The sequence below is a fragment of the Cucurbita pepo genome, chromosome 12 (genome assembly GCF_057944985.1).
Source record: "Cucurbita pepo subsp. pepo isolate OVF chromosome 12, ASM5794498v1, whole genome shotgun sequence".
Lineage (NCBI taxonomy): Eukaryota > Viridiplantae > Streptophyta > Magnoliopsida > Cucurbitales > Cucurbitaceae > Cucurbita > Cucurbita pepo.
This window is the reverse complement of record NC_141809.1, coordinates 9,275,822-9,347,910: the sequence shown is the minus strand read 5'-3', so window position 1 is coordinate 9,347,910 and position 72,089 is coordinate 9,275,822. Positions and strand designations below refer to the sequence as shown.

Genomic DNA, 72,089 nt, shown 5'->3' with positions numbered 1-72,089 from the left:
TGATGATTCTAGCTTGTAAATTTTTCTCGAACTATATGACAATCTATTTCTATGTGTTTCGTACGTTTATGAAAAACTGGATTGGCTGCTATCTGTAATGCTGCTTGATTATCACAATACAATAATGTTGGTTCGGACAGTGGAACTTTCAAGTCTTGAAGAATGTATCTTAACCCAGCTAACTCTAAACAAGTATTTGCCGCCGCTCGACACTCGGCTTCTGCTGATGATCTGGACACATTGGTTTGCTTTTCAGACTTCCAAGGAATAATTGAATTTCCAAGGAAAATGCAGAACCTAGAAATTAATCGTCTGGAAGTTCGACAACCGCCCCAGTCTGAATCGCAATATGCTTGTAATCTTAAGTTGTTTTCAGATGGTAGTACAAGTACTTGACCAGGAATACCTTTGATGTATCTCAGAACTCGAAGAGTTGCCTCCCAATGTGGTTTTCTTGGTTCATGCATAAATTGACTAAGCACACGAACTGAATACACTATGTCAGGCCTAGTAACGGATAAATATATTAATCTGCCAATCAACCGTCTGTATTTACTTGGATCATTCAACTTCTCCCCTTCTGTTAAAGAAAGTTTCAGATTATGCTCCATAGGAAATCTTTCTGGATGTGCTCCTGTAAGACCTGCGTCTTGAAAAATGTCTATAGCATACTTCCTGTGCTCCTGTAAGACCTACGTCTTGAAAAATGTCTAGAGCATACTTCCTTTGAGAGATAAAAATTTCTTTTCTAGACCTAGAAAATTCAATGCCTATAATATATTACAAATTCCCTAAATCTTTGATAAGGAATTTCTCGAGTAAACAAGTCTTGAGATGTTGAATTTCTTTGAAAAATGTCTAGAGCATACTTGCTTGATCCTCTTAATTTCAAGTTCTTGAATCCTTTCGATCTTACATGGGGCGCTTGTTATTTTTGGAGCTAATTTCCTTTATTTTTTTGGGGTGTTACATCATATCTCATCACTTGGCTCCCCAAGTCGTATTTATCAATCACAGTTTTATACATGATCCCAAGATGAATTGGTTAACTCTTTACTAGTCTCTATCTATGTCGTACATCTACGTATCATGAATACATGATCCTAAGATGAATTGGTCCTCTCTTTCTTATAACATTTTCCATACTACACCAAACATAATTATTTCATTCATAAGCATCGTAAACAAAACCTTAAACCAAACCACCACGAAGAGATCTAGATCAGCTACATAGGGTTCATTTGAAATAGTTCTTACTTTCTTTCATTAAATGACAGAACAATTTGATAACTATTTGACAAACCCCGTTTGTTGTTCTTTATAATCCAAAATGGTTTAGAAATTTTGGAAACTCCTCGTTCTCAATTTGTTTAAAAAAATAATGACCCTTCAAATTGTTATTTTACCGTCTACGATCGAGTTGCGAAATGCCTTCTTAGGGTAAGTCCGTATTTCCCTCCTCTAATATGTCATTTCTCAAGGAAAATGTATATATTATTACCTAATGACATGATGTAAAGTGCCTTTTGTATCATATATTTATTTTATCATTTCCTTATATAAACCCAACATTTTCTACTAATTTCTCTCAAAGTTGGAACTTAAACAAATGGGACTACTACCCCGTGACTGTCTTCTAATAACAATTGGTTGTGAACTTGATTCGATGGACCTCCCTGTACATTGTGTTAGCATTTTCAAATATTGTCACAGTCGTACATTTTCAACCATACAACGTCACGATTTTGTCACACTCATGAAAAATCTTTTTTTTGCCTGACTTTAACAACTCTAATCGACTTGCCTCTACTCTAGGCCTAGCCTAAGGCTCTACCTCACCTTTACTCTACCTCAAAATCCTTCTAATGCAATGTCCCATATGATATAGTTGTTTTGATTATCAATCGTGACCAAAATAAGTTAACAAATTTTCATATTATAATTTATGTCGATAGGTAATTAACATCGTTTATATTTCACTCGTACTAATCATATCAAGCTTTAAAAAAAAAAATCCGAGCAACATATCAAAAATATTTATTTATTTCAATATTAAAATCAAACTTTCAAATTTATGGATACATGAATTTTTTGCCTGACCAGTTGTAGCAAATATCATAATTATCGGTTTTATAGTTGAACATACAGACATTTTCCTCACTCATATGCCACGAACATAGAATACTTTCACAATTATCTCTATCGCTCTTATAAATTTAGCTAGGCCATTGGAAGGAACAGTAAAACAATGTCGTGCCCCATAAATGTAGACGAAAACTGAAGTCGTAGCTTGCCAAAGGTGTCAGCTTGTGGACTCCCAAGTCATCATTGCCTGATTTGCAGTGAACAACGAGCTAATTTTTAGATTTTAGAGCATTTGTTATCTTGACCATAATATTTGGGTTTTGGATGAATGATCATTCGATAGTAGTCACTTGGTTAGCAAAGAATAATGAAATTAAGAGAGAAAGTGTAAGTGTTGAAAATAAACTCATATGGTTGAAATGGGAGAGAAAAAGAAATGGGTATGAACACATTTGTGCATGATTTGTTTCCCTCTTTATAGTTGAAAAAGAGTGTAAGGGAAGATAACAGTTGATGGATATTAACCCAAAAATAAATAAATAAACTAACCCATTTGTTTGTATTTCTAATTCTTTCTTTTCTAACATATGGTTTTGTGAGAAGAAGTTAATTGAGTATTTTAGGGTGGTAGGTATTGGGAGAGGGGAGGGATTAATTATTATTAATTAATTCTTTTATTTTTTATTTTTTTTTACTGTTGTTAAATAGTTTATAATAAAAATAGAACCGTGATCGATAATTGTTATTTTTTAAATCGAAAAATATATGATTGAAACCGACTCTGGGTTATTTCTCTCTAAAAATTTTAATTAAAAAAGTAAAACTATAATATGGAAATTAATTTAATGTTATGTGGTTCAGGTCCTTTACCTAGTCTAATTTTCATATTGTTTCATGACCTAGCCCAACGAGGATTTTATCTGGTCATCATATGTAATGACTGGTCGCCACGATACTCCAAAAAGGTGAGTAAACTTTCACAAAATAAAACAAACAGTATTTAAAACATAACATTACTTAAAACAAAATAGTGTTCATACATGAGTAATTAAAACACAACATAATAGTTAAAACACCAAATAAGGAACGAACACAAAATATTTCAAAACAAATGGGTTGAAGACGACGGGTGAGGCTTGTTTATGACACCTGCTTCGGAGTCCGCTCCCAACCTCGACTAGCTCCTTATTACCTGAAAAAAAAATGCAAAATAAGGAAGGAGTACAAGACTCAGCAAGTAGTCTACTTGTAGGCACTTTATCGTGTCCTTGATATGCTAGGACACCACACTCTTTCTTTTCTTGTTCTTGTTTCTTTTGTAAGTACTTAGGCCCGTTCTATTTCTGACTTGGAGTTATGTTAAGAATGAGAAATAGAATTGGGACCGAAAGTGCAATCTTCATTAATATTTACAATGTTTAAATAGGATACAAGCTACCAACCAATACCTAATATTAAGAGAAAATATTAACTAACTAAATCTTGAGAGTCAAATAAAATATACTACTAATCAAATCATAAAAAAATATTAATTAAGAATGTATAAGATATATTCCAACACTAATTATTATAATATATTCTCCTAATATTATATCTTAATACTCCCCCTCAAGTTGGAGAGTGTCTGTCAATCACACCGAACTTGTCTTTCAAAAATTTGAACTGACGTCTTCCCAAAGTTTTAGTGAAAATATCTACAAATTGCATTTTAGTCGAAACATAACATGGTTTGATGATTACAGCTTGTAATTTTTCTCAAACTATATGACAATCTATTTCTATGTGTTTCATACGTTCATGAATAACATGGTTTGATGATACTTGGCTTCTGCTGATGATCTGGACACATAGGTTTGTTTTTTAGACTTCCAATGAATAATTGAATTTCCAAGGAAAATGCAGAACCAAAAAATTGATCGTCTGGAAGTTTGACAACTGCCCCAGTCTGAATCGCAATATGCTTGTAATCTTAAGTCATTTTCAGATGGTAGTACAAATTCTTGACTAGGAGTACCTTTGATGTATCTCAGAACTCGAAGAGCTGCCTCCCAATGTGGTTTTCTTGGTTCATGCATGAATTGACTAAGCATACGAACTAAATACACTATGTCAGGCCTAGCAACGGATAAATATGTTAATCTGTCAATCAACCGTCTGTATTTACTTGGATCATTCAACTTCTCCCCTTCTGTTAAAGAAAGTTTCAGATTTTGCTCCATAGGAAATCTTTCTGGACGTGCTCCTGTAAGACCTGTGTCTTGAAAAATGTCTAGAGCATACTTCCTTTAGGAGATAAAAATTTCTTTTCTAGACCTAGAAAATTCAATGCCTAGAAAATATTTCAAATTCCCTAAATCTTTGATAAAGAATTTCTCGAGTAAACTAGTCTTGAGATGTTGAATTTCTTTGAGACCGAGTATGATTACGTTCCATGGCTGCAATTTCATCGTCATAGCCTGCTGCCATAATGGGTCGCCAACTGCCTCATCATAGGTTTTAGGTTCTGTCTGGACTGTAATAAGAGCTAGAAAACCACGTTGAGTAGGAGAAAAACGAGAGAATGAAAAGTAATCATGAAAGGGATACCTGGTGTCAGTGTTGGGACTTGAGCTAGAGGTTAAATGATTGGCTCCAGAAGACATCTCATTATCATTATAACAAGCTGGAGGCTATTTTGTACGAGTAGAACGTCGGAGTGGAACTGATGTATTAAGTGAGATAAGATTAGAATTAGTGGGTGAATCTGGAGAAGGAATAGAAGGCGGAGGAGACGACGAGGTAGTAGGTGAAGGAATAGAAGGTGGGGGAGGACTAGAATGGATGTTTGAGTAGGATGAATCATGAAGTGTTAAATGGGAGTTGAAGGAGCTAACGTCAAAGTTTGTGAAGCTGATGAAAAAGGAAAATCATCGTCACAAAATTGAACATCACGACTGATAAAAAAAAAAAAAAAAAAAAATTAGATTGCATGTCACACAACTTGTAACCTTTGTGACCACAAGGATATCCTACAAAAACACAAGGAATTGCCCGAGGTTCAAATTTTTGCTTAGGGTGTGTACTACAGTTACATAACACTTACAACCAAAAACTTTAAGATGGTGAAATGTAGGTGGTCGTTTGTATTGTGCTTCAAAGGGTGTCTTGTTAGATAACAATGGTGATGGTGTTCTATTTATAAGATAAACAGCAGTTAAAATGGTGTTCTATGTAGAGTGCATCTAACTTTAGCTCGGCCTGATATTTCTTCTGCAGTTGGGGTTATGAGTTGGTACATGCAAAGTCCAAAGAAGCCTCATTTGGATGCAGCTCGACGGATCTTGAGATATGTCATAGGTACAATTGACTATGGTCTTTTGTACAAAAGAAAAAAAGGCTTCAAGCTAGTTGGATAATGTGATGCTGACTATGCATGATACCACGATACTCGGAGGTCAACCACTGGGTATGTGTTCAAGTCTTGTTCGGGAACAATTTCTTGGTGTAGGAAGAGACTTCCAACAGTATCATTGTCAACTGCAGAAGCAAAGTATAGAGCAGCGGCTGGAGCAGTTCAGGAAAGTACATGGCTGAAACTCTTGATGGAAGATTTGCACCAAAAAATTGAGTATCCAATATCACTTCATTGCGACAACCAATCTGCGATTCGCGTAGCAGAAAATTGCTAGATAAAAGCATGTGGAGGTGCAGTACCATTTCATAAGAGAGAAGGTCCTAAAGGAAGAAATTGAGATGTAGCAGATCAAGACAGATGACCAAGTGGCAGACTTGTCTACAAAAGCGCCGAATACGGGCAAATACGAGATTTTTCTCTATCAGCTTAACATGGTATGACAATTGAGGACTAGTGCTGAGGGGGAGTGTTAAAGTATCATCACTGGCCCAATAGAGTCAAGCCCAATAATTGTACGAGCTCATTGTATATTTATTTTAGTAGAGATTTTAGGAAAGATATTAGATATTTTAGGAAAGAGATCTCCATATTTTAGGAAAAAGATTTACATTTGTTAGGTCTAGATTGCTAGGGTATACTATTACCCCTCAACCCTACCTATTTTTTCATCCCAAGAAATCCCAAGCATTATAAAGTATTAGTATTCTACAAAGTGTCTTGTATTGTCTTCTCGATTGGTCTTAATAAAGAGTGAGTGTTTTCCACAGAGAGTTGTGTTCAACATGCAGTACGCTTCCAATTCATCCCAGAGTGCTTTGACCTTGGTGAAATATGCTGAGAGTGTCATGGTTCCCTGTGACATCATTGCCATCGACTTTTGTATCTTTAAAATTGCTGGAGCATTCTTTTGTGAGAATTGATCGTGAAGATCAACCCACACATGATGAGCTGTCTTGGCGTGAATAATTCCATCGGCTATATCTACTTGAAATGAATGAGTTAACCAAGATATTATCATATTGTTGCACTGATTCTAGAGTTCAAATTCGGTTAAATTTGCATCTTGAGACGGTTCTTCAATAGTGCCATCAATGAAGCCAATTTTCTTTTTGGCAATAAGAGCATGCATAACTGATTTAGTTCCATTTAATTTGATTGGAACAAGTGAATATTTTGGCTGATCAGAGTGATGATTATAATAAGGATGTGCTATGTCAACATCCGAAATTTTGAAGCTGGATTTGAACTGATTCCGCCAAAAAGAAAATTATGATATTTAAGAACACCAAGATCGGTGCTTTGATACAATGTTAAGAATGAGAAACTGAATTGGGATCGAAAGTGCAATCATCATTAATATTCACAAATAGGAAACAAGCTACGACTAATACCTAAAAATAAGAAAAAATATAAACCAACTAAATCTTTAGACTAAAATTGTAACGTCAGGAAATAAAAAAATAAAAAATAAAAAAAATAAAAAAAAGGGGGAGGGGGGAGCTAAGTCAACTAAGGGGCAAAAATGCCTTTTTATCCCTCCAGCCCTAATAGGGGTCAAAGCTGAACCCTGTCAGATCCCGTGCAAAAGAAAGAAGGAGGTAGAGAGAAATTGGAGAGGAGTCAGCCGTGAAGGTTAACGGACCACCGTTGGAGAGGAGTCACCCGTGAAGGTTAGCGAGGCCGACGCTCCGTCAAGGCCCAAGAACATTTTGCGAGGTAAGATTTCTGAACGACATTACGCAAATTTGAGTTTTTCCTACGTGAATCAATCCTAAAATGCTGAAATATTCACTTAGGAACAACTCACACATGGTTTGTGAAGAAGTTTGGCCGAGACCTCAACCCGAAGGTGGAGATTCGAGAATTGTTTGAGAACGGTGAGCGAACTTCCGACATTCTTAACTCGTCCGGTAGTCAAGCAAAAATTACAAAAAAAATACTAGGACGTAGCCCGTAACATGATCTAGCACTTTGCCGAAGAAATCGTATCGATCTGGTCAACGGATCGAAAGATATGAAAATAAAAAAAGGGGATTGTGTTACGGATTTCAGAAGACAAAGAAGAAAAAAGGAAAAAAAAAAAAAGGTCGGCCGGCGAGCGGTAGAGGGCGGCGACAAGCACCAGACACACGTCGACCGTCGGCTGGAGCAACGTAGATCCAGCGAGGCGACGACACGTGTCACCTACAAAGCCGAGCCGAACCGGACCGGCCGACCCGCGACTACGCAGAGGCTGGCGCACGTGCGGCCTGCGACTGGCGCATTTCCGCGCACATGACCTCGCACTCCCAGCGCACTGTCGGCACGTGTGCGCGCGTGGACAGGCCGTTTTGGCCCGATTGCTCTCTGTTTGCCCGATTTTTGTCCCGGTTCCAGTTCTAATACTGTTTTTACGTGAATAGGGAACTAATTTATAGAAATCAGTATTTTTGGACACCTCACGGGCAAAGAAACGCTACCAAAAAAGGGCACGCATCAACCAGGTAAGTCACCACCCGATATTTAGGAAGAAATACTTGTAGGATTCGCTTGGATTGGATGCATGCTAGTAGTTTTGCTTCAGATTAGCTCTCCATGTAAATTATTGGTTAGATTAACTGTTATGATTGTATTGGGTGAATTACATGAGTGTTGCTGTATGCTTTAAGCTTCCGTTGTATGTATGCATGCATTTAATTTATGTTGGAATTGTGCTTCCGTGTTCCGGATGCTTGATGGACGAATTTGCCCCATTGAGCACGAACTTCGTGCTCTGGGTGCTTGATGGAGGTCATCGCCCCGTTGAGACGGTATGCCTAGTTTGCATGAACTATATAGTATGGTATTAGAAGACGATTGCATGCAAACTCTGTTAATTGCTAGAGCCCATTTCTATGATAAGCTTAGGGAATTACTGTTAGGAGCGATATGTCGCTCCAGCCAGACTTAATTTTCCCCTAGGAACTTAGCGGTTTACCACGGCAAGAAGATACCTCCGAGTATTCATAGATTGCTAGCGTGAGAACGGTATCTATAGCTTCGTGGGAGGACCAAGGGTCCCTGATCAGTCCTTACTGCTCTTGGCCATTTCGCATGGGAAATGTGTCCCCACGTCGTACAGCTCATTAGCTGCATGGGAACGGGTTGGGTCGCGCCACCCATAGGGGGACTATATGAGCGTAGGGGTATTCAGCACACCCCTAGGCTAGGTACCATGTAGTCCCAAATAGCCATGTAGAGGTAGCACCACATAGAGAGATACCGACCATATTAGCTTGGCGTAAGAAACCTCTAGGCATTTAATGAAAGGACGGCGAACTGGTGAAACCTAAGGGGCAAGCCTAAGGGACTAAGATTAGAACTAGATGTCCTAGAACCGAATTAGGAAACCGTGGGAATCTGTTAAATTAAGGTGCGAAGAGAGCCTACAAGTAGGTGGCTTATTGAGTATAATTTTTATACTCATCCTTGCTATGTTTTATTTTTTTTTTCAGGAGCGCGAGGCGTCGGTCAAGGGCGGGTGTGATGGAGACGGGGATTGTCACAGGGGAACGGGTTGTCCCAAGACGTCAGTCCAGTCTTTATTTTGTATTTGCATTCTTTTGAAATTTATTTTCAAACTGTCATGTGTTTAGTTTGTTTGTCGTTGGAAAACGTTTTTGGAATTTAAAGATTTTCTCTATTTCATATTTAAAGCATTTTGTACATTTGTGTCGTGTCGTTAGTCACGATCCGTAGTAAAATACTGGGTGTGACAAATTTGGTATCAGAGCAGCCAGATTATAGGTCCTGTAGACATTTAGGATAGAGAGTCGTGTCCTCTATGACTTCGCTCGTCAAACACATGCAGCTCACGACCAGACTTTCTCACGCGACGGAAACATAGAGACAGAGGTTAAGCTAGTATTTATAGAGTATACCCTGACCGACTATGGCATTATAATCACACATTACCTAGGAAATGTGCCAAGAATGAATTGTGACCATAGAGATGAGAACCATATGTCAAGAAGGGTCTTGAGTTTTGAGGTGTTTCCTTTAGGTGTTTCTTTGGTCCTAACTTGCTTTAGGTTCCAAGCTTGCTCTAATCAACTTGAACTCTTAATCATACCTTGTTGTCCTTAGGAATAGGCCTTATAAGAAGTAGCAAGTCATTTGGAGGACGTATAGACCTTGAATTTAAATAAGTAGTCCTAGGGGCATTTTGGTCATTTTACCCCTTATTCTTGGCATTGCTACTTAACGTGTTCCAATGGCTTTCAAACTTCTCCACATCATCAGACCTCACATCACATCAACAGACATCACATCCACGTGTTGTTTATTCAGTAAAGATTGTTATTGAATAAAGTAAACTTAACGATCATTAATCTAAATCCAATAAACTAAGAACACTCTGGCTATAGTATGATTACTTGAACTATATGTAGAGACATAAGAGTGGATCAAGTTCAAGTATATAGTCAAAATGAACTATAGTATAAGGATAAGGCTGAGTACCTTATTCTGGGGACACTATGGATGCGGCCCACTTTTGTATATGATATAAACAATGTGATCACTAAATTGTACATGTGGAGACATGTGAGTGGAGGCGTCCTATGCAATGAGTATTGCATAAGATTGGACCATGAAGAAAACCACTCTCACTTTATAATGTCATTTACTGTTGAGACTGATTTTCTTTTCATTCAATAACCTAGGTAACTCGGTTTTAATCCTGAGCTAACCATGAACTCCTGTTTATTCGAAATTATCCTTAGATTTGAATGGGTGAGAGTGGCTCTAGTTCGCTGACTCAATAGGCCTCCCATTTCAGGGGTAAGACTGGGTGAATGGCTGGGGACGTGAGGTGCAAGATGGAATTCACTCCTACCCACTTTTAGGGATAGAAGAGAGGTAGTTCCCTTAAGCACTGACTCTAGGTCTTGAACAAGGGGCCCCACCCTCTCATTGGCCTGAGAGGGATTCGGTTTACTGTTGGACCACAAACCAATTGTTCATTAAAGGATCAGTGAGACATAAGGAACAAGAAGTAACTTCAGGGGTAAAACGGTAAATTGACCCAGCTCTAGTTACGAACAACCTGTGAAGGATCGACTTACTAATCATGGTTATATCAAATGGACAGAAATATATCTATAGTGAGGGGAGTGCAACTACTAGGCTATAGTGGAGTGTCATAGTAGTTAACAAATGTTGGTTAACCAGGTTAATGTGTTTAACCGGTTAATCTTGGATCGTTGGAGCCCATGATCAATAGGTCCATTAGGTTCCTTTGCTAGCTCATATCGGACTAAACCATAGAAAAGTGTGACGAGTGAGTTCGAAGTGTTCAAATTCAAATTAGGGAATATGCGCTACATATATACAATATATTTAACCGCATTTTTGTTTTATTTACGAATTAAACAAAAAGAGAGAATCTGAGATATTTAAATAAGATTTAAATATCTTAATCAATTATGTGTCAGAATTGATTAGGATTGGCATTTGAAGTGATATTAAATATTAATTAAATAGTTTAATTAATCATTTAATGTTACTTTAATTTGAAATTCATTATTCAAATTAATTATTGAATTAAAATGAAGAATGTCAAAATGTTAACTACATTTAATGGAAAAATCCATGTTAGTGGAATTTTGAGGTGTCAAAATTTGGTTTAACCAAACTTGCATGCTTGCCAAATAAACCCCACAAGTTTGGGTGGAATTTTGAGTGTCAAAATTTGGTTAACTCAAACATGCATGCTTGCCACATAATCCCGAACATTTGAGTGGAATTTTGAGTGTCAAAATTTGGTGATCTCAAATTTGCATGAACATGCAAACATGACTCTTTAAATAGAGTGATCATGGTACATGGAAGGTCTTCTTCTTCTTTGTGAAAAACCTTGGGAAAAACCTCTCACAAACACTCTCTTCACATATACAAAATCTCTCCCAAGTTTAGTCACTCATCGGATTCCACAATCTCATTCTAAGGCCGGAGGATAGTGGAGAAGACACTAGTAGTGGTTCGAAACCGGTTCGTGAGGAAAAATGAGTTTGAACTACAAAAGGTTAGTATCTAAACTCATTAAATTTTAATACTTATGAACATGCTAGTTATTTACTATAATTGATGGTCTAAAAGTGCCTAAGATCCAAATTGCTTCCGCATGTGTTATATTAACACCATCAATATGATCATAAGTCAACCGAGTTCGGTGAAAATTAATTTCGAAGATGAAATTAAAGCGTTGATTTTGATGTCATCCTTACCCGAGTCATGGGATACTGTTGTTGCCGCAATCAGTAGTTCCCGAGGATCTAATAAACTGAAGTTTGGTGAAATTCGAGATGTAGTTCTCAGCGAAAGTATTTGCAAACGAGAAACTAGAGATTCATCAGGCAACGCTCTCAGTGTTGATCGAAGGGGAAGAAGTAAACCGAAGGGCCCAAACAAAGGGCGATCAAAATCAAAGAGTAGAGAAAAATCTCCAAATAGACCAAATGTAACGTGTTGAAATTGTGGAAAAAGGTCACTTTCGGACAAGTTGTACAAGACCAAAGAGGAAGCAGAATCACAAATCTGGAGATGATGATGATTCTATAAATTCAGCAGAAGACATTGGGGATGCTCTAATCCTCAGCGCGGACAGTTCCATTGAATCCTAGATTTTGGATTCAGGTGCATCTTTTTATTCATCTCCAAATAAAGAGTTGTTCCGGAATTTCAATTCTGGAAATTTTGAGAAGGTGTATCTTGCCGACAACAAAGATTTGGAGATTAAAGGAAAAGGAGATTTCTGCATAAAAACTCCGGCAGGAAATCAGTGGACATTAAAGGATGTCAGATATATTTCTGCTCTCAAAAGAAACCTGAGATCTATTGGTCAGATGGATAGCACAGGTTATGCAACAAAGTTAGGGAAGGGTTCTTGAAAGATTATGAAGGGTGCTACGGTGGTAGCACGTGGCTCAAAATCTGAAACCCTATACACCACTGCAGGGTGTATGAACATAGCTGTTGTTGCTGAGAGTGCTTCAAATTCAAGTCTACGGCACAATAGACTTGAACTTATGAGCGTGAAAGGAATGAAGAGGCTGGCTGCGAAAGAAGTTTTAGAAGGTCTGAAATCTATTGATGTGGGTCGTTGTGAGAACTATGTTATGAGCAAGCAAAAACAAGTTAGCTTCACAAGACCACCAGAGAATTGAAGAAAGTGCGGTTGGAAATGGAACCATATGTGGAGCAAGGTTCCAAGATCACGAAACAAGTGGAAGTTGAGCTTGAGTTGTAGGGAAACTCACCTAGTGATGTTGTAGCAGATACTCAAGAAACTACTGAGACTACTGTTGAGGAACCAGATGTGGAGCAAGGTTCCAAGATAACAAAGCAAGTGGGAGTTGAGGTTGAGTTAAGGAGAAAATCACCAAGTGATCTTGTAGCAGATACTCAACAAACTCCTGAGGTTGTTACGGAGGAATTAGCAGTGGGGCAAGTGACACCTGAACTGGTGTTCAGATGATCATCCTGTACTATCAGAGTACCAGATATGCATGTACCTTTATTACACTATATGTTGCTGATGAAAGGAAACCACAACCTTTTGATGAGGCCCTACAGTTGGAGGATACAACCAAGTGGGAGCAAGCCATGGATGATGAGACGTCTAGGCTTCAAAAATGCGTTGTACTGAGGCTGAGTACGTGGCAATAGTTGAAGTTGCAAAGAAGACGATATGAATGACTGACTATCTGGAAGAATGGGCAAGAAGTAGCACGAAGATATTCTTTACAGAGATAGTCAAAGTGTCATACAGTTGGTGAAGAAACTCGATCTATCATTTCAAGAGAAAACATAGAAGACGATACCATTTCACTTGCAGGTTAGTGAAAGATGGTGATGTGTTTGGAGAAGATAGAGGGTGCAAAGAATCCAGCAAACATGTTGGCAAAATATGTTGATGTTGGAATATTGAGGTTGTGCAAAGCCACAATTGATATGGTGCCATGAAGACCATGAAGATGCTCATGGTCGTTTGAGAATGAAATTCTTGGTTGACTAGATCAGTCTCCAAGTGGGAGAATTATTAGGTTATGGAGCCTGATGCTTATTTATAGCTTGGTCAACGGTTATATCCGGTAAAGCTATATTTGGTAAAGCTATATCCGGTAAAGCTATATATGGTAAATAGCTATATATAGTAGATGGTTAAATCGGGTAAAGCTATATATGGTAAATAGCTATATATAGTAGATGGCTAAATCTAGTAAAGCTATATATAGTAAACTGAACTATATATATATCCCGTCTGGTAGAGCTTTGAAATGTACTTTCTATTCTCTGTAATTCTTTCTTAATGTACATACGTGAAGTCATCAATAAAAACAAATCCTTTTAGTCAGAGTTCTCCTTGCACTTTTCTCTATCCCATTCTTTGTGTTCATCTAGATCGAGCATGTGTGTTGCTGTGCAATCCTAACATATCCTTGAGTGGTACCTAGCATTCTTTTTGCTTTGGTAGTTGTAGAGCTTGTATGGTATTGTTCTTGGTTCTCAATCTTGTAAGTTTCCAATGTTCATAATTCCTTGAGGCATAAGTTGTAACATGCATCCGTAAACATATGAATCCATCGTAATAACAAGCATGAGTTGTTCTACAAGGTCATAGATTCATAATGAATTCCTTAAAGGGTTCAAGAAGGGTCTTGAGTCTTGAGGTGTTTCCTTTAGGTGTTTCTTTGGTCCTAACTTGCTTTAGGTTCCAAGCTTGCTCTAATCAACTTGAACTCTTGAACATATCTTGTTGTCCTTAGGAATAGGGCTTATAAGAACTAGCAAGTCATTTGGAGGACGTATAGACCTTGAATTTAAATAAGTAGTCCTAGGGGCATTTTGGTCATTTTACCCCTTATTCTTGGCTTTGCTACTTAACGTGTTCCAATGGCTTTCAAACTTCTCCACATCATCAGACATCACATGATAAGGTATACCACGGAATTTAATAGCATTTGGAGGTCCTCTAGGTCATGAACCGTAGGTAGACATCCTTAGGGGCAATATGGTTTTTGCACCATTTCTTGGTTTACCCACCTATCCTTATCCAATGACCACCAAATTTCATATATAACCTCCACATGCAATAATATGCTCAGCATTAAAATTTCATAAGAAGCAAAGTTCATCTAGTTTGTTATTTTAATGTTACTTCAATCTCGAGCAATTTGATCAGTTCAGTGCTTTAACTCATGATTATTTTAGTTTTTCTTTTATATATCCTTAATCCACACTTGGTTTAGGAATCATGTAGAAATCCAAGCGATTCCAACAAGTATTTTTTAAGAAAAGTCCGAGGTGACTACTTACCTCATCATCTGTGTTCGGGACTTCCAATTCTTGAGCTTTCGGTTTCTAAATTATTCCAAATTATCTTTACTAGATGCATCTTTGAGTCTAGTTTCAGTAGACATAAAGAAATTCATGAGAGCCGGTCTGAAAGGGGTCAAAATCGATCAAAATGTGTAGAAAGGTCAACATATGGCTACCTTTGACTTTGGACTTCATCTTCTTCATTGGTTGCTGGAAAGATCACCATTTCTCCTTATCATACTCCTCATGTTTTGCCTTTGTTAGCTCTATATACACCTCTAATGGGATAAATTTCTTCACAAAATGTTTAGATGAAGTTTCAAGGAAGAAGTATGGGCCAATTTTATACCTTGTCGTGGTCTATAGCTTGAGTTATAACCTTCCAAAGTTTGTCGCAAAACATGTTTCTCGTCTTTTTTCGGGACAGCCGATTCTAGAGCTTTTCATTGCACAATTCCTTCACGAAACTCGTTGGAGATCCCATATGGAATGTGTAGGAGTTGGTAGGATGGAAAATGATTAACCACAACCCTCGAATTTAGAAGAATTTTATACCTTGTTGTGGTCTGTAGCAAGTCATTTTCCTTTCCCATCTTTGTCCAACCACCTTAAATTCTTAAAAATACTTCTAACCCGGTAGAAATGACTTTCTTAAGACTCTTGTCCTTGCTTGCTTGATCCTCTTAATTTCAAGTCCTTCAATCCTTTGGATCTTACATGGTGCGCTTGTTCTTATTGGAGCTAATTTCCTTTATTTTTTTTTTTGGGTGTTACATCATATCTCATCACTTGGCTCCCCAAATCGTATTTTTATCAATAACAGTTTTATACATGATCCCAAGATGAATTGGTTAACTCTTTACTATTCTCTATGTCGTACATCTACGTATTATGAATACATGATCCTAAGATGAATTGGTCCTCTCTTTTTTATAACATTTTCCATACTACACCAAACATAATTACTTGATTCATAAGCATCGTAAACAAAACCTTAAACCAAACCACCACCAAGAGATCTAGATCAGCTACATAAGGTTCATTTGAAATAGTTATTGCTTTCTTTTATTAAATGACAGAACAATTTGATAACTATTTGAAAACCCCGTTTATTGTTCTTTCTAAACCAAAATGGATTAGAAATTTTGGAAACTCCTCGTTCTTAATTTGTTTAAAAAAATAATGAACCTTTAAATTGTTATTTTACCATCTACGACCGAGTTGCGAAATGCCTTCTTAGAGTAAGTCCGTATTTCCCTCCTCTAATATGTCATTTCTCAAGGAAAATGTATATATTATTACCTTATGACATAATGTAAAGTGCCTTTTATATCATATATTTGTATTATCATTTCCTTGTATAAACCCAACATTTTCTATTAATTTCTCTCAAAGTTGGGAACTTAAATAAATGGGACTACTATCCCGTGACTGTCTTCTAATAACAATTGGTTGTGAACTTGATTCGACGGACCTCCCTGTACATTGTGTTCGCATTTTCGAATACTGTCACAGTCGTACATTTTCAACCATACAACGTCGCGATTTTGACACACTCAATAAAAATCTTTTTTTTGCCTGACTTTATAGCTTCATTAGACTTTAGACAAGGTTCGTCACTAATCGGTACTCTAGCGGTACTCTAGGCCAAGCCTAAGGCTCTACCTTACCTTTACCCTACGTCAAAATCCTTCTAATGCAATCTCCAATCTGATATAGTTGTTTTGATTATTAATCATGACCAAAATAAGTTAACAAATTTTCATATTAAAATTTATGTCGATAGGTAATTAACATCGTTTATATTTCACTCGTACTAATCATGTCACGCTTTGAAAAAAAAAAATCCCACATAAACAACATATCAAAAATATTTATTTATTTCAATATTAAAATCAAACTTTCAAATTTATGGATAGATGGATTTTTTGCCTGACCAGTTGTAGCAAATATCATAATTATAAGTTTTATAGTTGAACATACAGACATTTTCCTCACTCATATGCCACGAACATAGAATACTTTCACAATTATCTCTATCTCTCTTATCTATGTAGACATTGAAGTAATGAAACGAGCTAGGCCATTGGAAGGAACAGTAAAACAATGTCGTGCCCCATAAATTTGGACGAAAACTTTAGTCGTAGCTAGCCCAAGGTGTCAGCTTGTGGACTCCCAAGTCATCATTGCCTGATTTGCTGTTCAGTGAACAGTGAGCTAATTGTTAGATTTTAGAGCATTTGTTATCTTGACCATAATATTTGGGTTTTGGATGAATGATCCTTAGATGGTAGTCACTTGGTTAGCAAAGAACAATGAAATTAAGAGAGAAAGTGCAAGTGTTGAAAATAAACTCATATGGTTGAAATGGGAGAGAAAAAGAGATGGGTATGAACATATTTGTGCATGATTTGTTTCACTCTTTATAGTTGAAAAAGAGTGTAAACAGTTGATCCGTAATAACCCAAAAATAAATAAATAAACTAACCCATTTGTTTGTATTTCTAATTCTTTTATTCTTTTATACTTTTTGTAATATATGGTTTTGTGAGAAGGATCTGGTTTAGTATTTTAGGGCTATAGTTACATGAGAGTTTGGGGGAGGGAAGAGATTAGTTATTATTAATTAATTCTTTTATTTTTTAATTTTTTTACTGTTGTTAAATTGTTGATAATAAAAATAGAATCGTGATTGATAATTATTAATTTTTAGATCGAAAAATATATGATTGAAACAGATTCTGGGTGATTGCTCTCTAAAATTTTGAATTAAAAATGTAAAACTATAATATGGAAATTAATTTTATGTTATGGCGGTTCGGGTCCTTCACCTAGTCTAATTTTCATAGTGTTTCATGACCTAGCCCAACGAGACTTTTATCTGGTCATCATATGTAAGTATCGGGCTGACTCGATGCTCAAAAAAGGTGAGTAAACTTTCACGAAATAAAACAAACCGTATTTAAAACACAACATTACTTAAAACAAAATAGTGTTCATACATGAGTAATTAAGACACAACACAATAGTTAAAACACAAAATAAGGAACGAACACAAAATATTTCAAAACAAATTGGTTGAAGACGACGGGTGAGGCTTATTACTTGAAAAAAAAAATGCAAAACAAGGAAGGAGTACAAGACTCAGCAAGTAGCCTACTGGGCATTGGCCAAACCCAATGAAGTACTAGCTTTGCAGCCACAAACATTCGTATTTATGACTACATTGGTTAGAGAATATTTTCAACCTAAAATCGTTACAAATAAGACTTCAACAAAAAGAAAAAAAAAAAAAAAAGCAAGAAACTTTAAAACCAATTAGTGTAATGTCCCATGAACAGGATATGAACCAAATTTTTTAGTATGAATTTGACACCCAATGGCTCCCGCATTTTCCAACACCTTTTGCAATATGACAACATTATTTACTTGTCATGAAGTGTTTCTAAAAAGGGAGATTATTCTTTCTTAGGGATCACGTGAGTTGTTTTTAGCATATTTTGTCATTACTCACATGTTTGTTAATAAAATTTCAAGAGGTCACCAAACATAATATTGTTCGAAACTAAACACAGCTTAACTTTTGAGTCTTATGATTGAACCACCAAAAGTAGGCAACCTAATTTTTAGAGATAGTTTTCACTCCTAGGAGCAATTCAAAACAAGTAACTAATGTGACCATATCATTGAAGATGCAATGAATTGTGGGGGCCACCCGATGCCAAATTTAGATTCCAAATCCTTGTCCAAATTTTAGGTATGAGATTACATCTTAGGAGGCATGTGTGTAAGGAAAAAACATGCTACAAAAAATTGTGTTGGTTTGTGTGGATAGTTTTCACTCTTATAAGCAATTCAAGATAAGTTGGTAATGTAGGTATGTCATGGTAGATGCACGGGAATGTCAAGGGAATCAGTTGCGGAATTCAAATTTGAAATCGTGGTCCAAATCTTAGCATGGGCACCATTTGCCATTTCCAAAAAGCATAGTTCCCATTTTCTTTTTCTTAAGATATTATTCTAAACATAAAAATCAAAAGACTTATTTATTTAATAAGGGCGTTGTTTGAGTTGAATAAATTTATGATCTAATTAACTGAGTTAGGCCTAACAAATATCTCAACTCGACCTAGCTAAACCCACGAACAACAAATATCTTAAGACTTGAAAACACGAAACATAGCATCATCGATCGAGACCAAGTTTTGTTTTTATTTTCTCTCTTTTGTGATTTATGTTGTTTTTTGGCCTTACCGCGGGAAAAGTTTGATGAGTTCTTGTACATTAAATTCCTAGAACATTTAGCTACTCTTGATATTTAATTTTTCTAGGACTATCGACGTTTTTTCCTAAAAGTAAAATTGGTCCGGATAAATAGGTCGATAATTCGATATTAAATGTAAATTCCTAAAATACATATTAATACTTGTCACTTAATTTTCTAATCTAAAACCTAAATTTTTTAAAGTCATATAAAAAAATTGCAACCGAAATTAAACCATTGACGAAAAAGATAGATTTAAGAACACGACTTGCTGGATTAGTCACCTCTAATGTCAATTCTTCTTTAAAAATAATGATGGATCTGTGCGCGGATATAGTTGGGAGATTCAATCTAACTTATTAAAAGATTTCTAATGGTAAATGATTTGTTTAGGGTAACTAATAGAAAGAGGAGTTAGATATATTTTTGTTCGTTAAAGATTCTTTTCTTGAGTAATGGATTAGTATTTTTTAATATTGGTTGTTACAGTTAACGTGTCTTATTTCCAATCCAAATCTAAATCAAGACTGAAACCATTTTATTGTATAAGGTCGAGGTACTAAAAACATTAGGTTGTTCGCGACACAAAGTCTCCTTCAAACATTCGACCATCTTATTTATTTCGAAAAGTACAACAAAAGAAACTCAAAAGAATGAGAGTCAAATGGACAGAGGCGATCTTCTTTTTTAATTAAGGTTGTCTATTATTTTGAAGTTCTATGGCAATGAACAATTCATCCGACAACATAAGGAGAGGAGCATATCTTGGGGTTCTGTCTTCTTGAAATGATGGGTTTCACATTCGCGCATTGGGAGGAAATAGGACCTTTTATTCCATTGTAAGTGAGGTCAATGTTGCATACTTTTACATCAGTCACATGGTAAGTGACGACTGCAAATAAGTTTGATTGCCAGTGGAGTTGCAGAACTTCCTCTAATGTTCTTGAAGGTCACTGTACTAATCTTAATTTTTTAAGGAATCTGAAAATTAAAATGAGACAACAAATGGTTTATTTGTGAAGTTATAATGAAAAAATGAATCAAAAGGTTCGAGAATGCGATCAATACCTGCCAATTGCACTGATTCCATGGCCAATACTCTTGGTCTATTAGAATAGGGTTGCTAACATTGACCATTATAATGTCCAAAAAGTGCATATTGGTGGCGGTGCCGCTAGCAACAGAAGCTGCTCACGTTTTGATCCTGACACCATTAGTGGTGTTAACTAACGTGCAGTACTTTACGGTGACACCTTCAATAGGTTCTTCGTTGGTGTATCTTCCAAGACTTCCGATGCTTATTCCATGTCCTGGCCCGCATGTCACGTTGGTGACTTCAATTAGTTTGCTTCCATCTCCAAGAGAAATGCAATCATCTCCAATTGCAATTTTGGACTTTGTGATTGTGATCTTATTTGATGGACCGATGTGTATTCCTTCAGTGTTGGGACTATTTGCTGGTGCAACTATATTGATATTATGGAACGTGAGGTTGTTGCAGCCGAGGACGTTGATATGGAAGTTCTTGCTATCTAGTGATGTTATTCCCTTAACGACTGAATTGGTGATGAAGTTGAACCTCAAACTCTAAACATTTTGTATAATCAAATAATATTTTGTGAGGCTCGGTAATGAAGCTAAAAATTTTGACAGAACCCAATGAAATTAAAAACTCAAAAAAAATTTCACTTTTTCACTTGATTGTTTAAAGATTATCCCTAGGAAAAAGAACACTTACCAAATTATAAATGTCAGAACATTAGAGAAGACATGTAAGAGGCCCTTTCAAAAACAAAAAGATGCATGAGATTGAGAAGGAAAGCTGAAGGCATATTACTTACAACGGGGAGTTGGGCACAATTTATGCGTTTGTGGCAATCATTCCTTTTCCAAGCTGCCTTTCCTTGGCCATCAAAAACTCCTTCACCTGATAATGTCAATCTATCAACACCGGCAAAAGTGATCCAATTATCTCCCTGAACACTTTTTGGTGCGTGCAATGTTCCTCCAAGTTGAAAGTCAATTGGGCTATTACAAGGTCCTTTAAATATCCCTCTCGGAATAAAAATTGCACTAGAACGGTTCGACGCGCATGCATCCTTCCATGCATTTGCTAAAGCCTACATTTCACAAGTAACAAAAGTTATAGCAAACAACTGCTCAACTCAACTAGTGATAATATTGATGTTCATATTGTATATTTACCTTCGAGATGTCAGTACCAGACACTATGTTACCATATCTTTTCAAAGGAAAAACAATATCGGCACTAGATTGAGCATCGACGGTAAAAGATAACAGTAGTAACATCAAAATTGTAGCAGCCAAGAAACTCGATTGGATTGTACTCATGCTGCCTTTGCTTTCTTTTATTTTTTATGTATATTCTTTGAGAACCAGTGAGAGACAATGATATTTCGTTTTAGATTTGGAACTTTTTATGTGTCTAATACAAATTGAAACTTAGGAATCAAGTTGGGATGAAATTAAAAGAAGTTATGGATCCACCTTCCTCCCTAACTAATTGTTCAGAAAATGCAGAGTTCTTTGATAATGTTGAACTATGTTTAGGACATTAATTCTCACTTATTGTTGATGAAAATTTTATTTTTTTAATGACCATACATGGATTTGTGTTTGTTTGTGAACTTTTAATATCTTTTATCTAAGATTATTTCGAACAATTATAAATTGTGGATGAATAAAAAATATATATATATTTTTTAACAACCCAACCCGGTTGGGTTGTGAAAATTAATGGGTTGGATTGGGTCCAACAAACCCAAACTTTTGGATTGGTCCAAAAAATTTATGCAACCCATCGTAACTTGACGTACCATGAATGAAGAACCAAGGTCCTCAAACTTAGAATCCAAGAACCCCTAGACGTTCCACAATACAACATAATCATGACTCAGACTACATCAGTCGGAACATAATAAGCCTTGGATGTTGGTTTTTCAGACTATATTGCTTTGAATGTAAAAAGCCATGGATGCATGTTTAGATTACGTCATTTGAAATGTATGAAGCATTGAGCATAGGTTATGAGACTATGTCGCTTGAAATGTATGAAATTTTCGGCATAGATTTTCAAACTGCATCGCTCATGAAGCCTTGGGCACATGTTTCATACTACACTTCTTGAAACATAATAACCCTAGGGTGTAGGTTTCTGACTGTCTAACAAGAAACACATGGAGCTTTGGATGCAGGTTCAAACTACATCGCTTGTAACGCATGAAACCTTAGACATAGGTTCAAACTATGTCGTATGGAACACATGAAGTCTTAGACACAAGTTGTTAGATTCATGTCTTGTACCGTAAATCCTAGGGGGTGTTTGAGGGAACAAAACGAGAATGAGAAGAAGAACAAGAACAATAACAAAAACAAGAACCAAGGATAAGAATCAAGAACAAGGCCAAAGACGAACTCGCAAAAACCGGGTTGTACCATCTTGACAATTTTCCCTTTCCCTTGGTCTTGCCTACTAGTGGTATGTTGTACATGTCATATTTTCTGATGTTAGGATGTTTGATGTGTGATATGTTATCTAACGACTTATGTTATGATATGAGTTATACTATGATATAATTATGTTATGTTGTGAAATTGAGTTAAGATATCAATGTTGAATGATGCATGAACCTCCACATGTCACGCAACGTAGATTTGTCCAATATACTTATGCATGTCTCATAGGAACGTTATGTCAAGTAAAGAATAAGAGTATGATTTGCACCCTAAGTATATTTCATGATTTGAAACTACAAGACTTCGTGCATTTTGTATGTCACATGCGTCGAGACATTTTCCTGTTATGATTAGTACGGGCACATAGACTATGATATTATGCACGTTATGATATTATGCGGGCTCCTTTCTCTATGACTTTCAACCATGTATGCGGGCACTAGCCCATAATAAGACCTAAAGAGCACGTAGACGAGCGCATCTGGTAGATCCATGTGAATGTACGCATGGTGGTGGAATCTGAAATTTGTTTGGGTTTGACTTTGACGTATGATTCTGCTATAGACGGCTGATGTGGAGACTAGAGATCACATCAAATTTCAAATCTTTGAATTTTGGGACCCACTTTCTCGATTTTGTCGCCATTCACTCAAGCTATTTCATCAACCTCCGTCTCTTAAGATCAGTTCAAATTATACTCATTTTAATCAATTGTGTAGCGCCATTGCTGCACCCATCACACTTCCTCCCGTTCTCAATTCAAATATCAATTATTTTGGCATCAAATATATATTTTTTGAAATATATTGATCCCACCTTTCATTTATATTATTTTTATTTAATTTTATAATCATTATTTTAATAATTTATTCATTTTTTAGAATAATTCTTTTTTAAAAAACTATTTAAAAGGTAATTTTTTTTTAAATATATATTCAAATTTAGTTGTAAATTATATCAAAATAAATAAATAGATGTTCTAGCTACTAGCATTTTACTTTTGAATAAATAATCCGAATCAATCCAATCCAAAAAAATTACAGATAGATGGGGATGGGTTGGGTTGGGTTAGACTTATTATTTTGGGTTTAAAAAATGTCTCACCGTGACAATGACTAGTTTAAGTGGGAGAGAATGTCACAATCCAACAATGTTTGTGCACCCAAGTATGTCATCGAGGACGATGACTAGTTTAAGTGGGGGAGAATGTCACAACCTAACTATGAAGAGAGTAGGTTGTGACCCTCACGTTGCGACAACAGAAGCGTTGACCCTCAAGTTGGAGAGTGTCTGCAATCACACCGAACTTGTCTTTCAAAAAATTGAACTGACGTTTTCCCAAATTTTTAGTGAAAATATCTGCCAATTGCATTTTAGTCGAAACATAACATGGTTTGATGATTCCAGCTTGTAATTTTTCTCGAACTATATGACAATCTATTTCTATGTGTTTCGTACGTTCATGAAAAACTAGATTGGCTGCTATGTGTAATGCTGCTTGATTATCACAATACAATAATGCTGGTTCGGACAGTGAAACTTTAAAGTCTTGAAGAATGTATCTTAACCAAGTTAACTCTAAACAAGTAATTGTCATCGCTCGACACTCGACTTCTGCTGATGATCTGGGCACATTGGTTTGTTTTTTAGACTTCCAAGGAATAATTGAATCTCCAAGAAAAATGCAGAACCTAGAAATTGATCGTCTGGAAGTTCGACAACCGCCCCAGCAATATGCTTTTAATCTTAAGTTTTTTTTCAGATGGTAGTCCTTGACCAGGAATACCTTTGATGTATCTCAGAACTCGAAGAGCTGCCTTCCAATGTAGTTTTCTTGGTTCATGCATAAATTGACTAAGCACACGAACTGAATACACTATGTCAGGCCTAGTAACGGATAAATATATTAATCTGCCAATCAACCGTCTGTATTTACTTGGATCATTCAACTTCTCCCCTTCTGTTAAAGAAAATTTCAGATTATGCTCCATAGGAAATCTTCATGGATGTGCTCCGGTAAGACCTATGTCTTGAAAAATGTCTAAAGCATTCTTCCTTCGAGAGATAATTTTTTTTTTTTTTCTAGACTTAGAAAATTCAATGCCTATAATATATTTCAAATTCCCTATATCTTTGATAAGGAATTTCTCGAGTAAACTAGTCTAAACAAATGGGTTGAAGACGACGGGTGAGGCTTGTCTATGACACCTGCTCCAGAGTCTGCTCCCAACCTCGACTAGCTCCTTATTACCTGAAAAAAAAAATGCAAAATAAGGAACGAGTACAAGACTCAGCAAGTAGCCTACTGGGCATTGGCCAAACCCAACGAAGTACTAGCTTTGAGGCCACAAACATTCGTATTTATGACTACATTGGTTAGAGAATATTTTCAACCTAAAAGTGTTAGAAATATGACATTTTAATCATTTGTGTACGCCATTGATGCACCCATCACACTCCCTCCAATTCTCAATTCAAATATCAAATATTTTGGCATTTTTCAAATATATTGATCCCACATTTCATTTATATTATTTTTATTTAATTTTATAATCATTATTTTAATAATTTATTATCTAACTATTTTTTACAATAATTTTTTTAAAAAAAAACTATTTAGAAGGTAATTTTTTAAAATATATATTCAAATTTAGTTGTAAATCATATCAAAATGAATTAATAGATGTTCTACCGACTAACATTTTACTTTTGAATAAATAATCCGAATCAATTCAATCAAAAAAAATTACGGATAGATGGGGATGGGTTGGACTTATTATTTTGGGTTTAAAAAATGTCTCACCGTGACAATGACTAGTTTAAGTGGGAGAGAATGTCAAAACCCAACAATTTTTGTGCACCCTGTTAGGATCGCACAACAACGCACACGCTCGATCTAGAAGAACACAAAGAATGGGATAGAGAAAAGTGCAAGGAGAAGTCTGTCTAAAAGGATTTTTTTTTAATTGATATCTTCACGTATGTACAGTAAGAGAGAATTATAGAGAATAGAGAGTACATCTCAAAGCTCTACCGGACCGGATATATATATATAGTTCAATTTACTATATATAACTTTGCCAGATTTAACCATCTACTATATATAGCTATTTACTATATATAACTTTACCCGATTTAACCATCTACTATATATAGCTATTTACCATATAGCTTTACCGGATATAGCTTTACCAAATATAAATTTACCGGATATAACCGTTGACCAAGCTATAAATAAGCATCACGCTCCATAACCTAACAATTCTTCCACTTGGAGACTAATATAGTCAACCAAGAATTTCATTCTCAAACAACCATGAACATCTTCATGGTCTTCATGGCGCCATATCAATTGAGGCTTTGCACAACCTCAATATTCCAACATCTAACACATTTTGTCGACATGTTTGCTGGATTCTTTGCACCCTCTATCTTCTCCAAACACATCACCATCTTTCACTAACCTGCAAGTGAAATGGAATCGTCTTCTGTGTTTTCTCTTGAAATGATAGACCGGGTTCCTTCGCAAACTGTTTGACACTCTGACTATCTCTGTAAAGAATATCTTCGTGCTACTTCTTCCCCATTCTTCTAGATAGTCAGTCATCCATATCGTCTTCTTTCCAGCTTCAACTATTGCCACGTACTCAGCCTCAGTACAACACATTTTTGAAGCCTAGACGTCTCATCATCCATGGCTTGCTCCCACTTGGTTGTATCCTCCAACTGTAGGGCCTCATCAAAGGGTTGTGGTTCCCTTTCATCAGCAACAGATAGTGTAATGAAGGTACATGCATATCTGGTACTCTGATAGTACAGGATGATCTTCTCAACACCAGTTCAGGTGTCACTTGCTCCACTGCTAATTCCTCCGCAACAACCTCAAGAGTTTGTTGAGTATCTGGTACAAGATCCCTTGGTGATTTTCTCCGCAACTCAACCTCAACTCCCACTTGCTTTGTTGTCTTGGAACCTTGCTCCATATCTGGTTCCTCAGCAGTAGTCTCAGGAATTTCTTGAGTATCTGCTACAACATCACTAGGTGAGTTTCCCTGCAACTCAAGCTCAACTCCCACTTGTTTCGTAGTCTTGGAACCTTGCTCCACATCTGGTTCCATTTCCAACCGCACTTTCTTCAATTCTCCGGCGGTCCTTGTGAAGCTACCTCGTTTCTGCTTGCTTATAACGTAGTTCTCACAATGACCCACATCAACAGATTTCAGACCTTCTAAAACTTTTTTCGCAGCCAACCTCTTCATTCCTTTCGCGCTCATAGGTTCAAGTCTATTGTGCCGTAGACTTGAATTGAAGCACTCTCAGCAACAACAGGTATGTTCATACACCCTGCAGTGGTGTATATGGTTCCAGATTTTGAGCCATGTGCTACCACCGTAGCACCCTTCATAATCTTCCACGAATCCTTCCCTAACTTTATTGCATAACCTGTGCTATCCAACTGACCAATAGAGATCAGGTTTCTTTTGAGAGCAGGAATATATCTGACATCCTTTAATGTCCACTGATTTTCTGCCGGAGTTTTTATGCAGACATCTTCTTTTCCTTTAATCTCCAAATCTTTGTTGTCGGCAAGATACACCTTCTCAAAATTTCCAGAATTGAAATTTCGGAACAACTCTTTATTTTGAGACGAATGAAAAGATGCACCTGAATCCAAAATCCAGGATTCAATCGAATTGTCCGCGCTGAGGATTAGAGCATCCCCAATGTCTTCTGCTAAATTTATAGAATCATCATCATCTCCAGATTTGTGATTCTGCTTCCTCTTTGGTCTTGTACAACCTGTCCGAAAGTGACCTTTTTCTCCACAATTCCTACACGTTACGTTACGTATGGTCTATTTGAAATTTTTCTCGGTTCTTTGATTTTGATCGCCCTTTGTTTGGGCCTTTCGGTTTACTTCTTCCCCTTCGATCAACACTGAGAGCATTGCCTGATGAATCTCCAGTTTCTCGTTTGCGAATACTTTCGCTGAGAACTACATCTCGAATTTCACCAAACTTCAGTTTATCTGATCCTTGGGACTGCTAATTGCAGCAACAACAGTATCCCATGACTCGGGTAAGGATGACATCAAAATCAACGCTTTAATTTCATCTTCGAAATTAATTTCCACCGAACTCAGTTGACTTATGATCATATTGAATTGATTTATAGGATCAGCAACACGTCCACCTTCAGACATCTGTAGATTGAACAATCTATGCATCAAATACACCTTGTTCATAGCCGACGGTTTTTCGTACATATTCGACAACGCCTTCATCAGATCTAACGTTGTCTTCTCCTTGATAATGTTGAACGCCACGTTTCTGGATAGCGTCAACCGGATCATCCCTAAGGCTTGTTGATCCTTGAGCTTCCACTATTCCGTGGTCATGGTATCCGGCTTCACCCCCAACAGAGGTTCGTGAAGATCTTTCTGGTACAGATAATCTTCAATCTGCATCTTCCAGAAACCAAAATCGGATCCATCGAACTTCTCAATTCCAATCTTTGAACTTTCCATCTTCACAGATCGTGGTGAATTTCACCTAGCTATGATACCAGTTGTTAGGATCACACAACAACGCACACGCTCGATCTAGATGAACACAAAGAATGGGATAGAGAAAAGTGCAAGGAGAAGTCTGGCTAAAAGGATATTTTTTTTTATTGATGACTTCACGTATGTACAGTAAGAGAGAATTACAGAGAATAGAAAGTACATCTCAAAGCTCTACCGGATGGGATATATATATAGTTCAATTTACTATATATAGTTTTACCAGATTTAACCATCTACTATATATAGCTATTTACTATATATAACTTTACCCGATTTAACCATCTACTATATATAGCTATTTACCATATATAGCTTTACCGGATATAGCTTTACCAAATATAAATTTACAGGATATAACCGTTGATAAAGCAATAAATAAGCATCAGGCTCCATAACCTAACACACCCAAGTATGTCATCGAGGACGATGACTAGTTTAAGTGGGGGAGAATGTCACAACCTAACTATGAAGAGAGTAGGTTGTGACCCTCAAGTTGCAACAAGAGAAGCAGTGACCCTCAAGTTGGAGAGTGTCTGTCAATCACACCGAACTTGTCTTTCAAAAAATCGAACTGACGTCTTCCCAAAGTATTAGTGAAAATATCTACAAATTACATTTTAGTCGAAACGTAACATGGTTTGATGATTCCAGCTTGTAATTTTTCTCGAACTATATGACAATCAATTTCTATGTGTTTCGTACGTTCATGAAAAACTTGATTGGCTGCTATGTGCAATGCTGCTTGATTATCACAATACAATAATGCTGGTTCGGACAGTACAACTTTCAAGTCTTGAAGAACGTATCTTAACCAAGGTAACTCTAAACAAGTATTTGCCATCGCTCGACACTTGGCTTCTGCTGATGATCTGGACACATTGGTTTGTTTTTTAGACTTTCAAGGAATAATTGAATTTCCAAGGAAAATGCAGAACCCAGAAATTGATCGTCTGGAAGTTCGACAACCGCCCCAGTCTGAATCGCAATATGCTTGTAATCTTAAGTTGTTTTCAGATGGTAGTACAAGTTCTTGACCAGGAGTACCTTTGATGTATCTCAGAACTCGAAGAGCTGCCTCCCAGTGTGGTTTTCTTTGTTCATGCATAAATTGACTAAGCACACGAACTGAATACACTATGTCAGGCCTAGCAACGGATAAATATGTTAATCTGCCAATCAATCGTCTGTATTTACTTGGATCATTCAACTTCTCCCCTTCTGTTAAAGAAAGTTTCAGATTATGCTCCATAGGAAATCTTTCTGGATGTGCTCCTGTAAGACCTGCGTCTTGAAAAATGTCTAGAGCATACTTCCTTTGAGAGATAAAAATTTCTTTTCTAGACCTAGAAAATTCAATGCCTAGAAAATATTTCAAATTCCCTAAATCTTTGATAAGGAATTTCTCGAGTAAACTAGTCTTGAGATGTTGTATTTCTTTGAGACCGAGTATGATTACGTTCCAAGGCTGCAATTTCATCATTCATAGCCTGCTGCCATAATGGATCGCCAACTGCCTCATGATAGGTTTTAGGTTCTGTCTGGGCTGTAATAAGAGCTAGAAAACCACGTTGAGTAGGAGAAAAACGAGAGAATGAAAAAGTAATCATGAACGGGATACCTGGTGCCAGTGTTGGGACTTGAGCTAGAGGTTAAATGATTGTCTCCAGAAGACATCTCATTATCATTATAACAAGCTGGAGGCTGTTTTGTACGAGTAAAACGTCGGAGTGGAACTGATGTATCAAGTGGGATAAGATTATAATTAGTGGGTGAATCTGGAGAAGGAATAGAAGGCGGAGGAGACGACGAAGTAGTAGGTGAAGGAATAGAGAGGACTAGAATGGATGTTTGAGTAGGATGAATCGTGAAGTGGTAAAATGGGAGTTGAAGGAGCTAATGTCAAAGTTTGTGAAGCTGATGAAAAAGGAAAATCATTGTCACAAAATTTAACATCACGACCGATAAAAAAAAATTTAGATTTCATGTCATACAATTTGTAACCATTGTGACCACAAGGATATCCTACAAAAACACAAGGAATTGCACGAGGTTCAAATTTTTGCTTAGGGTGTGTACTACAGTTGCATAACACTTACAGCCAAAAACTTTAAGATGGTGAAATGTAGGTGGTCGTTTGTAGAGTGCTTCAACGGGTGTCTTGTTAGATAACAATGGTGATGGTGTTCTATTTATAAGATAAACAGCAGTTAAAATGGTGTTCTATGTAGAGTGCATCTAACTTTAACTTGGCCTGATATTTCTTCTGCAGTTGGGGTTATGAGTCGGTACATGCAAAGTCCAAAGAAGCCTCATTTGGATGCAGCTCAACGGATCTTGAGATATGTCAAAGGTGTTGGGTTTTATGTCCTAAAACTCATAGTTTGTAAACAAAAACATATTCTATTTTCAATAAAGTTATTATTGTTGTTTATTCAGTAAAGATTGTTAGTGAATAAAGTGAACGTTACGATCATTAATCTAAATCCAATAAACTAAGAACACTCTAGCTATAGTATGATTACTTGAACTATATGTCGAGACCTAAGAGTGGATCAAGTTCAAGTATATAGTCAAAATGATCTATAGTATAAGGATAAGGCTGAGTACTTTATTCTGGGGACACTATGGATTCGGCTCACTTTTGTATATGATATAAACAATGTGATCACTAAATTGTACATGTGGAGACATGTGAGTGGGGGCATCTTATGCAATGAGTATTGTATAAGATCAGGCCATGAAGAAAACCACTCTCACATTATAATGTCGTTTACTGTTGAGACTGATTTTCTTTTCATTCAATAACCTAGGTAACTCGGTTTTAATCCTGAGCTAACCATGAACTCCTGTTTATTTGGAATTATCCTTAGATTTGCATGGGTGAGAGTGGCTCTAGTTTGCCGACTCAATAGGCCTCCCATTTCAGGGGTAAGACTGGGTGAATGGCTGGGGACGTGGGGTGCAAGATGGAATTCACTCCTACCCACTTTTAGGGATAGAAGAGAGGTAGTTCCTGTTAGGTTATGGAGTCTGCTCCCTGTATTTATAGCTTGGTAAATGGCTATATCCGGTAAAGCTATATATGGTAAATAGCTATATATAATAGATGGTTAAATCTGGTAAAGCTATATATAGTAAACTGAACTATATATATATCCCGTCCGGTAGAGCTTTGAAAATGTACTTTCTATTCTCTGTAATTCTCTCTTACTGTACATACGTGAAGTCATCAATAGAAAAATCCTTTTAGCCAGAGTTCTCCTTGCACTTTTCTCTATCCTGTTCTTTGTGTTCATCTAGATCGAGCGTGTGCGTTGTTGTGCGATCCTAACACATGGTATCAGAGTCATTCCCTAAACATAACCATGTCAATAGAATCCTCAAATATCGAACAAAGAATTGTGAGCCTCGAAGGTGTAGTCAAATGTGACTAAAGTGTCGAACAAATGGTGTACTTTGTTCGAGGGCTCCAGAGAAAGGAGTCGGGCCTCGATTAAGGGGAGGTTATTCGAGAGCTCTATAAGCCTCTGGAGAGGCTTATAGTGTACTTTGTTCGAGGGGAGGATTGTAGAGGATTATTGGGATTGAGTCCCACATTGGTTAATTTAGTGGAAGATCATGGGTTTATAATTGAGGAATACTATCTCCATTGGGATGAGGGCTTTTGGGAAAGCCCAAAGCAAAGCCGTGAGAGCTTATGCTCAAAGTGGACAATATCATACCATTGTGTAGAGTCGTGATTCCTAACAGTTCCCTTAAGCACTGACTTTAGGTCTTGAACAAGGGGCCCCACCCTCTCATTGGCCTGAGAGGGATTCGGTTTACTGGTTGGACCACAAACCAATTGTTCATTAGAGGATCAGTGAGACATAAGGAACAAGAAGTAACTTCAGGGGTAAAATGGTAAATTGACCCAGCTCTAGTTACGAACAACCTGTGAAGGATCGACTTACAAATCATGGTTATATCAAATGGACAGAAATATATCTATAGTGAGGGGAGTGCAACTACTAGGCTATAGTGGAGTGTCCTAGTAGTTAACAAATGTTGGTTAACCAGGTTAATGAGTTTAACCGGTTAATCTTGGATCGTTGGAGCTCATGATCAATAGGTCCATTAGGTCCCTCTGCTAGCTCATATCGGACTAAACCATAGAACAGTGTGACGAGAACTACTAGGCTATAGTGGAGTGTTCTAGTAGTTAACAAATGTTGGTTAACCAGGTTAATGAGTTTAACCGGTTAATCTTGGATCGTTGGAGCCCATGATCAATAGGTCCATTAGGTTCCTCTGCTAGCTCATATCGGACTAAACCATAGAACAGTGTGACGAGTGAGTTCGAAGTGTTCAAATTCAAATTAGGGAATATGCGCTACATATATACGATATATTTAACCGCATTTTTGTTTTATTTACGAATTAAACAAAAAGAGAGAATCTGAGATATTTAAATAAGATTTAAATATCTTATTCAATTAAGTGTCGGAATTGATTGGGATTGACATTTGAATTAATATTAAATATTAATTAATCATTTAATGTTACTTTAATTTGAAATTAATTATTCAAATTAATTGTTGAATTTAAATGAAGAAAGTCAAAATGTTGACTTCATTTAATGGAAAAATTAATGTTAGTGGAATTTTGAGATGTCAAAATTTGGTTTAACCAAACTTGCATGCTTGCCAAATAAACCCCACAAGTTTGAGTGGAATTTTGAGTGTCAAAATTTGGTGATCTCAAATTTGCATGAACATGCAAACATGACTCTTTAAATAGAGTGATCATGGTACATGGAAGGTCTTCTTCTTCTTTGTGAAAAACCTTGAGAAAAACCTCTCACAAACACTCTCTTCATATATACAAAATCCCTCCCAAGTTTTGTCACTCACCAAATTCCACAATTCCGTTCTAAGGCAGGAGGATAGTGGAGAAGACACTAGCGGTGGTTCGAAACCGGTTCGTGAGAAAAAAGGAGTTTGAACTACAAAAGATTAGTATTCAAACTCATTAAGTTTCAATACTTATGAACATGCTAGTTATTTACTATAATTGATGTTCTAAAAGTGCCTAAGATCCAAATTGCTTCCGCATGTGTTATATTAACACCATCAAAAGGTACAATCGACTATGGTCTTTTGTACAAAAGAAACAAAGACTGCAAGCTAGTTGGATAATGGGATGCTGACTATGCATGAGACCACGATACTCAGAGGTCAACAACTAGGTATGCGTTCAAGTTTGGTTCGGGAACAATTTCTTGGTGTAGCAAGAGACAATCAACAGTATCATTATCAACTACATAAGCAAAGTATAGAGTAGCGGCTGGAGCAGTTCAGGAAAGTACATGGCTGAAACTCTTGATGGAAGATTTGCAACAAAAAATTGAGTATCCAATATCACTTCATTGCGAGAACCAATCTGCAATTCGCCTAGCAGAAAATTGCTAGATCAAAGCATGTGGAGGTGCAGTACCATTTCATTAGAGAGAAGGTCCTAAAGGAAGAAATCGAGATGTAGCAGATCAAGACAAATGACCAAGTGGCAGACTTGTTTACAAAAGAGCCGAATACGGGCAAACATGAGATTTTTCTCTGTCAGCTTAACATGGTACGATGATTGAGGACTAGTGCCGAGGGGGAGTGTTAAAATATCATCACTGGCTCAATAGAGTCAAGCCCAATAATTGTACGAGCCCATTGTATATTTATTTTAGTAGAGATTTTAGGAAAGATACTAGATATTTTAGGAAAGAGATCTCGATATTTTAAGAAAAAGATTTACATTTGTTAGGTGTAGATTGCGTAGGGTATAGTACAAATACCCCTCGACCCTACCTAGTTTTTCATCCCAAGAAATCCCAAGCATTATAAAGTATTAGTATTCTACAAAGTGTCTTGTATTCTCTTCTCGATTGGTCTTAATAAAGAGTGCGAGTGTTTCCCACAGAGAGTTGTGTTCAACATGCGGTACGCTTCCAATTCATCCCAGAGTGCTTTGACCTTGGTGAAATATGCTGAGAGTGCCATGGTTCCCTGTGACATCATTGCCATCTACTTTTGTATCTGAAAAATTGCTGGAGCATTCTTTTGTGAGAATTGATCGTGAAGATCAACCCACACTTGATGAGCTGTCTTGGCGTGAATAATTCCATCAGCGATATCTACTTCAAATGAATGAGTTAACCAAGATATTATCCTATTGTTGCACTGATTCTAGAGTTCAAATTCGGTTGAATTTGCATCTTGAGACGGTTCTTCAATAGTGCCATCAATGAAGCCAATTTTCTTTTTGGCAATAAGAGCATGCATAACTGATTTACACGAGGATTGGTAATTTGTTCCATTTAATTTGATTGGAACAAGTGAATATCCTAGCTCATCAGAGTGATGATTATAATAAGGATGTGTTATGTCAACATTCGAAATTCTGAAGCTGGATTTGAACTTATTCTGCCATAAAGAAAATTATGATATTTAAGAACACCAAGATCAGGGCTTTGATACAATGTTAAGAATGAGAAACTCAATTGGGATCGAAAGTGCAATCATCATTAATATTCACAACGTTTAAATAGGATACAAGCTGCCGACTAATACCCAAATATAAGAAAAACTATAAACCAACTAAATCATGAGACTAAAATAAAATATACTACTAATCAAATCATAAAGGAAAAAATATTAACTGATTACGAATATCTAAGACATATTTCAAAACTAATTATTATAATATATTCTCTCAATATTATATGTTAATAAGTTCTTATCATGATATTTCCTGACGATCTTGGTCCTTGGATTCTAAAACCTTGGTTATCTTTTAAGGGCTTTAGTGCTATGGTTCTTGATCCATATTCTAGTCCGTGATCTTTCTCTTGTCCTTGGTACTTTCTAAGTTCTTGTTCAGTTCTTGGTTCTTTCTCCAACACACTGCCCCGAAGATTTACGGTATCAGACATGAACCTGACATCCCGTGTCCAAGGCTTCATGCGTTCCAAGCGACACAGTCTTAACCCCACACCTCAGGGCTTGCCCTTCTACATGCTCTAAAAACCTATGTCCAAGGCTTCATGCTTTTCAAGTAACATAGTGTGAAAACCTGCATCCAAGGCTTCTTACGTAACAAACGATGTAGTCTAATTCTGCATCAAGGGCTTGCCCTATGATACAGTCTTAATACCTATGCCCAAGGCTTCATGCGTTCCAAGCAGCATAGTCTGAATACCTACGCTCAAGGCTTCATGCGTTCCAAGAAGCGTAGTCTGAAATCCTGCACCCATTGCTTGCCCTATGTTACAACATGAATACCTATGCCCAAGACTTCATGCATTCCAAGCGGCATAATCTGAATACTTACAGCGTATTTTGAGTCAAGAACATGTTGTACCGTGGGAGGTCTTATGATTTTTTTCTTGATTTTTTGAGTTTTAGGACCTTGGTCCCCTTATCCTTGAGTGGTACCTAGCATTCTTCTTCCTTTGGTAGTCGTAGAGCTTGTATGGTATTGTTCTTGGTTCTTAATCTTGTAAGTTTCCAATCTTTATAATTCCTTGAGGCATAAGTTGTAACATGCATCCGTAAACATATGAATCAATCGTAATAACAAGCATGAGTTGTTCTACAAGGTCATAGATTCATAATGAATTCCTTAGAGGGTTCAAGAAGGGTCCTGAGTCTTGAGGTGTTTCCTTTAGGTGTTTCTTTGGTCCTAACTTGCTTTAGGTTCCAAGCTTGCTCTAATAAACTTGAACTCTTGAACATACCTTGTTGTCCTTAGGAATAGGCCTTATAAGAAGTAGCAAGTCATTTGGAGGACGTATAGACCTTGAATTTAAATAAGTAGTCCTAGGGGCATTTTGGTCATTTTACCCCTTATTCTTGGCTTTGCTACTTAACATGTTCCAATGGCTTTCAAACTTCTCCACATCATCAAACATCACATGATAAGGTCTACCACGGAATTTAATAGCATTTGGAGGTCCTCTAGGTCATGAACCGTAGGTAGACATCCTTAGGGGCAATATGGTCATTTTGCACCATTTCCTTGTTTACCCACCTATCCTTATCCAATGACCACAAAATTTCATATATAACCTCCACATGCAATAATATGCTCAGCATTAAAATTTCATAAGCAGTGAAGTTCATCTAGTTTGTTATTTTAATGTTACTTCAATCCCGAGCAATTTGATCGGTTCAGTGCTTTGACTCATGGTTCTTTGAGTTTTTTTTTCATATATCCTTAATCCACACTTGGTTTAGGAATCATGTGGAAATCCAAGCGATTCTAACAAGTATTTTTTAAGAAAAGTCCGAGGTGGCTACTTACCTCATCATCTGTGTTCGGGACTTCCAATTCTTGAGCTTTCAGTTTCTGAATTATTCCAAATTATCTTAACTAGATTCATCTTTGAGTCTAGTTTTAGTAAACATAAAGAAATTCATGAGAACTGGTCTGAAAGGGGTCCAAATCGATCAAAAAGTGTAGAAAGGTCAACATATGGCTACCTTTGACTTTTATTGGTCCAAGTTTTACCCTTGACTTTCATTGGTTGTTGGAAAGATCACCATTTTTTCTTATCATATTCCTCATGTTTTGCCTTTGTTAGCTCTATATACACCTCTCATGGGATAAATTTCTTCACAAAATGTTTAGATGAAGTTTCAAGGAAGAAGTATGGGCCAATTTTATACCTTGTCGTGGTTTGTAGCTTGAGTTATAACCTTCCAAAGTTTGCCGCAAAACATGTTTCTCGTCTTTTTTCGGGACAGCCGATTCTAGAGCTTTTCATTGCCCAATTCCTTCACGAAACTCGTTGGAGATCCCATATGGAATGTGTAGGAGTTGGTAGGATGGAAAATGATTAACCACAACCCTCGAATTTAGAAGAATTTTATACCTTGTCGTGGTCTGTAGCAAGTCATTTTCCTTTCCCATCTTTGTCCAACCGCCTTAACTTCTTAAAATTACTTCTAATCCTCTAGAAATGACTTGCTTAAGACTCTTGTCCTTGCTTGCTTGATCCTCTTAATTTCAAGTCCTTGAATCCTTTGGATCTTACATGTGGCGCTTCTTATTTTTGGAGCTAATTTCCTTTATTTTTTTGGGGTGTTATATCATATCTCATCACTTGGCTCCCCAAATCGTATTTATCAATCACAGTTTTATACATGATCCCAAGATGAATTAGTTAACTCTTTACTAGTCTCTATGTCGTACATCTACGTATCATGAATACATGATCCTAAGATGAATTGGTCCTCTCTTTCTTATAACATTTTTCATACTACACCAAACATAATTATTTCATTCATAAGCATCGACTTAAACCAAACCACCACGAAGAGATCTTGATCAGCTACATAGGGTTCATTTGAAATAGTTCTTACTTTCTTTCATTAAATGACAGAACAATTTGATAACTATTTGACAAACCCCGTTTATTGTTCTTTATAATCCAAAATGGATTAGAAATTTTGGAAACTCCTCGTTCTCAATTTGTTTAAAAAAATAATGACCCTTTAAATTGTTATTTTACCATCTACGATCGAGTTGCGAAATGCCTTCTTAGGGTAAGTCCGTATTTCCCTCCTCTAATGTCATTTCTCTAGGAAAATGTATATATTATTACCTTATGACATGATGTAAAGTGCCTTTTGTATCATATATTTGATTTATCATTTCCTTACAATCGACTATGGTCTTTTGTACAAAAGAAAAAAAGGCTGCAAGCTAGTTGGATAATGTGATGCTGACTATGCATGTTACCACGATACTCGGAGGTCAACCACTGGGTATGTGTTCAAGTCTGGTTCGGGAACAATTTCTTTGTGTAGCAAGAGACAACCAATAGTATCATTATCAACTACATAAGCAAAGTATAGAGTAGCGGGTGGAGCAGTTCAGGAAAGTACATGGCTGAAACTCTTGATGGAAGATTTGCAACAAAAAATTGAGTATCCAATATCACTTCATTGCGACAACCAATCTGCAATTCGCCTAGCAGAAAATTGCTAGATCAAAGCATGTGGAGGTGCAGTACCATTTCATTAGAGAGAAGGTCATAAAGGAAGAAATTGAGATGTAGCAGATCAAGACAGATGACCAAGTGGCAAACTTGTTTACAAAAGAGCCGAATATGGGCAAATATGAGATTTTTCTCTATCAGCTTAACATGGTACGACAATTGAGGACTAGTGCTGAGGGGGAGTGTTAAAATATCATCACTGGCCCAATAGTGATTACCTATTGCTATGAATTGAGATGTTTTTCTCTGAGAATTTGATGCATGATTTTTGAGTAAAATTGAAGGTTGAAATTTGGTAAATAGTTTTAGGATCTACCTTTGGAATAGTCCAATTTTGGAGTTGATCTTCGATTCTGGCAATCTGATATTCTTTATTGACAGTATTTGAGATGGTGAGATTTTCTCCCCTTCTATGCTCATTTGAACTTTCTTCTTCTTCAGCAGAACATTTGAGGTGATTTGATTTTTTTAGTTTTCTCATAAATTCGTTCATAAGATGAAGAGCAGAATTGAATAAACCATGAGTGCTCGTAATTTTGATACCAAATGACATTGAACCATGCCATCTAATAGTCTCTGTATGAGTAAGAATGAGGAACAAAAGGTTTTCTTCTCCGTGTATGGATCTTGATTCCAATACGTCGGGTTTATGACTCTGAAAATTTTTAATTTTGCATACGCGATTTTTGAAGGATCATTGCGACTCGGAATATGAGTAATTTCAACGGACTTTGTGTCGACTAGAATGAATTCATAAAACCTTCTGGTTTTATGAAGATCTTCTGGGATATAAAAGAAACTCGATGGATAAGCTTTTTTAACGACTTCGCCGATTTTTGGGTCGTCATATTCTGGTTCTACCAGAGCTTCTGGTATAGACACAGATTTTTGAAAATAGGTCCTGATTTTAGGAACTGGAGAAAATTAAACGGGAACAACCGCGTCCGAGTAGGTTGAGGGGATAGAAGGTCCCTTTGAAGTGGAAGAGACAGTAGGTCTCGATGGAGTAATGGCAGATGGCTGTGTTGAAGAGGCAGAAGGCCTTGTCGGAGTGATAACCTGGTCACCAAGGTGAAACCAGCATCCATTGCATAGCTATCAGACGTCATTGGAGTAGGTGTGCTTGAATAAGCATTGGGCTTCTTCCCTTTTTCGATCACTTTCTTTCCGGTCATTACTGGGAGAAGGAGATTGGTTAGGGAGAATTTTTCTTTGAGAGTAAGAACTCTCTTGAGAGGTAATATGCCAAGGGGTTTTCGACTCCTTTTATAGGCAAAATTTGGAAGTCGAAGCAAGATAAAATGACTTGCCATCTAGCAAAAATTTGGACACAAGATTCTTGACATCTTTTTCTAAAACAAATTTAAATGCCCTTGAATCTGTTTTGATAACAAGGCTTTTGTTAATTAAATCACTTTGAAATTTTTGTACACAAAGTACTATTGAAAGTATTTCTTTCTTTACTGTTGAGTAATTTTTTTTAGTAGAATTCCATATTCCCGAATGGAAACGAACAATGGATTCTTTCTTGTCAAGGGACTGTTTCAGGATTCCTCCATATCCAATATCAGATGCGTCGGTCTCCACTATTAAACTAGCCCTTGGGTTTATCAGCCATAAACACGGAATTGACTTCACAAGGGATTTGATTTTTTGGACTGTTTTGGTGTGTTCTTCCGTCCAAGGCTTTGGATTCTTTTTTAGCCTTTCAAAAAGTGGCTTGCAAATGGGTCTGATATTTTGAAGGAAATCAAACACATAATTGAGACATCCCAAAAATCTTTGTAGTTGGGTTTTATCTGTAATTTGGTTCGGAAAGTTTGAGGCAAACTTAATGGACTTTGAATGGGTTTAATTAAAACCCAAATGAATTTCAAATCCAAGAAAACGGATTTTTGTTTGAAAAAGTTTAATTTTTGTTTTAGACACAACTAAACCGTTTCTTTTGACTGTAGTAAAAAATGTTTGAAGATGCTTAAAGTGTTGATCGATGTTTTGAGAAAAAATTAGAGCATCGTCAATATAAACAATTGAAAAGTCTTGAAAATGATTGAAAATATCATTCATAATCTTTTGAAATTCGGATGGAGCATTTATTAGCCCAAATGGCATAACGTTCCATTCGTATTGTCCGAAAGGGACATTGAAAGCCGTTTTGTACTTGTCTTTTTTTGAAATCTGGATTTGCCAAAATCCTGATTTCATATCAAATTTTGAAAATACTTTTGCATTTGAAATTCTTTGCATTAAATCTGATTTATTTGGAATCGAATATCTAATCCATTCAAAAACCTTATTTAAGGGTTTGTAGTTTATTACCAGTCGCGGGACTCCACGTTCCTTCTCTATCTGGTTGTTGACGTAAAAAGCCGCACATGACCAGGGGCTCTTTGACGGTCTAATAAGACCCTTCTGCAAAAGATCATTGATTTCTGCTTTGCAGAATGTTAGTAATTCTCTATTCATTTGAATAGATCGGGCCTTCGTAGGAATATTTTTCTCCTCGAAGTTTTTGACATACGGAAGATCAACTATGTGTTGCTTCCTATTCCAAAAGGCATTAGGATAATTGAACAAATCTCCCTTTCTATTTGAGTTTGTAAAGTTTTGATTTTAGACTCGACAGTCTTATTCTGAATTTATTCTTCTATTCTTTTGAATGAAATTTCTTCCTTTAATAAAGAAATTTGTTTTTCCTTATAATTTAATACATTTATTGATTGAATAATTGTATTCTTTGAAGGTTATTTATTTCACTAATCCTGATCGGGAAAGGAAATTAAATTTTATCATCCTAAGGCCTTTGATTCTAACCCTTTTTCAGTTATTTTAAAATGATATAATTGAGTAATGGAAGGAGTACCTAAGATTAACTCTTGTCCTAAGTCCTTTACTAAAAGGAAGGAATTTACGAAGCAAATTCCATCATTACAAACATGAACATTTGATAGTTTGTAATTAATTTTGAGTTTGTTGTTGTTTGCACCTCTAAGACCCTCAATAGTTTTTTCAAAATACTTTGTAGGTATTAGGCTTTCTTGAATGCAATTTTGATCGACTCCAATATCTATGAGAGCCTTTAGTGTGATTTTGAAATCATAAATTTTTAAGGTAACGAGAGCGTACCATTTTTTATATTCAGAAGTGGTGATGGCTCCAACGAAGGAATTTTGAAAATCTTCTTCGTCTAGGTTCGGTTGCGCCGTTTCCCTTTGTTCGGGTAGCCTTTCCTGAAGATTGAGAATTTATTGACGAAGCATATAAGATTCTGACCTAGTTTCAGATCTTAACGCCTGTACTTCTTGTTTGAGATTATTAATCTCTCTTTGTAGATCTTGAGTATTGAGTTCTCTCGGTTTTTCAAATCTTTGGAGAACTGATTGGAGTTTGTAGGGATTTCTTTCTTCCTTTTCAGGTGGCTTAGAGATTGTCATGGCATCTCTAAGTCGTTGAGCAATTTTCTGTTGAATTTCTGGATCTTGAACTTTTTCTACTACTTCGAGTAGAATTTCTCGATCCTTTGTAAGGACATTTATGCATCCTTCGCACGTCCTTTTTCCTTCTTGTTCTGATTCGTATTCTGTGCTAGAATATGAATCGGATTCTTCTTGGAGTTCGAGGATTTCTCCCTCGCTGGATTGTTCTGAGTCGGTTAGAGCTAGTCATAGTAGCTGATTTTTTAGCTCTTGATCTATCTCCAACTCATTGATCATTCCTATGATCGGACACTTATTAGCATAATGTCCTTCTTCTCGACATTTGAAGCAAGTTTGCCTTTTCTTTCCTTTATGTGGTTTTGTAGGAGTATACTTCTTGAATACGTTGGCTTTTGGGATTGCACGGGTTTATTTCGATACTTTTCTCTAGGCCTGTATGAATTATAAGGTTTTGGATGCGTCTTAACCTTCTTTCTTCTAGAGGTTGAGGGAGCTTCTATCCCCTTGCATCCATATTGATCACAAAATCTTCCAAGCTCTTTTCTGTTTGATATCGAAGAATTGAGCTTGTTTTGAATTTTTGACTCATTACAAAGTCTGAGAACTTCTTCTATGATGAAGGATGCTATGGATCCGTATGACAAAGTTTGCCATGGAATTGTTCCATTATACTTTGTCTTAAGACCATCTTTGATCCTTCTTGAGAAGTGTTTTGGTAGTCCATTGACAAAATTCTCTTTCCAGAATTCCAACGAACTATCTTTTCTAATAAGAACTTTGCTGAAATACATGTCTTTGTACCACCTGAAATCTCCTAAGGTAGGGCATTTCAGATTCATGAGTATCTCGGCGGATCTCTCCTGATATTTTAGAGGGTCGCCAACGAAGAATTCTATGAGGGTATAAATGAGGGTGTTGACAGCATCCTCTACCCTTTCATGTTGTACTTCGGTCCTAGTTGATGGACCTTCTTCTTTGATGATTTGAGTAGTTGGCCTAACGACATAGTGGTTTAATATCTGTTGGCGAGTTGCTTCATCGAGATATTTGTCCCACTAGTCTTTGAGTTACCCGGTAAATCCGGTTACTAAAACTTGAGCTATCTGATGGTCGGATTTATGGCCCTGTAATTTATACGCACCTGCGGCCATCATCATTTCATTGACAACATTCATTATCAGATAGTCAGACAATCCATCGATATTCCATTCATAGATTGCTAGACCATCGTAATGAGCTTGAGTTTGTAGTGTCTTTTCTTTGAATTGGATATCCGGAAAAGACGGTTGAGGATACCAGTTTTTCTGATTACTGGTATTATTTTGACTCCTCCTAGAGATTCTTTCAATTCGATTGTAGATAGGTTCTTCTACCTCATTTGCAATCTCGTCTTCGGATTCTTGGTTCTCGCCGTCATTTTTAACGACATTGACAGATGAATCTTGAGGCGTTATGGCGGGATTTAGTATCCTGTCCAATTTTTCCTCTATCTTGGCCATTGCAGCCTCTATCTTGGCCATTTCGAGATTTGCCGGTCTGAGTATTGGTATTGACTCATCAACCTTTGGTACAGAGCTGCTTGCCTGTTCCTGCAGAGTACCTGATTTCTTCGAGATTTTTCCCTCGATACTCTCAAGTTGAGTAGCGATCGTGGATAAAATCTTATATGAGTAATTGTTTTGATGTTTGATATTTTTGATGTCCTTTAGGGTCAGATTACCCTTTTCTAGTCCTTCTGGAATATTTTTGAAAGGACTAGCTTTGATTTTTTCTCCGTAGTAGTTGTCGAATTCAACTTCTTCCAACGGAGGATGTTTCGAATATACCTCGCCTCTTTTGGTAGTCTTCCAACTCCTCTGAGTCAAGGTGCATACCTGCAAAATATTCTCTTCAAACCATTCGAAGAATGGTATATTTTCTTCGATGGCTTCCATATGAGAATACCACTAAGCTCTTAATTCATTTCGCTCAGCCTCTTGGTAGGTTTGGAACAAGGCATTTCTTTTTGAAGAGTTGATGGTTGACATAAAATCTGCTTTAAAAAATTATTTGTCTATCTGGAGTTGTAATGACATTTAGCTGACTTTCGTAGACCGATTGAGTATCCATATCCGTATGGGTTGGAGACCTTGAGCCATCCTCATAGTGGATTGATGCCCTTTTTTTTATCATAAAGGACCTCTTTCACTTTTTGATAAGAATCACGGTGTTCCAAAAGATTCAAAAAACTATGTCAACAACAGAATTCAAACCTGCGCATAGAGAGCTCAATTGATTACAAGTCTACCGCATTAGCCACTCAAGCACATCAACGTTTGTTAGAAAAAACTATGTTTAATTTGATAAATTATGTAAAAGTCAAATGGTCAATTTGACTTATTCTTTGTGGAGATTAAAGGGGATCGAGAATAAATCTCATCCACAAACATCTCGAATAAATTCCGTCCACAAACCTCTTTTATCGGGAGACTATAAATACCCACAATATGTTATGTAAAAATCAGATTCGTGGATGAATGTAATTCAGATCTCAAATTGAGACGTTTCCCTTAGAAATCCGAGCATCATATTTGCCATTTCTAAGTTTCAAGCAATTCTTGTGGTAGAATTGCACCCGAGCCATTCAATCAAGCCTTGATCAAGTTAGATTGTGGAGTGACTCAATTTAGAACAAGGTTCCAAATCTTGCTTCTAGATCTTCGATCGTAAGAGGTAATCTAATTCTTGCCTTATCTCTTAGTTGATCCAAATTTTGTATAAGGAGGTGTTAATTACTTTTATTCAGGGGTTCTTGCTTCAACAAAAGCTTGGATCGTTGGGCTGAGGATTAGGGTTGCCTTATCAGTTTCGTATCAGAGCCAAGGTTTACATCTTTGTGGCCGACTCTAGAATTGATTTTATCTTTCATTTCTGCTATTGTTTATCTTTTCTTTAAATCTGTCCATTTATTTTCTTGCTGTCATTTCCGCCATTATTCATCAACTTTTCACTTTGTTCTCATTTTCTTCCTAAAGATCACGTTTAGATCTTGAAAAAAAAAATCTTATCATATTTGTTCTTACGATTGTGATTATAAACGATCTTTATCATTTTTTTTTAGGTCATTTGCATGTTTATTTGAAGATCAAATAAACTTCGATTCACATCTTTTTCTTAATCCATCTAAATCTAGAACCGTTGTGTTTGATATTTTTTTTTCTCTCATAATCTACGCTTGAAGATAACTTCTAAATTTCTCGACTTCTGTAAAAAGAGAGTTAGATCGTTCTTAAAATCTTCACGTCCTTTCTTTTTGGAATTTTTTATTTTATTTTTCAGTGTGCAATTCTATCCCAAATATCTGTGTCTCTTATTTGTTTGTTCACTTCTTGTTTTATTTTGTTGTTATTTCATAATTAACTTATCTTGATTGCCTTGAATAGCTTGCTACTACCAGAATTGCTTTACCCATATATTAGCCTACCTTGATAATAATTTAGTCACTTTCCTAAACATCCTACCTTATTGTGTATAAACACGAGTGTCCTTGAGTGTAAAATCAGTGAGTTGAGTGTTTGAGATCCTAAACATATTTCACTACTGTTTGTACAATCATGAACCAAGACGAGGAAAATGGAGGGGAGATCAATGATCTAGTTGAAGAAGTCCAGAAGAATGAGGAGGAACTGGAAGATGGGATTCATTTGGCACTTACTACAAGAAGACTTCTTAATACTCAAGTTACGGAGAATGATGTTGATGATCAAAGAGACAACCTATTTAACACGCGGTGTTTAGTCAAGGGGACTGCTTGTAGTCTTATCATTGATAGTGGAAGTTGCACCAATGTAGTAAGTACTATGTTGATCAAAATGTTGCAAATTCCAACTCAAGATCATCCTAAACCTTACAAGCTCCAATGACTCAATGATAGTGGAACAATGAAGGTAATTTCCCAAGCTTTAATATCTTTTACTTTGGAAAAATATAAAGATGAAGTTCTTTGTGATGTATTACCAATGTAAGCTGGAGATATATTGCTTGGCCGACCATGGCAATTTGACAGGAGGGTTATGTATGATGGCTATTTGAATAGGTATTCTTTTGTAAAAGATGGTATAAAAACCACTCTTGTACCTTTGAGTTCTGAAAATGTTTTTGCTGATCAAATACAGTTGGAGGAAAGAAAGAAAGAGTTTGAGGAAAGAGAGTTAAAAGAAAAACAAGAGTTGGGTGAAAAAATAGAGAAAAATCAAAGAGAAAAAAAGAAGAATGAAAAAAGAGATGAAATTGAAGAAAAAAGGAAGAGAGGGAGTTATTTGGCTACAGTTGGAGAGGTGAGAAGGCTTTCACAAAAATCGATCTTTGTACTTATGTACAATGGAGGATATTTGGTCTCTAACTATAACAACTTGGCTTTGCCTAGTGTTTTTCAATCTCTTTTACAGGAAATTGAAGACATGTTTCAAGATAAAGAAATACCTCCCATTAGAGGTACTGAACATAAAATAGACTTCATTCCAAGGACTGTCATCCCTTATAAGCCAGCTTATCGAGTCAATCCAACCGAGACAAAAGAAATTCAAAGAAAAGTGGAGGAGCTCATGGAGAAGGGCTATGTACGAGAAAGTTTGAGTCCATATTCTATACGAGACTTATTGATGTCAAAGAACGATAAAACTTGGCGCATGTGCATGGATAATAGAGTCATCAATAAAATCACGGTAAAGTGTCGACATCCTATTCCTAGGTTAGACGATATGCTTGATTTATTGCATGATTCGTGTCTATTTATAAAAATTATTTTGAAATCTGGATATCATCAAATTAGAATGCACGTAGGAGATGAATGAAAAACAACTTTCAATATTAAGTTTGGATTGTATGAATGGCTTGTTATGCCTTTTAGGTTAACTAATGCTCCTAGTACACCTATGCCCTTAATATATAATGTTTTGAGAAAATATATGAGAAAACATGTTGTTGTTTATATTGATGATATTATAATTTATTTGAAGATTTTGCTTGAGCATGTGGAGCATGTTAAATTAGTTTTGATTACACATAGAAAAGAGAAATTTAAGTTTAATAAGGGTAGTTTTTGTATGGAAAAAGTTCACTTTATTGGCTTCATAGTTGATAAAAGTAGAATAGCATTAGATAGAGACAAAGTTAAATTCATTATGGATTTGCCAACACCAAAGAGTGCACGTATAGTTTGGAGTTTTCATAAGTTAGCTAATCTCTATAAGAGATTTATAAATGATTTTAGAACTATAACTGAACTATTGAATGACTTGGTGAAAAAGAACGTTGTTTTTAAATGGGGAGGAATGCAAGAGAATGCATTCAATTTGCTTAAGAACAAATTAAACAATGCATCATTATTTGTTTTGCCTAGCTTTTATAAAACTTTTGAAATTGGATGTGATGCATGTGGTTTGGTCATAAGTGTTGTTTTAATTCAAGATGAAAAGCCGTTAGTGTATTTTAGTGAAAAACTAAATGGGGCAACATTGAAATACCCTACCTATGATAAAGAATTGGTTGTAGTTCATATATGGCATGTGCCGCAACGCTACTTATGGCCTAGAGAATTTGTGATCCACTTTGATCATGAAAACTTGAAGTATGTGAAGGGTCAAAGCAAACTGAACCGTAGACATGCAAAGTCAGTGGAATTTATTGAAACATTTTCGTATGTCATCAAGTATAAGCAAGGTAAGGATAATACAGTAGCTCATGTGTTATCTAAAAGGTATGATCTCTTTATTTCTCTTACTGCAAAAAAGACTTTAGAACTATTTATGCATCTTGTCTTGCAAAAAAAAGTGGTGGATGATTATTATGTGTTTCATAAATTTTTAATTACTAAGAGTATGCTTTGTATTCCCAAATGCTCTATAAAAGACTTGTTTTTTAGAGAAGCATATGGTGGTGCCTTAATGGGACATCTTAGGATTAATAAAGTTTATAAGATGTTGTATAAACACTTTTGTTGGCTGAAGATGAAAGATGTTGTATAAACACTTTTGTTGGCTGAAGATGAAGCATGTGGCAGACAGATTTATGGATGATGCAAAGCTGCTATTGACTTATTCTTTAATAAAGTAGTTTATGGATTTAATACACTTTATTTGCTTCCTATTCCTACTAATTTATTTCTAATATTTTTTTTTGAGTGAAGCATGCAGATTTGATCAAAACATTTCAAAAGGAGGTGACGGAAAGAAGATGATGATTTTTTCTGATTCAGAACCTGCGCATAGAGAGCTCAATTGATTACAAGTCTACCGCATTAGCCACTCAAGCACATCAACGTTTGTTAGAAAAAACTATGTTTAATTTGATAAATTATGTAAAAGTCAAATGGTCAATTTGACTTATTCTTTGTGGAGATTAAAGGGGACCAGGAATAAATCCCATCCACAAACATCTAGAATAAATTCCGTCCACAAACCTCTTTTATCGGGAGACTATAAATACCCACAATATGTTATGTAAAAATCAGATTCGTGGATGAATGTAATTCAGATCTCAAATTGAGACGTTTCCCTTAGAAATCCGAGCATCATATTTGCCATTTCTAAGTTTCAAGCAATTCTTGTGGTAGAATTGCACCCGAGCCATTCAATCAAGCTTTGATCAAGTTAGATTGTGGAGTGACTCAATTTAGAACAAGGTTCCAAATCTTGCTTTTAGATCTTCGATCGTAAGAGGCAATCTAATTCTTGCCTTATCTCTTGGTTGATCCAAATTTCGTATAAGGAGGTGTTAATTACTTTGATTCAGGGGTTCTTGCTTCAACAAAAGCTTGGATCGTTGGGCTGAGGATTAGGGTTGCCTTATCACTTTTAAGGGGTCATACATCAATCTTGATACTCCTCAAGTATTTGGTCCAGAACTCAGGAATTCTTTTACTTTCGACTCTGACGAAGGTTCTTCGCTGAATTTTATTTCAACGCTTCCGTCGTCATGTTCGATGACTTGGACTGGGTTTTGAGATTCTTTTCTTTTTTGGAGGATTTGCATCTTCTATTTTCCAGAGAGTGTTTCTGGTTATTTGATCCCAAGAGAGTGTTTTTGGGACATTCACTAAAGACTTTCCAATATTCGCTTCTATGAGCATGGTCGATCCCTTTGGTGAGGATCTTAATGCTCTTGGAGAAATATTTGTATTCATGAGCTTATAATAAACCCTGAATATGTCGACTGAAGAATGAGTTTCAGCCTTGATGTTCAATTTTTTTTTATTGTAAGTCCAGCATGAGAGCTGATAATATGTGCGGGTCGAGGAGCGACAAAGTAAAATTTGGATAACAATTGAAATAGTCTGGTCCATTCTCTAAGATTTTTCTTCAGAATTTTTCATATGTCTAAGCACCCAAGCTTGCCAACGGACTTACTGCGTTTCTCGCGTCTTATCACCTAGAACACAAAGGCTATTCGCTCAGTTATCACATACTCCAAATTCTTCTGAATTTTTTTTATCATCCTCCTGGTTTCTGCAACATCGCTCTTAAAGATCGAGTAACTCCTCTTCCCTCACAAAAATTGAGAGGCTCTGATACCATTCCTACACTTAATGACTTGAGCCCTTACAACAGGTGAGGCTTGTCTATGACACCTGCTCGAGAGTCTACTCCCAACCTCGACTAGCTCCATATTACCTGAAAAAAAAATGCAAAATAAGGAAGGAGTACAAGACTCAGCAAGTAGCCTACTAGGCATTGGCCAAACCCAATGAAGTACTAGCTTTGCAGCCACAAACATTCGTATTTATGACTACATTGGTTAGAGAATATTTTCAACCTAAAATCGTTAGAAATAAGACTTCAACAAAAAGAAAACAAAAAATCAAGAAACTCTTAAACCGATTAGTGTAATGTCCCATGAACAGGATATGAACCAAATTTTTTAGTATGAATTTGACGCCCAATGGCTCCAACATTTTTCAACACCTTTTGCAGTATGACCACATTATTTACTTGTCATGAAGTGTTTCTCAGAAGGGAGATTATTCTTACGGATCAACATGAGTTGTTTTTAGCATATTTTGTCATTACCCACATGTTTGTTAATAAAATTTCAAGAGGTCACCAAACATAATATTGTTCGAAACTAAACATGCTTAACTTTTGAGCCTTATGATTGAACCACCAAAAGTAGGCAACCTGATTTTTAGAGATAGTTTTCACTCCTAGGAGCAATTCAAAACAAGTAACTAATGTGACCATATCATTGAAGATGCAAGGAATTGTGGGAGCCACCCGATGCCAAATTTGGATTCCAAATCCTGGTCAAAATTTTAGGTATGAATTACATCTTAGGAGGCATGTGAGTAAGGAAAAAACATGCTACAAAAAATCCTGTTGGTTTGTGTGGATAGTTTTCACTCTTATAAGCAATTCAAGATAAGTTGGTAATGTATGTATGTCATGGTAGATGGAGGGGAATGTCAAGGGAATCAGTTGCGGAATCCAAATTCGAAATCGTGGTCCAAATCTTAGCATGGGCACCATTTGCCATTTCCAATAAGCTTAGTTCCCATTTTCTTTTTCTCAAGATATTATTCTAAACATAAAAATCAAAAGATTTATTCAATTAATAAGGGCGTTGTTTGAGTTGAATAAATTTATGATCTAATTAACTGAGTTAGGCCTAACAAATATCTCGACTCGACCCAGCTAAACTCACGAACAACAAATATCGACTTGAAAACACGAAACATAGCATCATCGATCGAGACCAAGTTTTGTTTTTACTTTCTCTCTTTTGTGATTTATGTTGTTTTTTGGCCTTATTTACGGCGGGAAAAGTTTGATAAGTTCTTGTACATTAAACTCCTAGAACATTTAGCTACTTTTATTATTTAATTTTTCTAGGACTATCGACGTTTTTTCCTAAAAGTAAAATTGGTCCGGATAAATAGGTCGATAATTCGATATTAAATGTAAATTCCTAAAATACATATTAATACTTGTCACTTAATTTTCTAATCTAAAACCTAAATTTTTTCAAGTCATATCCAAAAATTGCAACCGAAATTAAACCATTGACGAAAAAGATAGATTTAAGAACACGACTTGCTCGATTAGTCACCTCTAATGTCAATTCTTCTTTAACAATAATGATGGATCTGTGCGCCGATATAGTGGGGAGATTCTATCTAACTTATTAAAAGATTTCTAATGGTAAATGATTTGTTTAGGGTAACTAATAGAAAGAGGAGTTAGATATTTTTGTTGGTTAAAGATTCTTTTCTTGAGTAATGGATTAGTTTTTTTTAATATTGGTTGTTACATTTAGGGTGTCTTATTTCGAATCCAAATCTAAAATGAAAAACAAGACTGAAACCATTTTATTGTATAAGGTCAAGGTACTAAAAACATTAGGTTGTTCGCGATACAAAGTCTCCTTCAAACATTCGACCATCTTATTTATTTCGAAAAGTACAACAAAAGAAACTCAAAAGAATGAGAGTCAAATGAACAGAGGCGATCTTCTTTTTTAATTAAGGTTGTCTATTATTTTGAAGTTCTATGGCAATGAACAATTCATCAAGCAACATAAGGAGACGAGCATATCTTGGGGTTCTGTCTTCCTGAAATGATGGGTTTCACATTCGCGCATTGGGCGGAAATAGGACCTTTTATTCCATTGTTGTGAGGTCAATGTTGCTTACTTTTACATCGTCACATGGTAAGTGACGGCTGCAAATAAGTTTGATTGCCAGCGGAGTTGCAGAACTTCCTCTAATGTTCTTGAAGCTCACTGTACTAATCTTAATTTTTGAAGGAATCTGAACATTAAAATGAGACAACAAATGGTTTATTTGTGAAGTTATAATGAAAAACTGAATCAAAGGTTCGAGAATGCGATCAATACCTGCCGATTGCACTGATTCCACGGACAATACTCTTGGTCTATTAGAATAGGGTTGCTAACATTGACCATTATCAAGTGATGTTATTCCCTTAATGGTTGAATTGGTGATGAAGTTGAACCTCAAACTCTAAATATTTTGTATAATCAAATAATATTTTGTGAGGCTCGGTAATGAAGCTAAAAATTTGGATAGAACTCAATGAAATTGAAAACTCAAAAAACTTTCACTTTTTGACTTGATTGTTTAAAGATTATCCCCTTGAAAATGAAGAACACTTACCAAATTATAAATGTTAGTGAAGACATGTAAGAGGCCCTTTAAAAAACAACAAGATGCATGAGATTGAGAAGGAAAGCTGAAGGCATATTACTTACAACGGGGAGTTGGGCACAATTTATGCGTTTGTGGCAATCCTTCCTTTTCCAAGCTGTTTTTCCTTGGCCATCAAAAACTCCTTCACCTGATAATGTCAATCTATCAACACGGGCAAAAGTGATCTAATTATCTCCGTGAATACTTTTTGGTGCCTGCAATGTTCCTCCAAGTTGAAAGTCAATTGGGCTATTACAAGGTCCTTCAAAATTCTCTTGCTATACTTTAAAATTCCCTAGACGTCCCACAATACAACATAATCATGACTCAGACTACATCACTCGGAACATAATAAGCCTTGGATGTTGGTTTTTCAGACTACATTGCTTTGAATGTAAAAAGACATGGATGCATGTTTCAGATTACGTCGTTTGAAATGTATGAAGCCTTGAGCACAGGTTATAAGACTATGTCGCTTGAAATGTATGAAATTTTTGGCATAGATTATCAAACTGCATCGCTCATGAAGCCTTGGGCACATGTTTCATACTACACTGCTTGAAACATAATAACCCTAGGGTGTAGGTTTCTGACTGTATAACAAGAAACACATGGAGCTTTGGATGCAGGTTCAAACTACATCGCTTGTAACGCATGAAACCTTAGACGTAGATTCAAACTATGTCGTATGGAACACATGAAGTCTTAGACACAAGTTGTTAGATTCATGTCTTGTACCCTAAATCCTAGGGGGTGTTTGAGGGAACAAAACGAGAATGAGAAGAATAACAATACTAGAACAATAACAAAAACAAGAACCAAGGATAAGAATCAAGAACAAGGCCAAAGACGAACTCGCAAAAACCGGGTTGTAGCATCTTGACAATTTTCCCTTTCCCTTGGTCTTGCCTACTAGTGGTATGTTGTACATGTCATATTTTCTGATGTTAGGATGTTTGATGTGTGATATGTTATCTAACGATTTATGTTATGATATGAGTTATACTATGATATAATTATGTTATGTTGTGAAACTGCGTTAAGATATCAATGTTGTATGATGTATGAACCTCCACATGTCACACCACGTAGATTTGTCCAATATACTTATGCATGTCTCATAGGAACGTTATGTCAAGTAAAGAATGAGAGTATGATTTGCACCCTAAGTATATTTCATGATTTGAAACTACGAGACTTCGTGCATTTTGTATGCCACATGCGTCGAGACATTTTCCTGTTATGATTAGTACGGGCACATAGACTATGATATTATGCACGTTATGATATTATGTGGGCTCCTTTCTCTATGTGACTTTCAACAACGTATGCGGGCACTAGCCCATAATAAGACCTAAAGAGCATGTAGACGAGCGCATCTGGTAGATATATGTGAATGTACGTATGGTGGTGGAATCTGAAATTGGTTTGGGTTTGACTTTGACGTATGATTCTGTTATGGACTGCTGAAGTGGATACTAGAAATCACATCAAATTTCAAATCATAAAATTTTGGGACCCACTTTATGGATTTTTTTGCCATTCCCTCAAACTATTTTATCTTAAAATTTTGTGTTAATATAACACATGGGGAAGCAATTTGGATCTTAGGCACTTTTAGAACATCAATTATAGTAAATAACTAGCATGTTCATAAGTATTAAAACTTAATGAGTTTGAATATTAACCTTTTGTAGTTCAAACTTTCTTTTCCTCACGAACCGGTTTCGAACCACCACTAGTGTCTTCTCCACTATCCTCCGGCCTTAGAACAGAATTGTGGAATCCAGTGAGTGACTAAACTTGGGAAGAATTTTGTATATCTGAAAAGAGTGTTTGTGAGAGGTTTTTCTCAAGGTTTTTCACCAAGAAGAAGAAGACCTTCCATGTACCATGATCACTCTATTTAAAGAGTCATGTTTGCATGTTCATGCAAATTTGAGATCACCAAATTTTGACACTTAAAATTCCACTCAAATGTTTGGGATTATGTGGCAAGCATGCATGTTTGAGTTAACCAAATTTTGACACCTCAAAATTCCACTAACATGGATTTTTCCATTAAATGAAGTCAACATTTGACTTTTTTCATTTTAATTCAACAATTAATTTGAATAATGAATTTCAAATTAAAGTAAAATTGAATGATTAATTAAACTATTTCATTAATATTTAATATTAATTCAAATGCCAATCCCAATCAATTCCGACACATAATTGATTAAGATATTTAAATCTTATTTAAATATCTCAGATTCTCTCTTTTTGTTTAATTCGTAAATAAAACAAAAATGCGGTTAAATATATTGTGTATATGTAGCATATTCCCTAATTTGAATTCTAACACTTTGAACTCACTCGTCACACTGTTCTATGGTTTAGTCCGATATGAGCTAGCAGAGGGACCTAATGGACCTATAGATCATGGGCTCCAATGATCCAAGATTAATCGGTTAAACTCATTAACCTTGTCAACCAACATTCGTTAACTACTAGGACACTCCACTATAGCCTAGTAGTTGCACTCCCCTCACTATACATATATTTCTGTCCATTTGATATAACCATGATTAGTAAGTCGATTCTTCATAGGTTGTTCGTAACTAGAGTTGGGTCAATTTACCGGTTTACCCCTAAAGTTACTTCTTGTTCCTTATGTCTCATTGATCCTCTAATGAACAATTTGTTTGTGGTCTAACAAGTAAACCGAATCCCTCTCAGGCCAATGAGAGGGTGGGGCCCCTTGTTCAAGACCTGGAGTCAGTGCTTAAGGGAACTACCTCTCTTCTATCCCTAAAAGTGGGTAGGAGTGAATTCCATCTTGCACCTCACGTCCCCAGCCATTCACCCAGTCTTACCCCTGAAATGGGAGGCCTATTGAGTCAGCGAACTAGAGCCACTCTCACCCATTCAAATCTAAGGATAATTTCGAATAAACAGGAGTTCATGGTTAGCTCAGGATTAAAACCGAGTTACCTAGGTTATTGAATGAAAAGAAAATCAGTCTCAACAGTAAATGACATTATAAAGTGAGAGTGGTTTTCTTCATGGTCCAATCTTATGCAATACTCATTGCATAGGACGCCTCCACTCACATGTCTCCACATGTACAATTTAGTGATCACATTGTTTATATCATATACAAAAGTGGGCCGCATCCATAGTGTCCCCAGAATAAGGTACTCAGCCTTATCCTTATACTATAGATCATGTTGACTATATACTTGAACTTGATCCACTCTTATGTCTCTACATATAGTTCAAGTAATCATACTATAGCCAGATTGTTCTTAGATTATTGGATTTAGATTAATGATCGTAAAGTTCACTTTATTCAATAACAATCTTTACTGAGAAAACAACAATAATAACTTTATTGAAAATAGAATATGTTTTTGTTTACAAACTAGGAGTTTTAGGACATAAAACCCAACAGGAAGTATATCAAATACGTCCTATGGTCTCCACCACTAGGTTGCACCGTGAGATTCCCATGTTCCACCTGCATGTTGCCCTAGAGCAACTACCCATTCGGAGGGTCGTAACATGGGAGTCGAAACAACGCAAACTCCATAAATGGATAGGATTTCTTAGGTCCGTTCCCAACTTTGGCTTTTTCATTCGATAGCATTGTTGGGACCTATCTATGAGGTCTGAAAATGTCAGGTCACACTTACGAAGAAATACTAAGAGTTGGTATATTCTTGACCAAAACAGCGATAACTAAGAACACTATAGGAACAAGAGTTATTCTGGGATTAGTGTTTAAGTCAAGAATGTCTTGGTTGAGTGAATGAGTGATTGACTGCCCCTCGGTAGCAGTTGCTCTAACTCACTAAAGTATCGTTGCAAATTAATAATGATTTGGTACATTATTACATTTGCTAAAACTGATTGGATTAAATAGAATTAAGTCAAATCACTAACAGAATTTTCTTTATTTCACAGCATGACAAACTCAATAGTACAATTACTCGTTTTTGAGAAATTAAACGGCGACAATTACACAACTTAGAAATCAAACCTAAACACAATACTGGTCATTGATGATTTAAAGTTTGTTTTAACTGAGGAGTGTCGTCCAAACCCCAGCTCAAATGCAAACCGAACAGTTCGGGATGCGTATGACAGATGGATAAAGGCAAATGACAAAGCCCGAGTGTACATTCTAGCCAGCATATCTGATGTTTTGGCTAAGAAACACGATGTTATGGGTACTGCTAAAGAGATTATGGAATCTCTAAAAGGGATGTTTGGACAACTGTCCTTCTCCCTTAGACATGAAGCCATAAAATACATTTACAATTGCCATATGAAAGAAGGGACCTCAGTTAGAGACATGTCCTGGACATGATGGTCTATTTCAATGTGGCAGAAGAAAATGAAGCTGTGATTGATGAGAAGAGTCAAGTCAGTTTTATCATGATGTCTCTTCCGAAGAGCTTCTTCCAGTTCTGCACCAATGTAGTAATGAACAAAATAGAATATAACTTAACTGCTCTTCTCAATGAGCTACAGACTTATCAGTCCCTCTTAACGAACAAGGGACAAACAGGAGAAGCAAATGTTGCTATCTCCAAGAAATTACTACGAGGATCGTCCTCCAAAAATAAGTTTGGACCTCCAACTTCTAAAAGTGTTTTGATGAAGAAGAAGAGTAAAGGGAAAAATAAGATTCCTACTAACCGCAAACACAAGGTTCAAAAAGCAGATAAAGGAAAATGTTTCCATTGCAACGAAAACGGGCACTGGAAGAGAAACTGCCCAAAATACCTTGCAGAGAAGAAAGCCGATAAGACACAACAAGGTAAATATGATTTACTCGTTGTAGAAATATGTTTAGTAGAGTATGACAACTCAACTTGGATACTAGATTCAGGGGCGACTAATCATATTTGTTCTTTTTACCAGGAAACTAGCTCCTGGAGAATGCTTGCGGACGGTGAGATAACACTCAGAGTTGGAACAGGAGAGGTTGTCTCAACAAGATCAGTAGGAAATTTAAAGTTGTTTTTTTGGAGATAGATTCATTATATTAGATAATGTACTTTTTGTTCATGAAATGAAAAGAAATCTAATATCTATCTCTTGTTTATTAGAACAATTGTATAAAGTATCTTTTTGAAATCAATGAAGTGTTCATCTGCAAAAGAGGTATTCATATTTGTTCTGCAAAACTAGAAAACAACTTATATATGTTAAAACTGAGTGAAACAAAAGCTATTTTAAATACCGATATGTTTAAAACAGCTGAAACTCAAAATAAACGACAAAAGATTTCTCCTAATACTCATCTTTGACACTTAAGACTAGGCCAGATTAATCTCAATAGGATTGAGAGATTGGTTAAAAGAGGACTTCTAAATGAGTTAGACAACTCTTTACCTCCATGTGAGTCTGGTCTTGAGGGTAAAATGACTAAACGATCATTTTCCAAAAAAGGTTATAGAGTTAAAGAAACCTTAGAACTCGTGCATACAGATCTCTGTGGTCCAATGAATGTCAAAGCACGAGGAGGGTATGAATATTTAATCAGTTTTATTGATGATTATTCAAGGTATGACTATCTTTACCTAATGCATCACAAGTTCGAAGCTCTTGAAAAATTCATAGAGTATAAGACTGAGGTTGAGAATTTATTAGGTAAAACTATTAAAACACTTCGATCAGATCGAGGAGGAGAGTACATGGACTTAAGATTTCAGGACTATATGATAGAACATAGAATAAGGTCTCAACTCTTAGCCCTTGGTATGCCTCAACAAAATGGTGTATCAGAAAGGAGAAATAAAACTCTATTAGACATGTTTCGGTCTATGATGAGTTTCTCTCAATTACCTGATCCGTTTTGGGGATATGTAGTGGAGACTGCTACATACATTTTGAACATGGTTCCTACTAAGAGTGTTTCAGAAACACCTTATGAGTTATGGAAAGGGCGTAATGGTAGTTTACGTCACTTCAGAATTTGGGGATGTCCAGCACATGTGTTGTTGCAAAATCCCAAGAAATTAGAACGTCGTTCAAAATTATGTTTATTCGTAGGATACCCGAAAGAGACGAAAGGTGGTTTGTTTTATGACCCTCAAGAAAATAGAGTGTTTGTATCAACAAACGCTACATTCTTAGAGAAAGACCACGTAAGAAATCATCAACCTCGTAGCAAACTAGTATTAAGTGAGATTTCTAAAGAAGCTACTGATAAAACAACAAGAGTTGTTGATCAAGCTGGTCCTTCAACTAGAGTTGTTGATGGAGCTGACACTTCTGGTCAATCACATCCTTCTCAAGAGTTGAGAATGCCTCGACGTAGTGGGAGGGTTATAACTCAACCCGATCGTTACTTGGGCTTGGCAGAAACTCAAGTCATCATACCTGATGATGGCGTTGAGGATTCATTGACCTATAAACAAGCAAGGAATGATGAAGATAGAGATCAGTGGATTAAAGCCATGAATCTTGAAATGGAGTCAATGTACTTCAATTCAGTCTGGGAACTTGTGTCAGAAACCACTCATACAACTAAGAGAGGAACCAACTTACTCATCTTATTCAACTTGTTACACAGTACATATATAGACAGAATAGCCACACATTAAAAACGGCGAATAACTGCCCTTAACCGCTAAACTTCCCTTAACCGCTAAACTTCCTTTAACTTACATAATTTTACATACAAACAGTAAATACAAATGAATTACGGTTAATACAAGATTAAATAAACTAACAAATCATCCCCTTAATCTTGTATTTTGATCTTCACATTCTTATATTCTTCAAACCAATTCTTTCAGTAAACGTCCTAACCATATTCCTTGACAAGCAGCTGACTTCGCCGCAATATACTCTGCTTCACAGGTTGAAAGCTGCCACCATTATCGCCGCCTTCCTTCTTCTTTATTTTCGTTTCAATGGGCAACTGCTTTTCATCGACAGTTTTAATTACCTGTTCTACTTGTCCGGCCAATGACTTTTCGTCAACAGGTTTAATTACCTATTCTACTAGTCCGGCTAACTGCTGTTCCACGATAGGTTTAGTTCCCTGTGCTACTTCAATTGCACTGCCGGAAACAATGGCCTCCTTCTCCTTCTCTGCTTTCGTTTCTCCGGCGACCTGTTTCTCAATAGCACCACCATTGTTTCCGTCCTCCTTCTCCTTCTTCTCGCCATCACAGGTGACCTCCTTCTCTTTTATCTCCTCTGCTTTCGCTACCTTCGTTGCCACATTCTGGACCTCCGCCACAATGCCATCTCTCTTCTCCTCGGATTCAACCTTCACAGCGCCAACAATTTTCTTGCCATCGCTCTTCTTCTCTTCTCGCTTCTCTGTTTTTTTCTCCAATTCAATCTTCACAGAGCCATCAATTTTCTCCTCATCGATCATCTTCTCTGTTTTTTTCACAGACGCAGCCTTCACATCTCCACGTCCTTTTATCTCTACAAGTGATCCATCTCCGAACTTCACCATGCCAGTCATTGACTCGTTCAATTTCGAGAACCAACTTCGACAACCAGTCATATGATTGCTGGCTCCCGTATCTAGGAACCAAGTGTTGCTTTTCTTCTCAATTTCTTCCGGGACAACCTTCTCTTAATAAAGAGCCATTTCGTTTTAACTCTGGTGAACCGAGAGTGCGGACTTCACAAACTTGTGCCGTAAGTAAGGCTGGCTCATCCTCATCACTTTGCGTCTCAGCCAAGTGCACTTGATCCTCCCATTTCTTTGATCTACAGTCGGATGCATAATGGCCAATCTTTTGACAATTATAACACTCCACCTTCCGACATTCTGAGGCATAGTGGCCTAGGCCTTGACAATTGTAGCATCTTACCTTGCTCTTGTCAGCCTTCTTCTCTTGATGAAACGAGTCGTTTCCACGTCCATGACCTCTCCCTCTCCAGCGACCACTGCGACCTCGTCCTCGGCTATAACCTCCATTGTCGCTACGTTCTTTTGCTTTCCATTCTCCTTGAGTCAATAAGACATGCTCAGTATTCTCTTTGTTTCCACCGATCCGTTCCTCGTATGCTTTAAGACGGCCGATGACTTCCTCCATTGTCATCACTTTTAAATCAGCAAATTGCTCTATTGCCGATGCAATATGAAGAAACTTAGGAGGTACTGAGCGGAGAAATTTTTTCACCAAGTATGCCTCTTCAAACTTGTCTCTAAAAGTACATATTTTATTAACAACTTCTGTCAACCTTGCTGCATAATCATCAATAGTCTCGGACTTCTTCATATTCATAATTTCAAACTCAATCTTCAGAGTTTGGATCTTTGCCTCCTTTACACGTTCAGCACCGACATGAATAGTTTTTAACGTCTACCATGTTTCTTTTGCTGTCAATTTCTCTGCTAACAAAAACAACATCTCCTCAGGGATTGCTTGATAGATAGCTGCTAAGGCCATTTGATCTTTCCTTTCATCAAGACTATCCAGAGACTCAGTTGATTCGATTGCGTCCCACAGCCCTTGAGCACACAAATAGACCTTCATCTCCATAGCCCATGCTGAGTAGTTGGTTCTCGATAACGTCGGGTATTGGAGTGATACCAGACCTTCCTTTGTTGCAGACTTCGACGACTCACCTCTCTCTCCAGTGTTGTTATTATTTCTCGACATGATCTTTGGCATGTAACCACGCTCTGATACCAAATGTCAGAAACCACTCATACAACTAAGAGAGGAACCAACTTACTCATTTTATTAAACTTGTTACACAGTACATATATAGACAGAATAGCCACACATTAATAACGGCTAATAACTTCCTTTAAACCGCTAATAACTTCCCTTAACCGCTAAACTTCCCTTAACCGCTAAACTTCCCTTAACCGCTAAATTTCCCTTAACTGACATAATTTTACATACAAACAGTAAATACAAATGAATTACGGTTAATACAAGATTAAATAAACTAACAACTTGTAGATCAACCAGATGGGGTAAAACCTATTGGTTGCAAATGGATCTATAAGAAGAAACGAGACCAAACTGGTAAGGTACAGACATTTAAAGCTCGACTAGTAGCAAAGTGTTATACCCAAAGAGAGTGGGTGGACTATGAAGAAATCTTCTCTCCTGTTGCTATGCTTAAATTGATTAGAATACTCTTGTCTATTGCCACATTTTATGATTATGAAATTTGGCAAATGGATGTTAAGACAGCCTTTCTAAACGGCAATGTTGAAGAGAGTATCTATATGGCTCAACTAGAGGGGTTCATTGAACAGGATCACGAGCAAAGGGTTTGCAAGCTTAAAAGATTCATTTATGGGTTGAAGCAAGCATCTCGATCCTGGAATATAAAGTTTGATACTGCGATCAAATCTTATGGCTTTAAACAGAATGTTGATGAACCTTGTGGATCAAATCTTATGGCTTTAAACAGAATGTTAACGAACCTTGTGTTTATAAAAGGATAGTCAACTCTACAGTAGCTTTCCTAGTGTTGTACGTTAATGATATCCTACTCATTGGAAATGATGTGGGATTTCTGACTGACATTAAACATTGGCTAGCGAAACAATTCCAAATGAAAGATTTGGGGGAGACTCAGTTTGTTCTTGGAATCCAAATTGTTCGGAATCACAAGAACAAAACACTAGCATTGTCTCAGGCATCGTACATCGATGATTCGATATAAGATGCAGGACTCCAAGAAAGGATTATTACCTTTCAGGCATGGAGTTCATTTGTCGAAGGAACATAGTCCTAAGACACCTCAAGAAGTTGAGAATATGAGACACATTCCCTATGCATCAGCGGTCGGTAGTCTGATGTATGCCATGCTATGTACCCGACCCGACATATGCTATGTTGTGGGAATTGTCAGCAGATATCAGTCCAATCAGGGACGTGTTCATTGGACTGCCGTTAAGAATATCCTCAAGTATCTTAGGAGAACGAGGGACTATATGCAAATGTACGGTGCTAAGGATTTGATCCTTACAGGGTACACTGACTCAGATTTTCAGACCGATGTAGATTCGAGGAAATCGACATCAGGATCTGTCTTCACTGTGAACGGAAGTGCAATAATATGGAGAAGCATAAAGCAAGGTTGCATTGCTGATTTCACCATGGAGGCTAAGTATGTTGCTGCTTGTGAAACAGCGAAAGAATCTGTATGGCTTAGGCAGTTCTTAACTGATTTGGAAGTCGTTCCAAATATGCATCTTCCCGTCACTCTTTATTGTGATAACAGTGGAGCAGTTGCAAATTCAAAAGAACCAAGAAGCCATAAGCGAGGAAAACATATTGAGCGCAAATATCATTTCATAAGGGAGATTGTGCAACGAGGAGATGTGATCGTCACACAGATAGCTTCAGAGCACAACATTGCATAGGACTACGAGTTATGTAATCTAGGGCAAGTGGGAGAAAAGGCATGAGTATGTGATGCCCTGGTTCATTGTATTTCTTTCTACTCAACGTTATAAAACCCCACTAGAGTTTTAGTCCAAGTAGGAGTTTGTTGGGTTTTATGTCCTAAAACTCATAGTTTGTAAACAAAAACATATTCTATTTTCAATAAAGTTATTATTGTTGTTTATTCAGTAAAGATTGTTATTGAAAAAAGTGAACTTTACGATCATTAATCTAAATCCAATAAACTAAGAACAATCTGGCTATAGTATAATTACTTGAACTATATGTAGAGACATAAGAGTGGATCAAGTTCAAGTATATAAAGTCAAAATGATCTATAGTATAAGGATAAGACTGAGTACCTTATTCTAGGGACACTATGGATGCGGCCTACTTTTGTATATGATATAAACAATGTGATCACTAAATTGTACATGTGGAGACATGTAAGTGGGGATGTCCTATGCAATGAGTATTGCATAAGATCGGACCATGAAGAAAACCACTCTCACTTTATAATGTCGTTTACTGTTGAGACTGATTTTCTTTTCATTCGATAACCTAGGTAACTCGATTTTAATCCTGAGCTAACCATGAACTCCTGTTTATTCGGAATTATCCTTAGATTTCCATGGGTGAGAGTGGCTCTAGTTCGCCGACTCAATAGACCTCCCATTAAAATGGTAAGACTGGGTGAATGGCTGGGGACATGGGGTGCAAGATGGAATTCACTCCTACCCACTTTTAAGGATAGAAGTGAGGTAGTTCCCTTAAGCACTGATTCCAGATCTTGAACAAGGGGCCCCACCATCTCATTAGCCTGAGAGGGATTCAGTTTACTTGTTGGACCACAAACCAATTATTCATTAGAGGATCAGTGAGACATAAGGAACAAGAACTTTAGGGGTAAAACGGTAAATTGACCCAACTCTAGTTACGAACAACCTGTGAAGGATCGACTTACTAATCATGGTTATATCAAATGGACAGAAATATATCTATAGTAATGGGAGTGCAACTACTAGGCTATAGTGGAGTGTCCTAGTAGTTAACGAATGTTGGTTAACAAGGTTAATGAGTTTAACCGGTTAATCTTGGATCGTTGGAGCCCATGATCTATAGGTCCATTAGGTCCCTCTGCTAGCTCATATTGGACTAAACCATAGAACAGTGTGACGAGTGAGTTCGAAGTGTTCGAATTCAAATTAGGGAATATGCGCTACATATATACGATATATTTAACCGCATTTTTGTTTTATTTACGAATTAAACAAAAAGAGAGAATCTGAGATATTTAAATAAGATTTAAATATCTTAAACAATTATGCGTCGGAATTGATTGGAATTGGCATTTGAATTAATATTAAATATTAATTAATCATTTAATGTTACTTTAATTTGAAATTCATTATTCAAATTAATTGTTGAATTAAAATGAAGAAAGTCAAAATGTTGACTTCATTTAATGGAAAAATTCATGTTAGTGAAATTTTGAGGTGTCAAAATTTGGTTTAACCAAACTTGCATGCTTTCCAAATAAACCCCACAAGTTTGAGTGGAATTTTGAGTGTTAAAATTTGGTTAACTCAAACATGCATGCTTGCCACATAATCCCAAACATTTGAGTGGAATTTTAAGTGTCAAAATTTGGTGATCTCAAATTTGCATGAACATGCAAACATGACTCTTTAAATAGAGTGATCAGGGTACATGGAAGGTCTTCTTCTTCTTGGTGAAAAACCTTGAGAAAAACCTCTCACAAACACTCTCTTCACATATACAAAATCCCTCCCAAGTTTAGTCACTCACTGGATTCCACAATCCCGTTCTAAGGCCGGAGGATAGTGGAGAAGACACTAGTGGTGGTTCGAAATCGGTTCGCGAGGAAAAAGGAGTTTGAACTACAAAAGGTTAGTATCTAAACTCATTAAGTTTTAATACTTATGAACATGTTTGTTATTTACTATAATTGATGTTCTAAAAGTGCCTAAGATCCAAATTTTTTCCGCATGTGTTATATTAACACCATCATTCACAACGTTTAAATAGGATACAAGCTACCGACTAATACCTAAAAATAAGAAAAAATATAAACCAACTAAATCTTGAGACTAAAATAAAATATACTATTAATCAAATCATAAAGGAAAAAATATTAACTAATTACGAATATCTAAGACATATTCCATAACTAATTATTATAATATATTCTCCTAATATTATATCTTAATAAGTTCTTATCATGATATTTCCTGACGATCTTGGTCCTTGGATTCTAAAACCTTGGTTATCTTTTAAGGGCTTTAGTACTATGGTTCTTGATCCATATTCTAGTCCATGATCTTTCTCTTGTCCTTGGTACTTTTGAAGTTTTTGTTCGGTTCTTGGTTCTTTCTCCAACACACTGCCCCGAAGATTTATGGTATCAGACATGAACCTTACATCCCGTGTCCAAGGCTACATACGTTCCAAGCGACACAGTCTTAACCCCACACATTAGGTCTTGCCCTTCGACATGCTCTGAAAACCTATGCCCAAGGCTTCATGCATTTCAAGTAACATAGTGTGAAAACCTACATCTAAGGCTTCTTACGTAACAAACGATGTAGTCTAATTCTTCATCAAGGGCTTGCCCTATGATACAGTCTGGATACCTATGCCCAAGGCTTCATGCGTTCCAAGTAGCATAGTCTAAATACCTAAGCTCAAGGCTTCATGCGTTCCAAGGACATAGATTGATTATGAATTCCTTAGAGGGTTCAAGAAGGGTCTGGAGTCTTGAGGTGTTTCCTTTAGGTGTTTCTTTGGTCCTAACTTGCTTTAGGTTCCAAGCTTGCTCTAATCAACTTGAACTCTTGAACATACCTTGTTGTCCTTAGGAATAGGCCTAATAAGAAGTAGCAAGTCATTTGGAGGACGTATAGACCTTGAATTTAAATAAGTAGTCATAGGGGCATTTTGGTCATTTTACCCCTTATTCTTGGCTTTGCTACTTAACGTGTTCCAATGGATTTCAAACTTCTCCACATCATCCGACATCACTTGATAAGGTCTACCACGGAATTTAATAGCATTTGGAGATCCTCTAGGTCATGAACCGTAGGTATACATCCTTAGGGGCAATATGGTCATTTTTCACCATTTCTTGGTTTGCCCACCTATCCTTATCCAATGACCACCAAATTTCATATATAACCTCCACATGCAATAATATGCTCAGCATTAAAATTTCATAAGCAGCAAAGTTCATCTAGTTTGTTATTTTAAGGTTACTTCAATCCCGAGCAATTTGATCGGTTCAGTGCTTTAACTCATGGTTCTTTGAGTTTTTCTTTTATATATCCTTAATCCATACTTGGTTTAGGATTCATGTAGATATCCAAGTGATTTCAACAAGTATTTTTTAAGAAAAGTCCGAGGTGGCTACTTACCTCATCATCTATGTTCGGGACTTCCAATTCTTGAGCTTTCGGTTTCTGAATTATTCCAAATTATCTTTACTAGATTCATCTTTGAGTCTAGTTTTAGTAAACATAAAGAAATATATGGAAACCGGTTTGAAAGGGGTCCAAATCGAACAAAAAGTGTAGAAAGGTCAATATATGGCTACCTTTGACTTTTATTGGTCAAAGTTTGACCTTTGACTTTTGACTTCATCTTCTTCATTGGTTACTGAAAGATCAAGATTTTTCCTTATCATACTCCTCATGTTTTGCCTTTGTTAGCTCTATATACATCTCTAATGGGATAAATTTCTTCACAAAATGTTTAGATGAAGTTTCAAGGAAGAAGTATGGGCCAATTTTATACCTTGTCGTGGTATGTAGCTTGAGTTATAACCTTCCAAAGTTTGCCGGAAAACATGTTTCTCGCCTTTTTTCGGGACAGCCGATTCTAGAGCTTTTCATTGTCCAATTCCTTCACAAAACTCGTTGGAAATCCCATATGGAATGTGTAGAAGTTGGTAGGATGGAAAATGATTAACCACAACCCTCGAATTTAGAAGAAATTTGAGGAAGAAAATCCATAATCTAAAAGCTTCAAACTCGAATTTTAGGAATCATCACTCGATTCCTGTCTTGAAACATTGCCCATAACTTCTTATTTATAGATCAAGCTTACAACGCCATTGATTGTTCTAGAATTGTGGTGAATTTTCTCATTTTTTATTTATCTAAAATTTAAGTGGAAGTATCTAAAACGATGAACGAGCTACCGACATTGGTTTTCAACTTTAACCGTTGGATCTACACAACCTTGAGTCTTGTTAAACGTATCCAAATAACAGCTCAATCCAACGATTGGAAGTGAATATACGATTGATTTTCTTTTGCTGGACGGTTCTGGAACCAAATATGGTTGCATATTTTCTTTAATTACCGTTTTGTAATTAAGTGGAACTTTAGGGGTATTTTTGGTAATTTGTCACATTCGGCATATTTTATTATTATTTTTCTCGAAACATCCATAATTTTTCTTAAAATCCTTCATCCCTTGATGTTGCAGGTCATTTTCCCCTTCTCGGCCATCTTGAAATTCCTTCTAGATAAGGAATTAAAAATCGAGAAAGATCCTCGGTAATTGAAAAAATAACCTTTTTGCCCTTTTCACCAACTTTTTCCTTTCCCATCTTTGTCCAACCGCCTTAGATTCTTAAAATTACTTCTAACCCTGCAGAAATGACTTGCTTAAGACTCTTGTCCTTGCTTGCTTCATCTTGTTAATTTCAAGTCCTTGAATCCTTTGGATCTTACATGGGGTGCTTGTTCTTATTGAAGCTAATTTCCATTATTTTTTTTGGGTGTTACAATCATATCTCATCACTTGGCTCCCCAAATCGTATTTATCAATCACAGTTTTATACATGATCTCAAGATGAATTGGTTAACTCTTTACTAGTCTTTATGTCGTACATCTACGTATCATGAATACATGATCCTGAGATGAATTGGTCCTCTCTTTCTTATAACATTTTCCATACTGCACCAAACATAATTATTTGATTCATAAGCATCGTAAACAAAACCTTATAAACCAAACTACCACCAAGAGATCTAGATCAGCTACATAAGGTTCATTTGAAATAGTTCTTGCTTTTTTTTATTAAATGACACAACAATTTGATAACTATTTGAAAACCCCGTTTATTGTTCTTTCTAATCCAAAATGGATTAGAAATTTTGGAAACTCCTCGTTCTCAATTTGTTTAAAAAAATAATGAACCTTTAAATTATTATTTTACAATCTACGATCGAGTTGCGAAATGCCTTCTTACGGTAAGTCCGTATTTCTTTCCTCTAATATGTCATTTCTCAAGGAAAATGTATATATTATTACCTTATGACATAATGTAAAGTGCCTTTTATATCATATATTTGTATTATCATTTCCTTATATAAACCCAACATTTTCTATTAATTTCTCTCAAAGTTGGGAACTTAAATAAATGGGACGACTATCCCGTGACTGTCTTCTAATAACAATTGGTTGTGAACTTGATTCGATGGACCTCTCTGTACATTGTGTTAGCATTTTCGAATACTGTCACAGTCGTACATTTTCAACCATACAACATCACGATTTTGACACACTCACGAAATTATTATTTTTTTTTTCCTGACTTTATGGCTTCATTAGACTTTAGACAAGGTTCGTCACTAACCGAATATGACTTATATAGAAACTAAACTTTGTTCAATCGTACATGTAACAACTCTAACCGACTTGCCTCTACTCTAGGCCAAGCCTAAGGCTCTACCTCATCTTTACCCTACCTCAAAATCCTTCTAATGCAATGTCCCATCTGATATAGTTGTTTTGATTATCAATCATGACCAAAATAAGTTAACAAATTTTCATATTATAATTTATGTCGATAGGTAATTAACATCGTTTATATTTCACTCATACTAATCATGTCAAGCTTTACATAAAAAAAAAAAAAATAATAAAAAAAAAAATCCCACATAAACAACATATCAAAAATATTTATTTATTTCAATATTAAAATCAAACTTTCAAATTTATGGATACATGGATTTTTTGCCTGACCAGTTGTAGCAAATATCATAATTATCGGTTTTATAGTTGAACATACAGACATTTTCCTCACTCATATGCCACGAACATAGAATACTTTCACAACTATCTCTATCTCTCTTATCTATGTAAACATTGAAGTAATGAAACGAGCTAGGCCATTGGAAGGAACAGTAAAACAATGTCGTGCCCCATAAATTTGGACGAAAACTGAAGTCGTAGCTGGCCCAAGGTGTCAGCTTGTGGACTCCCAAGTCATCATTTTCAGATTTGCTGTGAACAGTGAGCTAATTTTTAGATTTTAGAGCATTTTTTATCTTGACCATAATATTTGGGTTTTGGATGAATGATCCTTTGATGGTAGTTACTTGGTCAGCAAAGAACAATGAAATTAAGAGAGAAAGTGCAAGTGTTGAAAATAAACTCATATGGTTGAAATGGGAAAGAAAAAGAGATGGGTATGAACACATTTGTGCTTGATTTGTTTCACTCTTTATAGTTGAAAAAGAGTGTAATGGAAGATAACAGTTGATCGGTAATAACCCAAAAATAAATAAATAAACTAATCCATTTGTTTGTATTTCTAATTCTTTCTTTCTTTCTTTTATTCTTTTTGTAACATATGGTTTTGTGAGAAGGAGCTAGTTGAGTATTTTAGGGTAGTAGTTACGTGAGAGTTTGGGGGAGGGAATGAATTAGTTATTATTAATTAATTCTTTTTTTTTACTGTTGTTAAATTGTTTATAATAAAAATAGAATCCTGATGCCTAATTGTTATTTTTTAGACGGAAAAATATATGATTGAAACTGATTTTGGGTTATTGCTCTCTAAAATTTTGAATTAAAAAAGTAAAACTATAATATGGAAATTTATTTTATGTTATGGTCGTTCGCGTCCTTCACCTAGTCTAATTTTCATAATGTTTCATGACCTAGCCCAACGAGGCTTTTATCTGGTCATCATATGTAAGTATCGGGCTGACTCGATACTCCAAAAAGGTGAGTAAACTTTCACGAAATAAAACATACAGTATTTAAAACATAACATTACTTAAAACAAAATAGTTTTCATACATGAGTAATTAAGACACAACACAATAGTTAAAACACAAAATAAGGAACGAACACAAAATATTTCAAAACAAATGGGTTGAAGACGATGGGTGAGGCTTGTCTATGACACCTGCTCCAGAGTCTGCTCCCAACCTCGACTAGCTTCTTATTACTTGAAAAAAAAAATACAAAATAAGGAAAGAGTACAAGACTCAGCAAGTAGCCTACTGGGCATTGGCCAAACCGAACGAAGTACTAGCTTTGCGACCACAATCATTCGTATTTATGACTACATTGGTTAGAGAATATTTTCAACCTAAAATGGTTAGAAATAAGACTTCAACAAAAAGAAAAAGAAAAAAAAAGCAAGAAACTCTTAAACCGATTAGTGTAATGTCCAATGAACGGATATGAACCAAATTTTTTAGTGTGAATTTGACACCCAATGGCTCCAGCATTTTCCAACACCTTTTGTAGTATGACCACATTATTTACTTGTCATGAAGTGTTTCTAAGAAGGGAGATTATTCTTACTGATCAACATGAGTTGTTTTTAGCATATTTTGTCATTACCCACATGTTTGTTAATAAAATTTCAAGAGGTCACCAAACATAATATTGTTGAAAACTAAACACAACTTAACTTTTGAGTCTTATGATTGAACCACCAAAAGTAGGCAACCTGATTTTTAGAGATAGTTTTCACTCCTAGGAGCAATTCAAAACAAGTAACTAATGTGACCATATCATTGAAGATGCAAGGAATTGTGGGGGCCACCCGATGCCAAATTTGGATTCCAAATCCTGGTCCAAATTTTAGGTATGAGATTACATCTTAGGAGGCATGTGAGAAAGGAAAAAACATGCTACAAAAGATCATGTTGGTTTGTGTGGATAGTTTTCATTCTTATAAGCAATTCAAGATATGTTGGTAATGTAGGTATGTCATGGTAGATGCAGGGGAATGTCAAGGGAATCAGTTGTGGAATCCAAATTCGAAATCGTGGTCCAAATCTTAGCATTGGCACCATTTGCCATTTCCAAAAAGCTTAGTTCCCATTTTCTTTTTCTTAAGACATTATTCTAAACATAAAAATCAAAAGATTTATTTAATTAATAAGGGCGTTGTTTGAGTTGAATAAATTCATGATCTAATTAACTGAGTTAGGCCTAAGAAATATCTCCACTCCACCCAGCTAAACTCACGAACAACAAATATCTTAAGACTTGAAAACACAAAACATAGCATCATTGATCGAGAGCAAGTTTTGTTTTTATTTTCTCTCTTTTGTGATTTATGTTGTTTTTTGGCCTTATTTACCGCCGGAAAAGTTTGATGAGTTCTTGTACATTAAACTCCTAGAACATTTAGCTACTTTTGATATTTAATTTTTCTAAGACTATCGACATTTTTTCCTAAAAGTAAAATTGGTCGGATAAATAGGTCGATAATTCGATATTAAATGTAAATTCCTAAAATACATATTAATACTTGTCACTTAATTTTCTAATCTAAAACCTAATTTTTTTCAAGTCATATCCAAAAATTGCAACTGAAATTCAACCATTGACGAAAAAGATAGATTTAAGAACACGACTTGCTGGATTAGTCACCTCTAATGTCAATTCTTCTTGAACAATAATGATGGATCTGTACGCAGATATAGTTCCGAGTTTGGATCTAACTTATTAAAAGATTTCTAATGGTAAATGATTTGTTTAGGGTAACTAATAGAAAGAGGAGTTAAATATTTTTGTTGGTTAAAGATTCTTTTCTTGAGTAATGGATTAGTTTTTTTTAATATTGGTTGTTACAGTTAGGGTGTCTTATTTCAAATCCAAATCTAAAATGAAAAACAAGACTGAAACCATTTTATTGTATAAGGTCAAGGTACTAAAAACATTAGGTTGTTCGCGATACAAAGTCTCCTTCAAACATTCGACCATCTTATTTATTTCGAAAAGTACAACAAAAGAAACTCAAAAGAATGAGAATCAAATGGATAGAGGTGATCTTCTTTTTTAATTAAGGTTGTCTATTATTTTGAAGTTTTATGGCAATGAACAATTCATGCGACAACATAAGGAGAGGAGAATATCTTGGGGTTCTATCTTCTTGAAATGATGGGTTTCACATTCGCGCATTGGGAGGAAATAGGACATTTTATTCCATTGTAAGTAAGGTCAATGTTGCTTACTTTTACATCGTCACATGGTAAGTGACGGCTGCAAATAAGTTTGATTGCCAGCGGAGTTGCAGAACTTCCTCTAATGTTCTTGAAGCTCACTGTACTAATCTTAATTTTAGAAGGAATCTGAAAATTAAAATGAGACAACATATGGTTTATTTGTGAAGTTATAATGAAAAAATGAATCAAAGGTTCAAGAATGCGATCAATACCTGCCGATTGCACTGATTCCACGAACAATACTCTTGGTCTATTAGAATAGGGTTGCTAACATTGACCATTATAACGTCCAAAAAGTGCATATTGGTAGCGGTGGCGCTAGCAACAGAAGCTGGCCATGTTTTGATCCTGACACCATTAGTGGTGTTAACTAACGTGCAGTTCTTTATGGTGACACCTTCAACAGGTTCTTCGTTAGTGTATCTTCCAAGACTTCCGATGCTTATTCCATGTCCTGGCCCGCATGTCACGTTGGTGACTTCAATTAGTTTGCTTCCATCTCCAAGAGAAATGCAATCATCTCTAGTTGCAATTTTGGACTTTGTGATTGTGATCTTTTTTGATGGACCGATGTGTATTCCATCAGTGTTGGGATTGTTTTCTGGTGCAGCTATATTGATATTATGGAACGTGAGGTTGTTGCAGCCGAGGACGTTGATA

General features: G+C 36.2%; 1 pseudogene; it reads right to left on the bottom strand.

Moving 5' to 3' along the window:
- Nucleotides 1-20,273: 20,273 nt before the first annotated feature.
- On the bottom strand, nt 20,274-43,112 carry LOC147789979 (exopolygalacturonase pseudogene; annotated as a pseudogene).
- Nucleotides 43,113-72,089: the final 28,977 nt, after the last annotated feature.